Source organism: Balaenoptera physalus (assembly GCF_965194825.1).
Source record: "Balaenoptera physalus genome assembly, chromosome: 13".
In the NCBI taxonomy this organism is placed as follows: Eukaryota; Metazoa; Chordata; class Mammalia; order Artiodactyla; family Balaenopteridae; genus Balaenoptera; species Balaenoptera physalus.
Window position 1 is genome coordinate 77,615,717 of NC_138892.1, and position 69,807 is coordinate 77,685,523.

Below are 69,807 nucleotides of genomic sequence, written 5' to 3' on the forward strand. Positions count from 1 at the left end.
AAGAGTGCTTGGAGTCCTGAAAGCTATCCTCGCTTTCCATTGAAACACAACAACGGTGGAGACCTCATGGAAACGGAGGCACGCAGAGCTTACCGGGTGGAAACTTAGGCACTACCCTGAGTCTCAGTGTGGCCTTGCGCTTTCCCAGGAGGAACGAGGTCTGCGGGATTAACTCTTCTCCAACCTGGCAGGAACCCGGTTTCTCGGGGGAAAGTGCTCGTTTGCTACGCAAGCGTACCTACGGAGGTTAGATCCTGGGCAACTTCAAGGTTTGGCAAGCAGCCCCTGAGACACTAGAATCCAAGCTTCCAAAGGGAAAAGGCTGCTTTTGTCGGCAGAGCCACCTACTCTTGTTAGCACCCAGCATAAGGACCTGCAGGATGGGAGCTGCGAAGGGAAACAAACGGGACCCACTGGGCACCTGAGAAGCTCCCCTCGACACTTGCAAGCAGCCTGTTTCTCTGGGGGAACATACTCGTTTCCTCCCCGGGCGTGCCTGCAGTGAGTAGAAGCCTAGCCTTCCTAGGGTTTCGCAAGCAGCTCCGAGGCTACAAGAATCCACATTTTCAAAGGGGAGAAGACTGCTTTTCGAAGCAGGGCCACCTATCCTAGTTCACAGCAAACATGAGTCCCTGCAGGAGTGGAGCTGCCGAGGGAGAGCATGGCGAAACCCTGGGAACTTCGCTAAGTACCATTTACTGTGCAGGCTTCAAAGTGTTGCAAGATCCCTGAAGGAGGGCGGCCTGAGCGAGGCCTAGTTGGCACTACCTCTTCCGGGACCTAGCAGGGTAAAGGAGGAATTGTGCTCTTTGCTCAGCTTGGACCTCACATCGACGTCCTGCTAAACCGAGTCAGGCGGTGTGAGCTCCTGGATGGAGAGCTGAGCAGAGTGTTTTTCTGAGTGCAGGTAGGGCCCTTGTCCTCACTGAGTCCACGTTACCCAGCACATGAGACCGGCTCTGACTGTCTTCGTCAGCGGGGAGAAGCTGCGGCAACGTAGGTTTCAAAAGGTAGAGAGAGAGCAGTGTGACGCCTTGGGCTGTGCATGCAAGAAGTGTTCCGAAGGGCCTACACGGCAGCTTGTGGCTCAGCAGACAGAGAGGAGACGTGGGGGGGATCCGTGTGGTAGCATGGGAAACGGTACGGAGGCAAGAGTGCTTGGAGTCCTGAAAGCTATCCTCGCTTTCCATTGAAACTCAACAACGGTGGAGACCTCATGGAAACGGAGGCACGCAGAGCTTACCGGGTGGAAACTTAGGCACTACCCTGAGGCTCAGTGTGGCCTTGCGCTTTCCCAGGAGGAACGAGGTCTGCGGGATTAACTCTTCTCCAACGTGGCAGGAACCCGGTTTCTCGGGGGAAAGTGCTCGTTTGCTAAGCAAGCGTACCTACGGAGGTTAGAACCTGGGCAACTTCAAGGTTTGGCAAGCAGCCCCTTAGACACTAGAATCAAAGCTTCCAAAGGGAAAAGGCTGCTTTTGTCGGCAGAGCCACCTACTCTTGTTAGCACCCAGCATAAGGACCTGCAGGATGGGAGCTGCGAAGGGAAACAAACGGGACCTACTGGGCACCTGAGAAGCTCCCCTCGACAATTGCAAGCAGCCTGTTTCTCTGGGGGAACATACTCGTTTCCTCACCGGGCGTGCCTGCAGTGACTAGAAGCTGGGCCTTCCTAGGGTTTCGCAAACAGCTCCGAGGCTACAAGAATCCGCATTTTCAAAGGGGAAAAGACTGCTTTTCGAAGCAGGGCCACCTATCCTAGTTCACAGCAAACATGAGTCCCTGCAGGAGTGGAGCTGCCGAGGGAGAGCATGACGAAACCCTGGGAACTTCGCTAAGTACCTTTTACTGTGCAGGCTTCAAAGTGTGGCAAGATCCCTGAAGGAGGGCTGGCCTGAGCGAGGCCTAGTTGGCATTACCTCTTCCGTGGCCTAGCAGGGTAAAGGAGGAATTGTGCTCTTTGCTCAGCTTGGACCTCACATCGACGTCCTGCTAAACCGAGTCAGGCGGTGTGAGCTCCTGGATGGAGAGCTGAGCAGAGTGTTTTTCTGAGTGCAGGTAGGGCCCTTGTCCTCACTGAGTCCACGTTACCCAGCACATGAGACCGGCTCTGACTGTCTTCGTGAGCTGGGAGAAGCTGCGGCAACCTAGGTATCAAAAGGTAGAGAGAGAGCAGTGTGACGCCTTGGGCTGTGCATGCAAGAAGTGTTCCGAAGGGCCTACACGGCTGCTTGTGGCTCGGCAGACAGAGAGGAGACGTGGGGGGGATCCGTGTGGTAGCATGGGAAACGGTACGGAGGCAAGAGTGCTTGGAGTCCTGAAAGCTATCCTCGCTTTCCATTGAAACACAACAATGGTGGAGACTTCATGGAAACGGAGGCACGCAGAGCTTACCGGGTGGAAACTTAGGCACTACCCTGAGGCTCAGTGTGGCCTTGCGCTTTCCCAGGAGGAACGAGGTCTGCGGGATTAACTCTTCTCCAACGTGGCAGGAACCCGGTTTCTCGGGGGAAAGTGCTCGTTTGCTAAGCAAGCGTACCTACGGAGGTTAGAACCTAGGCAACTTCAAGGTTTGGCAAGCAGCCCCTTAGACACTAGAATCAAAGCTTCCAAAGGGAAAAGGCTGCTTTTGTCGGCAGAGCCACCTACTCTTGTTAGAACCCAGCATAAGGACCTGCAGGATGGGAGCTGCGAAGGGAAACAAACGGGACCCACTGGGCACCTGAGAAGCTCCCCTCGACACTTGCAAGCAGCCTGTTTCTCTGGGGGAACATACTCGTTTCCTCCCCGGGCGTGCCTGCAGTGACTAGAAGCTGGGCCTTCCTAGGGTTTCGCAAACAGCTCCGAGGCTACAAGAATCCACATTTTCAAAGGGGAAAAGACTGCTTTTCGAAGCAGGGCCACCTATCCTAGTTCACAGCAAACATGAGTCCCTGCAGGAGTGGAGCTGCCGAGGGAGAGCATGGCGAAACCCTGGGAACTTCGCTAAGTACCTTTTACTGTGCAGGCTTCAAAGTGTGGCAAGATCCCTGAAGGAGGTCTGGCCTGAGCGAGGCCTAGTTGGCACTACCTCTTCCGGGGCCTAGCAGGGTAAAGGAGGAATTGTGCTCTTTGCTCAGCTTGGACCTCACATCGACGTCCTGCTAAACCGAGTCAGGCGGTGTGAGCTCCTGGATGGAGAGCTGAGCAGAGTGTTTTTCTGAGTGCAGGTAGGGCCCTTGTCCTCACTGAGTCCACGTTACCCAGCACATGAGACCGGCTCTGACTGTCTTCGTGAGCTGGGAGAAGCTGCGGCAACCTAGGTTTCAAAAGGTAGAGAGAGAGCAGTATGACGCCTTGGGCTGTGCATGCAAGAAGTGTTCCGAAGGGCCTACACGGCAGCTTGTGGCTCAGCAGACTGAGAGGAGACGTGGGGGGGATCCGTGTGGTAGCATGGGAAACGGTACGGAGGCAAGAGTGCTTGGAGTCCTGAAAGCTATCCTCGCTTTCCATTGAAACACAACAACGGTGGAGACCTCATGGAAACGGAGGCACGCAGAGCTTACCGGGTGGAAACTTAGGCACTACCCTGAGGCTCAGTGTGGCCTTGCGCTTTCCCAGGAGGAACGAGGTCTGCGGGATTAACTCTTCTCCAACGTGGCAGGAACCCGGTTTCTCGGGGGAAAGTGCTCGTTTGCTAAGCAAGCGTACCTACGGAGGTTAGAACCTGGGCAACTTCAAGGTTTGGCAAGCAGCCCCTTAGACACTAGAATCAAAGCTTCCAAAGGGAAAAGGCTGCTTTTGTCGGCAGAGCCACCTACTCTTGTTAGCACCCAGCATAAGTACCTGCAGGATGGGAGCTGCGAAGGGAAACAAACGGGACCCACTGGGCACCTGAGAAGCTCCCCTCGACACTTGCAAGCAGCCTGTTTCTCTGGGGGAACATACTCCTTTCCTCCCCGGGCGTGCATGCAGTGAGTAGAAGCTGGGCCTTCTTAGGGTTTCGCAAACAGCTCCGAGGCTACAAGAATCCACATTTTCAAAGGGGAAAAGACTGCTTTTCGAAGCAGGGCCACCTATCCTAGTTCACAGCAAACATGAGTCCCTGCAGGAGTGGAGCTGCCGAGGGAGAGCATGGCGAAACCATGGGAACTTCGCTAAGTACCTTTTACTGTGCAGGCTTCAAAGTGTGGCAAGACCCCTGAAGGAGGTCTGGCCTGAGCGAGGCCTAGTTGGCACTACCTCTTCCGGGGCCTAGCAGGGTAAAGGAGGAATTGTGCTCTTTGCTCAGCTTGGACCTCACATCGACGTCCTGCTAAACCGAGTCAGGCGGTGTGAGCTCCTGGATGGAGAGCTGAGCAGAGTGTTTTTCTGAGTGCAGGTAGGGCCCTTGTCCTCACTGAGTCCACGTTACCCAGCACATGAGACCGGCTCTGACTGTCTTCGTGAGCTGGGAGAAGCTGCGGCAACCTAGGTTTCAAAAGGTAGAGAGAGAGCAGTATGACGCCTTGGGCTGTGCATGCAAGAAGTGTTCCGAAGGGCCTACACGGCAGCTTGTGGCTCAGCAGACTGAGAGGAGACGTGGGGGGGATCCGTGTGGTAGCATGGGAAACGGTACGGAGGCAAGAGTGCTTGGAGTCCTGAAAGCTATCCTCGCTTTCCATTGAAACACAACAACGGTGGAGACCTCATGGAAACGGAGGCACGCAGAGCTTACCGGGTGGAAACTTAGGCACTACCCTGAGTCTCAGTGTGGCCTTGCGCTTTCCCAGGAGGAACGAGGTCTGCGGGATTAACTCTTCTCCAACGTGGCAGGAACCCGGTTTCTCGGGGGAAAGTGCTCGTTTGCTACGCAAGCGTACCTACGGAGGTTAGATCCTGGGCAACTTCAAGGTTTGGCAAGCAGCCCCTGAGACACTAGAATCCAAGCTTCCAAAGGGAAAAGGCTGCTTTTGTCGGCAGAGCCACCTACTCTTGTTAGCACCCAGCATAAGGACCTGCAGGATGGGAGCTGCGAAGGGAAACAAACGGGACCCACTGGGCACCTGAGAAGCTCCCCTCGACACTTGCAAGCAGCCTGTTTCTCTGGGGGAACATACTCGTTTCCTCCCCGGGCGTGCCTGCAGTGAGTAGAAGCCTAGCCTTCCTAGGGTTTCGCAAGCAGCTCCGAGGCTACAAGAATCCACATTTTCAAAGGGGAGAAGACTGCTTTTCGAAGCAGGGCCACCTATCCTAGTTCACAGCAAACATGAGTCCCTGCAGGAGTGGAGCTGCCGAGGGAGAGCATGGCGAAACCCTGGGAACTTCGCTAAGTACCATTTACTGTGCAGGCTTCAAAGTGTTGCAAGATCCCTGAAGGAGGGCGGCCTGAGCGAGGCCTAGTTGGCACTACCTCTTCCGGGACCTAGCAGGGTAAAGGAGGAATTGTGCTCTTTGCTCAGCTTGGACCTCACATCGACGTCCTGCTAAACCGAGTCAGGCGGTGTGAGCTCCTGGATGGAGAGCTGAGCAGAGTGTTTTTCTGAGTGCAGGTAGGGCCCTTGTCCTCACTGAGTCCACGTTACCCAGCACATGAGACCGGCTCTGACTGTCTTCGTCAGCGGGGAGAAGCTGCGGCAACGTAGGTTTCAAAAGGTAGAGAGAGAGCAGTGTGACGCCTTGGGCTGTGCATGCAAGAAGTGTTCCGAAGGGCCTACACGGCAGCTTGTGGCTCAGCAGACAGAGAGGAGACGTGGGGGGGATCCGTGTGGTAGCATGGGAAACGGTACGGAGGCAAGAGTGCTTGGAGTCCTGAAAGCTATCCTCGCTTTCCATTGAAACTCAACAACGGTGGAGACCTCATGGAAACGGAGGCACGCAGAGCTTACCGGGTGGAAACTTAGGCACTACCCTGAGGCTCAGTGTGGCCTTGCGCTTTCCCAGGAGGAACGAGGTCTGCGGGATTAACTCTTCTCCAACGTGGCAGGAACCCGGTTTCTCGGGGGAAAGTGCTCGTTTGCTAAGCAAGCGTACCTACGGAGGTTAGAACCTGGGCAACTTCAAGGTTTGGCAAGCAGCCCCTTAGACACTAGAATCAAAGCTTCCAAAGGGAAAAGGCTGCTTTTGTCGGCAGAGCCACCTACTCTTGTTAGCACCCAGCATAAGGACCTGCAGGATGGGAGCTGCGAAGGGAAACAAACGGGACCTACTGGGCACCTGAGAAGCTCCCCTCGACAATTGCAAGCAGCCTGTTTCTCTGGGGGAACATACTCGTTTCCTCACCGGGCGTGCCTGCAGTGACTAGAAGGTGGGCCTTCCTAGGGTTTCGCAAACAGCTCCGAGGCTACAAGAATCCGCATTTTCAAAGGGGAAAAGACTGCTTTTCGAAGCAGGGCCACCTATCCTAGTTCACAGCAAACATGAGTCCCTGCAGGAGTGGAGCTGCCGAGGGAGAGCATGACGAAACCCTGGGAACTTCGCTAAGTACCTTTTACTGTGCAGGCTTCAAAGTGTGGCAAGATCCCTGAAGGAGGGCTGGCCTGAGCGAGGCCTAGTTGGCATTACCTCTTCCGTGGCCTAGCAGGGTAAAGGAGGAATTGTGCTCTTTGCTCAGCTTGGACCTCACATCGACGTCCTGCTAAACCGAGTCAGGCGGTGTGAGCTCCTGGATGGAGAGCTGAGCAGAGTGTTTTTCTGAGTGCAGGTAGGGCCCTTGTCCTCACTGAGTCCACGTTACCCAGCACATGAGACCGGCTCTGACTGTCTTCGTGAGCTGGGAGAAGCTGCGGCAACCTAGGTATCAAAAGGTAGAGAGAGAGCAGTGTGACGCCTTGGGCTGTGCATGCAAGAAGTGTTCCGAAGGGCCTACACGGCTGCTTGTGGCTCGGCAGACAGAGAGGAGACGTGGGGGGGATCCGTGTGGTAGCATGGGAAACGGTACGGAGGCAAGAGTGCTTGGAGTCCTGAAAGCTATCCTCGCTTTCCATTGAAACACAACAATGGTGGAGACTTCATGGAAACGGAGGCACGCAGAGCTTACCGGGTGGAAACTTAGGCACTACCCTGAGGCTCAGTGTGGCCTTGCGCTTTCCCAGGAGGAACGAGGTCTGCGGGATTAACTCTTCTCCAACGTGGCAGGAACCCGGTTTCTCGGGGGAAAGTGCTCGTTTGCTAAGCAAGCGTACCTACGGAGGTTAGAACCTAGGCAACTTCAAGGTTTGGCAAGCAGCCCCTTAGACACTAGAATCAAAGCTTCCAAAGGGAAAAGGCTGCTTTTGTCGGCAGAGCCACCTACTCTTGTTAGAACCCAGCATAAGGACCTGCAGGATGGGAGCTGCGAAGGGAAACAAACGGGACCCACTGGGCACCTGAGAAGCTCCCCTCGACACTTGCAAGCAGCCTGTTTCTCTGGGGGAACATACTCGTTTCCTCCCCGGGCGTGCCTGCAGTGACTAGAAGCTGGGCCTTCCTAGGGTTTCGCAAACAGCTCCGAGGCTACAAGAATCCACATTTTCAAAGGGGAAAAGACTGCTTTTCGAAGCAGGGCCACCTATCCTAGTTCACAGCAAACATGAGTCCCTGCAGGAGTGGAGCTGCCGAGGGAGAGCATGGCGAAACCCTGGGAACTTCGCTAAGTACCTTTTACTGTGCAGGCTTCAAAGTGTGGCAAGATCCCTGAAGGAGGTCTGGCCTGAGCGAGGCCTAGTTGGCACTACCTCTTCCGGGGCCTAGCAGGGTAAAGGAGGAATTGTGCTCTTTGCTCAGCTTGGACCTCACATCGACGTCCTGCTAAACCGAGTCAGGCGGTGTGAGCTCCTGGATGGAGAGCTGAGCAGAGTGTTTTTCTGAGTGCAGGTAGGGCCCTTGTCCTCACTGAGTCCACGTTACCCAGCACATGAGACCGGCTCTGACTGTCTTCCTGAGCTGGGAGAAGCTGCGGCAACCTAGGTTTCAAAAGGTAGAGAGAGAGCAGTATGACGCCTTGGGCTGTGCATGCAAGAAGTGTTCCGAAGGGCCTACACGGCAGCTTGTGGCTCAGCAGACTGAGAGGAGACGTGGGGGGGATCCGTGTGGTAGCATGGGAAACGGTACGGAGGCAAGAGTGCTTGGAGTCCTGAAAGCTATCCTCGCTTTCCATTGAAACACAACAACGGTGGAGACCTCATGGAAACGGAGGCACGCAGAGCTTACCGGGTGGAAACTTAGGCACTACCCTGAGGCTCAGTGTGGCCTTGCGCTTTCCCAGGAGGAACGAGGTCTGCGGGATTAACTCTTCTCCAACGTGGCAGGAACCCGGTTTCTCGGGGGAAAGTGCTCGTTTGCTAAGCAAGCGTACCTACGGAGGTTAGAACCTGGGCAACTTCAAGGTTTGGCAAGCAGCCCCTTAGACACTAGAATCAAAGCTTCCAAAGGGAAAAGGCTGCTTTTGTCGGCAGAGCCACCTACTCTTGTTAGCACCCAGCATAAGTACCTGCAGGATGGGAGCTGCGAAGGGAAACAAACGGGACCCACTGGGCACCTGAGAAGCTCCCCTCGACACTTGCAAGCAGCCTGTTTCTCTGGGGGAACATACTCGTTTCCTCCCCGGGCGTGCCTGCAGTGAGTAGAAGCCTAGCCTTCCTAGGGTTTCGCAAGCAGCTCCGAGGCTACAAGAATCCACATTTTCAAAGGGGAGAAGACTGCTTTTCGAAGCAGGGCCACCTATCCTAGTTCACAGCAAACATGAGTCCCTGCAGGAGTGGAGCTGCCGAGGGAGAGCATGGCGAAACCCTGGGAACTTCGCTAAGTACCATTTACTGTGCAGGCTTCAAAGTGTTGCAAGATCCCTGAAGGAGGGCGGCCTGAGCGAGGCCTAGTTGGCACTACCTCTTCCGGGACCTAGCAGGGTAAAGGAGGAATTGTGCTCTTTGCTCAGCTTGGACCTCACATCGACGTCCTGCTAAACCGAGTCAGGCGGTGTGAGCTCCTGGATGGAGAGCTGAGCAGAGTGTTTTTCTGAGTGCAGGTAGGGCCCTTGTCCTCACTGAGTCCACGTTACCCAGCACATGAGACCGGCTCTGACTGTCTTCGTCAGCGGGGAGAAGCTGCGGCAACGTAGGTTTCAAAAGGTAGAGAGAGAGCAGTGTGACGCCTTGGGCTGTGCATGCAAGAAGTGTTCCGAAGGGCCTACACGGCAGCTTGTGGCTCAGCAGACAGAGAGGAGACGTGGGGGGGATCCGTGTGGTAGCATGGGAAACGGTACGGAGGCAAGAGTGCTTGGAGTCCTGAAAGCTATCCTCGCTTTCCATTGAAACTCAACAACGGTGGAGACCTCATGGAAACGGAGGCACGCAGAGCTTACCGGGTGGAAACTTAGGCAGTACCCTGAGGCTCAGTGTGGCCTTGCGCTTTCCCAGGAGGAACGAGGTCTGCGGGATTAACTCTTCTCCAACGTGGCAGGAACCCGGTTTCTCGGGGGAAAGTGCTCGTTTGCTAAGCAAGCGTACCTACGGAGGTTAGAACCTGGGCAACTTCAAGGTTTGGCAAGCAGCCCCTTAGACACTAGAATCAAAGCTTCCAAAGGGAAAAGGCTGCTTTTGTCGGCAGAGCCACCTACTCTTGTTAGCACCCAGCATAAGGACCTGCAGGATGGGAGCTGCGAAGGGAAACAAACGGGACCTACTGGGCACCTGAGAAGCTCCCCTCGACAATTGCAAGCAGCCTGTTTCTCTGGGGGAACATACTCGTTTCCTCACCGGGCGTGCCTGCAGTGACTAGAAGCTGGGCCTTCCTAGGGTTTCGCAAACAGCTCCGAGGCTACAAGAATCCGCATTTTCAAAGGGGAAAAGACTGCTTTTCGAAGCAGGGCCACCTATCCTAGTTCACAGCAAACATGAGTCCCTGCAGGAGTGGAGCTGCCGAGGGAGAGCATGACGAAACCCTGGGAACTTCGCTAAGTACCTTTTACTGTGCAGGCTTCAAAGTGTGGCAAGATCCCTGAAGGAGGGCTGGCCTGAGCGAGGCCTAGTTGGCATTACCTCTTCCGTGGCCTAGCAGGGTAAAGGAGGAATTGTGCTCTTTGCTCAGCTTGGACCTCACATCGACGTCCTGCTAAACCGAGTCAGGCGGTGTGAGCTCCTGGATGGAGAGCTGAGCAGAGTGTTTTTCTGAGTGCAGGTAGGGCCCTTGTCCTCACTGAGTCCACGTTACCCAGCACATGAGACCGGCTCTGACTGTCTTCGTGAGCTGGGAGAAGCTGCGGCAACCTAGGTATCAAAAGGTAGAGAGAGAGCAGTGTGACGCCTTGGGCTGTGCATGCAAGAAGTGTTCCGAAGGGCCTACACGGCTGCTTGTGGCTCGGCAGACAGAGAGGAGACGTGGGGGGGATCCGTGTGGTAGCATGGGAAACGGTACGGAGGCAAGAGTGCTTGGAGTCCTGAAAGCTATCCTCGCTTTCCATTGAAACACAACAATGGTGGAGACTTCATGGAAACGGAGGCACGCAGAGCTTACCGGGTGGAAACTTAGGCACTACCCTGAGGCTCAGTGTGGCCTTGCGCTTTCCCAGGAGGAACGAGGTCTGCGGGATTAACTCTTCTCCAACGTGGCAGGAACCCGGTTTCTCGGGGGAAAGTGCTCGTTTGCTAAGCAAGCGTACCTACGGAGGTTAGAACCTAGGCAACTTCAAGGTTTGGCAAGCAGCCCCTTAGACACTAGAATCAAAGCTTCCAAAGGGAAAAGGCTGCTTTTGTCGGCAGAGCCACCTACTCTTGTTAGAACCCAGCATAAGGACCTGCAGGATGGGAGCTGCGAAGGGAAACAAACGGGACCCACTGGGCACCTGAGAAGCTCCCCTCGACACTTGCAAGCAGCCTGTTTCTCTGGGGGAACATACTCGTTTCCTCCCCGGGCGTGCCTGCAGTGACTAGAAGCTGGGCCTTCCTAGGGTTTCGCAAACAGCTCCGAGGCTACAAGAATCCACATTTTCAAAGGGGAAAAGACTGCTTTTCGAAGCAGGGCCACCTATCCTAGTTCACAGCAAACATGAGTCCCTGCAGGAGTGGAGCTGCCGAGGGAGAGCATGGCGAAACCCTGGGAACTTCGCTAAGTACCTTTTACTGTGCAGGCTTCAAAGTGTGGCAAGATCCCTGAAGGAGGTCTGGCCTGAGCGAGGCCTAGTTGGCACTACCTCTTCCGGGGCCTAGCAGGGTAAAGGAGGAATTGTGCTCTTTGCTCAGCTTGGACCTCACATCGACGTCCTGCTAAACCGAGTCAGGCGGTGTGAGCTCCTGGATGGAGAGCTGAGCAGAGTGTTTTTCTGAGTGCAGGTAGGGCCCTTGTCCTCACTGAGTCCACGTTACCCAGCACATGAGACCGGCTCTGACTGTCTTCGTGAGCTGGGAGAAGCTGCGGCAACCTAGGTTTCAAAAGGTAGAGAGAGAGCAGTATGACGCCTTGGGCTGTGCATGCAAGAAGTGTTCCGAAGGGCCTACACGGCAGCTTGTGGCTCAGCAGACTGAGAGGAGACGTGGGGGGGATCCGTGTGGTAGCATGGGAAACGGTACGGAGGCAAGAGTGCTTGGAGTCCTGAAAGCTATCCTCGCTTTCCATTGAAACACAACAACGGTGGAGACCTCATGGAAACGGAGGCACGCAGAGCTTACCGGGTGGAAACTTAGGCACTACCCTGAGGCTCAGTGTGGCCTTGCGCTTTCCCAGGAGGAACGAGGTCTGCGGGATTAACTCTTCTCCAACGTGGCAGGAACCCGGTTTCTCGGGGGAAAGTGCTCGTTTGCTAAGCAAGCGTACCTACGGAGGTTAGAACCTGGGCAACTTCAAGGTTTGGCAAGCAGCCCCTTAGACACTAGAATCAAAGCTTCCAAAGGGAAAAGGCTGCTTTTGTCGGCAGAGCCACCTACTCTTGTTAGCACCCAGCATAAGTACCTGCAGGATGGGAGCTGCGAAGGGAAAAAAACGGGACCCACTGGGCACCTGAGAAGCTCCCCTCGACACTTGCAAGCAGCCTGTTTCTCTGGGGGAACATACTCCTTTCCTCCCCGGGCGTGCATGCAGTGAGTAGAAGCTGGGCCTTCTTAGGGTTTCGCAAACAGCTCCGAGGCTACAAGAATCCACATTTTCAAAGGGGAAAAGACTGCTTTTCGAAGCAGGGCCACCTATCCTAGTTCACAGCAAACATGAGTCCCTGCAGGAGTGGAGCTGCCGAGGGAGAGCATGGCGAAACCATGGGAACTTCGCTAAGTACCTTTTACTGTGCAGGCTTCAAAGTGTGGCAAGATCCCTGAAGGAGGTCTGGCCTGAGCGAGGCCTAGTTGGCACTACCTCTTCCGGGGCCTAGCAGGGTAAAGGAGGAATTGTGCTCTTTGCTCAGCTTGGACCTCACATCGACGTCCTGATAAACCGAGTCAGGCGGTGTGAGCTCCTGGATGGAGAGCTGAGCAGAGTGTTTTTCTGAGTGCAGGTAGGGCCCTTGTCCTCACTGAGTCCACGTTACCCAGCACATGAGACCGGCTCTGACTGTCTTCGTCAGCTGGGAGAAGCTGCGGCAACCTAGGTTTCAAAAGGTAGAGAGAGAGCAGTGTGACGCCTTGGGCTGTGCATGCAAGAAGTGTTCCGAAGGGCCTACACGGCAGCTTGTGGCTCAGCAGACTGAGAGGAGACGTGGGGGGGATCCGTGTGGTAGCATGGGAAACGGTACGGAGGCAAGAGTGCTTGGAGTCCTGAAAGCTATCCTCGCTTTCCATTGAAGCACAACAACGGTGGAGACCTCATGGAAACCGAGGCACGCAGAGCTTGCCCGGTGGAAACTTAGGCACTACCCTGAGTCTCAGTGTGGCCTTGCGCTTTCCCAGGAGGAACGAGGTCTGCGGGATTAACTCTTCTCCAACGTGGCAGGAACCCGGTTTCTCGGGGGAAAGTGCTCGTTTGCTACGCAAGCGTACCTACGGAGGTTAGATCCTGGGCAACTTCAAGGTTTGGCAAGCAGCCCCTTAGACACTAGAATCCAAGCTTCCAAAGGGAAAAGGCTGCTTTTGTCGGCAGAGCCACCTACTCTTGTTAGCACCCAGCATAAGGACCTGCAGGATGGGAGCTGCGAAGGGAAACAAACGGGACCCACTGGGCACCTGAGAAGCTCCCCTCGACACTTGCAAGCAGCCTGTTTCTCTGGGGGAACATACTCGTTTCCTCACCGGGCGTGCCTGCAGTGACTAGAAGCTGGGCCTTCCTAGGGTTTCGCAAACAGCTCCGAGGTTACAAGAATCCGCATTTTCAAAGGGGAAAAGACTGCTTTTCGAAGCAGGGCCACCTATCCTAGTTCACAGCAAACATGAGTCCCTGCAGGAGTGGAGCTGCCGAGGGAGAGCATGACGAAACCCTGGGAACTTCGCTAAGTACCTTTTACTGTGCAGGCTTCAAAGTGTGGCAAGATCCCTGAAGGAGGGCTGGCCTGAGCGAGGCCTAGTTGGCACTACCTCTTCCGCGGCCTAGCAGGGTAAAGGAGGAATTGTGCTCTTTGCTCAGCTTGGACCTCACATCGACGTCCTGCTAAACCGAGTCAGGCGGTGTGAGCTCCTGGATGGAGAGCTGAGCAGAGTGTTTTTCTGAGTGCAGGTAGGGCCCTTGTCCTCACTGAGTCCACGGTACCCAGCACATGAGACCGGCTCTGACTGTCTTCCTGAGCTGGGAGAAGCTGCGGCAACCTAGGTTTCAAAAGGTAGAGAGAGAGCAGTGTGACACCTTGGGCTGTGCATGCAAGAAGTGTTCCGAAGGGCCTACACGGCAGCTTGTGGCTCAGCAGACTGAGAGGAGACGTGGGGGGGATCCGTGTGGTAGCATGGGAAACGGTACGGAGGCAAGAGTGCTTGGAGTCCTGAAAGCTATCCTCGCTTTCCATTGAAGCACAACAACGGTGGAGACCTCATGGAAACGGAGGCACGCAGAGCTTGCCCGGTGGAAACTTAGGCAACCCTGAGGCTCAGTGTGGCCTTGCGCTTTCCCAGGAGAAACGAGGTCTGCGGGATTAACTCTGCTCCAACCTGGCAGGAACCCCGTTTCTCGGGGCAAAGTGCTCGTTTGCTACGCAAGCGTACCTACGGAGGTTGGAACCTGGGCAACTTCAAGGTTTGGCAAGCAGCCCCTGAGACACTAGAATCCAAGCTTCCAAAGGGAAAAGGCTGCTTTTGTCGGCAGAGCCACCTACTCTTGTTAGCACCCAGCATAAGGACCTGCAGGATGGGAGCTGCGAAGGGAAACAAACGGGACCCACTGGGCACCTGAGAAGCTCCCCTCGACACTTGCAAGCAGCCTGTTTCTCTGGGGGAACATACTCGTTTCCTCCCCGGGCGTGCCTGCAGTGAGTAGAAGCCTAGCCTTCCTAGGGTTTCGAAAGCAGCTCCGAGGCTACAAGAATCCACATTTTCAAAGGGGAGAAGACTGCTTTTTGAAGCAGGGCCACCTATCCTAGTTCACAGCAAACATGAGTCCCTGCAGGAGTGGAGCTGCCGAGGGAGAGCATGGCGAAATCCTGGGAACTTCGCTAAGTACCATTTACTGTGCAGGCTTCAAAGTGTTGCAAGATCCCTGAAGGAGGGCGGCCTGAGCGAGGCCTAGTTGGCACTACCTCTTCCGGGACCTAGCAGGGTAAAGGAGGAATTGTGCTCTTTGCTCAGCTTGGACCTCACATCGACGTCCTGCTAAACCGAGTCAGGCGGTGTGAGCTCCTGGATGGAGAGCTGAGCAGAGTGTTTTTCTGAGTGCAGGTAGGGCCCTTGTCCTCACTGAGTCCACGTTACCCAGCACATGAGACCGGCTCTGACTGTCTTCGTCAGCGGGGAGAAGCTGCGGCAACGTAGGTTTCAAAAGGTAGAGAGAGAGCAGTGTGACGCCTTGGGCTGTGCATGCAAGAAGTGTTCCGAAGGGCCTACACGGCAGCTTGTGGCTCAGCAGACAGAGAGGAGACGTGGGGGGGATCCGTGTGGTAGCATGGGAAACGGTACGGAGGCAAGAGTGCTTGGAGTCCTGAAAGCTATCCTCGCTTTCCATTGAAACTCAACAACGGTGGAGACCTCATGGAAACGGAGGCACGCAGAGCTTACCGGGTGGAAACTTAGGCACTACCCTGAGGCTCAGTGTGGCCTTGCGCTTTCCCAGGAGGAACGAGGTCTGCGGGATTAACTCTTCTCCAACGTGGCAGGAACCCGGTTTCTCGGGGGAAAGTGCTCGTTTGCTAAGCAAGCGTACCTACGGATGTTAGAACCTGGGCAACTTCAAGGTTTGGCAAGCAGCCCCTTAGACACTAGAATCAAAGCTTCCAAAGGGAAAAGGCTGCTTTTGTCGGCAGAGCCACCTACTCTTGTTAGCACCCAGCATAAGGACCTGCAGGATGGGAGCTGCGAAGGGAAACAAACGGGACCTACTGGGCACCTGAGAAGCTCCCCTCGACAATTGCAAGCAGCCTGTTTCTCTGGGGGAACATACTCGTTTCCTCACCGGGCGTGCCTGCAGTGACTAGAAGCTGGGCCTTCCTAGGGTTTCGCAAACAGCTCCGAGGCTACAAGAATCCGCATTTTCAAAGGGGAAAAGACTGCTTTTCGAAGCAGGGCCACCTATCCTAGTTCACAGCAAACATGAGTCCCTGCAGGAGTGGAGCTGCCGAGGGAGAGCATGACGAAACCCTGGGAACTTCGCTAAGTACCTTTTACTGTGCAGGCTTCAAAGTGTGGCAAGATCCCTGAAGGAGGGCTGGCCTGAGCGAGGCCTAGTTGGCATTACCTCTTCCGTGGCCTAGCAGGGTAAAGGAGGAATTGTGCTCTTTGCTCAGCTTGGACCTCACATCGACGTCCTGCTAAACCGAGTCAGGCGGTGTGAGCTCCTGGATGGAGAGCTGAGCAGAGTGTTTTTCTGAGTGCAGGTAGGGCCCTTGTCCTCACTGAGTCCACGTTACCCAGCACATGAGACCGGCTCTGACTGTCTTCGTGAGCTGGGAGAAGCTGCGGCAACCTAGGTATCAAAAGGTAGAGAGAGAGCAGTGTGACGCCTTGGGCTGTGCATGCAAGAAGTGTTCCGAAGGGCCTACACGGCTGCTTGTGGCTCGGCAGACAGAGAGGAGACGTGGGGGGGATCCGTGTGGTAGCATGGGAAACGGTACGGAGGCAAGAGTGCTTGGAGTCCTGAAAGCTATCCTCGCTTTCCATTGAAACACAACAATGGTGGAGACTTCATGGAAACGGAGGCACGCAGAGCTTACCGGGTGGAAACTTAGGCACTACCCTGAGGCTCAGTGTGGCCTTGCGCTTTCCCAGGAGGAACGAGGTCTGCGGGATTAACTCTTCTCCAACGTGGCAGGAACCCGGTTTCTCGGGGGAAAGTGCTCGTTTGCTAAGCAAGCGTACCTACGGAGGTTAGAACCTAGGCAACTTCAAGGTTTGGCAAGCAGCCCCTTAGACACTAGAATCAAAGCTTCCAAAGGGAAAAGGCTGCTTTTGTCGGCAGAGCCACCTACTCTTGTTAGAACCCAGCATAAGGACCTGCAGGATGGGAGCTGCGAAGGGAAATAAACGGGACCCACTGGGCACCTGAGAAGCTCCCCTCGACACTTGCAAGCAGCCTGTTTCTCTGGGGGAACATACTCGTTTCCTCCCCGGGCGTGCCTGCAGTGACTAGAAGCTGGGCCTTCCTAGGGTTTCGCAAACAGCTCCGAGGCTACAAGAATCCACATTTTCAAAGGGGAAAAGACTGCTTTTCGAAGCAGGGCCACCTATCCTAGTTCACAGCAAACATGAGTCCCTGCAGGAGTGGAGCTGCCGAGGGAGAGCATGGCGAAACCCTGGGAACTTCGCTAAGTACCTTTTACTGTGCAGGCTTCAAAGTGTGGCAAGATCCCTGAAGGAGGTCTGGCCTGAGCGAGGCCTAGTTGGCACTACCTCTTCCGGGGCCTAGCAGGGTAAAGGAGGAATTGTGCTCTTTGCTCAGCTTGGACCTCACATCGACGTCCTGCTAAACCGAGTCAGGCGGTGTGAGCTCCTGGATGGAGAGCTGAGCAGAGTGTTTTTCTGAGTGCAGGTAGGGCCCTTGTCCTCTCTGAGTACACGTTACCCAGCACATGAGACCGGCTCTGACTGTCTTCGTGAGCTGGGAGAAGCTGCGGCAACCTAGGTTTCAAAAGGTAGAGAGAGAGCAGTATGACGCCTTGGGCTGTGCATGCAAGAAGTGTTCCGAAGGGCCTACACGGCAGCTTGTGGCTCAGCAGACTGAGAGGAGACGTGGGGGGGATCCGTGTGGTAGCATGGGAAACGGTACGGAGGCAAGAGTGCTTGGAGTCCTGAAAGCTATCCTCGCTTTCCATTGAAACACAACAACGGTGGAGACCTCATGGAAACGGAGGCACGCAGAGCTTACCGGGTGGAAACTTAGGCACTACCCTGAGGCTCAGTGTGGCCTTGCGCTTTCCCAGGAGGAACGAGGTCTGCGGGATTAACTCTTCTCCAACGTGGCAGGAACCCGGTTTCTCGGGGGAAAGTGCTCGTTTGCTAAGCAAGCGTACCTACGGAGGTTAGAACCTGGGCAACTTCAAGGATTGGCAAGCAGCCCCTTAGACACTAGAATCAAAGCTTCCAAAGGGAAAAGGCTGCTTTTGTCGGCAGAGCCACCTACTCTTGTTAGCACCCAGCATAAGGACCTGCAGGATGGGAGCTGCGAAGGGAAACAAACGGGACCCACTGGGCACCTGAGAAGCTCCCCTCGACACTTGCAAGCAGCCTGTTTCTCTGGGGGAACATACTCCTTTCCTCCCCGGGCGTGCCTGCAGTGAGTAGAAGCTGGGCCTTCTTAGGGTTTCGCACACAGCTCCGAGGCTACAAGAATCCACATTTTCAAAGGGGAAAAGACTGCTTTTCGAAGCAGGGCCACCTATCCTAGTTCACAGCAAACATGAGTCCCTGCAGGAGTGGAGCTGCCGAGGGAGAGCATGGCGAAACCATGGGAACTTCGCTAAGTACCTTTTACTGTGCAGGCTTCAAAGTGTGGCAAGATCCCTGAAGGAGGTATGGCCTGAGCGAGGCCTAGTTGGCACTACCTCTTCCGGGGCCTAGCAGGGTAAAGGAGGAATTGTGCTCTTTGCTCAGCTTGGACCTCACATTGACGTCCTGCTAAACCGAGTCAGGCGGTGTGAGCTCCTGGATGGAGAGCTGAGCAGAGTGTTTTTCTGAGTGCAGGTAGGGCCCTTGTCCTCACTGAGTCCACGTTACCCAGCACATGAGACCGGCTCTGACTGTCTTCGTCAGCTGGGAGAAGCTGCGGCAACCTAGGTTTCAAAAGGTAGAGAGAGAGCAGTGTGACGCCTTGGGCTGTGCATGCAAGAAGTGTTCCGAAGGGCCTACACGGCAGCTTGTGGCTCAGCAGACTGAGAGGAGACGTGGGGGGGATCCGTGTGGTAGCATGGGAAACGGTACGGAGGCAAGAGTGCTTGGAGTCCTGAAAGCTATCCTCGCTTTCCATTGAAGCACAACAACGGTGGAGACCTCATGGAAACCGAGGCACGCAGAGCTTGCCCGGTGGAAACTTAGGCACTACCCTGAGTCTCAGTGTGGCCTTGCGCTTTCCCAGGAGGAACGAGGTCTGCGGGATTAACTCTTCTCCAACGTGGCAGGAACCCGGTTTCTCGGGGGAAAGTGCTCGTTTGCTAGGCAAGCGTACCTACGGAGGTTAGATCCTGGGCAACTTCAAGGTTTGGCAAGCAGCCCCTTAGACACTAGAATCCAAGCTTCCAAAGGGAAAAGGCTGCTTTTGTCGGCAGAGCCACCTACTCTTGTTAGCACCCAGCATAAGGACCTGCTGGATGGGAGCTGCGAAGGGAAACAAACGGGACCCACTGGGCACCTGAGAAGCTCCCCTCGACACTTGCAAGCAGCCTGTTTCTCTGGGGGAACATACTCGTTTCCTCACCGGGCGTGCCTGCAGTGACTAGAAGCTGGGCCTTCCTAGGTTTTCGCAAACAGCTCCGAGGTTACAAGAATCCGCATTTTCAAAGGGGAAAAGACTGCTTTTCGAAGCAGGGCCACCTATCCTAGTTCACAGCAAACATGAGTCCCTGCAGGAGTGGAGCTGCCGAGGGAGAGCATGACGAAACCCTGGGAACTTCGCTAAGTACCTTTTACTGTGCAGGCTTCAAAGTGTGGCAAGATCCCTGAAGGAGGGCTGGCCTGAGCGAGGCCTAGTTGGCACTACCTCTTCCGCGGCCTAGCAGGGTAAAGGAGGAATTGTGCTCTTTGCTCAGCTTGGACCTCACATCGACGTCCTGCTAAACCGAGTCAGGCGGTGTGAGCTCCTGGATGGAGAGCTGAGCAGAGTGTTTTTCTGAGTGCAGGTAGGGCCCTTGTCCTCACTGAGTCCACGGTACCCAGCACATGAGACCGGCTCTGACTGTCTTCCTGAGCTGGGAGAAGCTGCGGCAACCTAGGTTTCAAATGGTAGAGAGAGAGCAGTGTGACGCCTTGGGCTGTGCATGCAAGAAGTGTTCCGAAGGGCCTACACGACAGCTTGTGGCTCAGCAGACAGAGAGGAGACGTGGGGGGGATCCGTGTGGTAGCATGGGAAACTGTACGGAGGCAACAGTGCTTGGAGTCCTGAAAGCTATCCTCGCTTTCCATTGAAGCAGAACAACGGTGGAGACCTCATGGAAACCGAGGCACGCAGAGCTTGCCCGGTGGAAACTTAGGAACTAACCTGAGTCTCAGTGTGGCCTTGCGCTTTCCCAGGAGGAACGAGGTCTGCGGGATTAACTCTTCTCCAACGTGGCAGGAACCCGGTTTCTCGGGGGAAAGTGCTCGTTTGGTTCGCAAGCGTACCTATTGAGGTTAGAACCTGGGCAACTTCAAGGTTTGGCAAGCAGCCCCTTAGACACTAGAATCAAAGCTTCCAAAGGGAAAAGGCTGCTTTTGTCGGCAGAGCCACCTACTCTTGTTAGCACCCAGCATAAGGACCTGCAGGATGGGAGCTGCGAAGGGAAACAAACGGGACCCACTGGGCACCTGAGAAGCTCCCCTCGACACTTGCAAGCAGCCTGTTTCTCTGGGGGAACATACTCGTTTCCTCCCCGGGCGTGCCTGCAGTGACTAGAAGCTGGGCCTTCCTAGGGTTTCGCAAACAGCTCCGAGGCTACAAGAATCCACATTTTCAAAGGGGAAAAGACTGCTTTTCGAAGCAGGGCCACCTATCCTAGTTCACAGCAAACATGAGTCCCTGCAGGAGTGGAGCTGCCGAGGGAGAGCATGGCGAAACCCTGGGAACTTCGCTAAGTACCTTTTACTGTGCAGGCTTCAAAGTGTGGCAAGATCCCTGAAGGAGGTCTGGCCTGAGCGAGGCCTAGTTGGCACTACCTCTTCCGGGGCCTAGCAGGGTAAAGGAGGAATTGTGCTCTTTGCTCAGCTTGGACCTCACATCGACGTCCTGCTAAACCGAGTCAGGCGGTGTGAGCTCCTGGATGGAGAGCTGAGCAGAGTGTTTTTCTGAGTGCAGGTAGGGCCCTTGTCCTCACTGAGTCCACGTTACCCAGCACATGAGACCGACTCTGACTGTCTTCGTGAGCTGGTAGAAGCTGCGGCAACCTAGGTTTCAAAAGGTAGAGAGAGAGCAGTGTGACGCCTTGGGCTGTGCATGCAAGAAGTGTTCCGAAGGGCCTACACGGCAGCTTGTGGCTCAGCAGACTGAGAGGAGACGTGGGGGGGATCCGTGTGGTAGCATGGGAAACGGTACGGAGGCAAGAGTGCTTGGAGTCCTGAAAGCTATCCTCGCTTTCCATTGAAGCACAACAACGGTGGAGACCTCATGGAAACGGAGGCACGCAGAGCTTGCCCGGTGGAAACTTAGGCAACCCTGAGGCTCAGTGTGGCCTTGCGCTTTCCCAGGAGAAACGAGGTCTGCGGGATTAACTCTGCTCCAACCTGGCAGGAACCCGGTTTCTCGGGGCAAAGTGCTCGTTTGCTACGCAAGCGTACCTACGGAGGTTGGAACCTGGGCAACTTCAAGGTTTGGCAAGCAGCCCCTGAGACACTAGAATCCAAGCTTCCAAAGGGAAAAGGCTGCTTTTGTCGGCAGAGCCACCTACTCTTGTTAGCACCCAGCATAAGGACCTGCAGGATGGGAGCTGCGAAGGGAAACAAACGGGACCCACTGGGCACCTGAGAAGCTCCCCTCGACACTTGCAAGCAGCCTGTTTCTCTGGGGGAACATACTCGTTTCCTCCCCGGGCGTGCCTGCAGTGAGTAGAAGCCTAGCCTTCCTAGGTTTTCGCAAGCAGCTCCGAGGCTACAAGAATCCACATTTTCAAAGGGGAGAAGACTGCTTTTCGAAGCAGGGCCACCTATCCTAGTTCACAGCAAACATGAGTCCCTGCAGGAGTGGAGCTGCCGAGGGAGAGCATGGCGAAACCCTGGGAACTTCGCTAAGTACCATTTACTGTGCAGGCTTCAAAGTGTTGCAAGATCCCTGAAGGAGGGCGGCCTGAGCGAGGCCTAGTTGGCACTACCTCTTCCGGGACCTAGCAGGGTAAAGGAGGAATTGTGCTCTTTGCTCAGCTTGGACCTCACATCGACGTCCTGCTAAACCGAGTCAGGCGGTGTGAGCTCCTGGATGGAGAGCTGAGCAGAGTGTTTTTCTGAGTGCAGGTAGGGCCCTTGTCCTCACTGAGTCCACGTTACCCAGCACATGAGACCGGCTCTGACTGTCTTCGTCAGCGGGGAGAAGCTGCGGCAACGTAGGTTTCAAAAGGTAGAGAGAGAGCAGTGTGACGCCTTGGGCTGTGCATGCAAGAAGTGTTCCGAAGGGCCTACACGGCAGCTTGTGGCTCAGCAGACAGAGAGGAGACGTGGGGGGGATCCGTGTGGTAGCATGGGAAACGGTACGGAGGCAAGAGTGCTTGGATTCCTGAAAGCTATCCTCGCTTTCCATTGAAACTCAACAACGGTGGAGACCTCATGGAAACGGAGGCACGCAGAGCTTACCGGGTGGAAACTTAGGCACTACCCTGAGGCTCAGTGTGGCCTTGCGCTTTCCCAGGAGGAACGAGGTCTGCGGGATTAACTCTTCTCCAACGTGGCAGGAACCCGGTTTCTCGGTGGAAAGTGCTCGTTTGCTAAGCAAGCGTACCTACGGAGGTTAGAACCTGGGCAACTTCAAGGTTTGGCAAGCAGCCCCTTAGACACTAGAATCAAAGCTTCCAAAGGGAAAAGGCTGCTTTTGTCGGCAGAGCCACCTACTCTTGTTAGCACCCAGCATAAGGACCTGCAGGATGGGAGCTGCGAAGGGAAACAAACGGGACCTACTGGGCACCTGAGAAGCTCCCCTCGACAATTGCAAGCAGCCTGTTTCTCTGGGGGAACATACTCGTTTCCTCACCGGGCGTGCCTGCAGTGACTAGAAGCTGGGCCTTCCTAGGGTTTCGCAAACAGCTCCGAGGCTACAAGAATCCGCATTTTCAAAGGGGAAAAGACTGCTTTTCGAAGCAGGGCCACCTATCCTAGTTCACAGCAAACATGAGTCCCTGCAGGAGTGGAGCTGCCGAGGGAGAGCATGACGAAACCCTGGGAACTTCGCTAAGTACCTTTTACTGTGCAGGCTTCAAAGTGTGGCAAGATCCCTGAAGGAGGGCTGGCCTGAGCGAGGCCTAGTTGGCATTACCTCTTCCGTGGCCTAGCAGGGTAAAGGAGGAATTGTGCTCTTTGCTCAGCTTGGACCTCACATCGACGTCCTGCTAAACCGAGTCAGGCGGTGTGAGCTCCTGGATGGAGAGCTGAGCAGAGTGTTTTTCTGAGTGCAGGTAGGGCCCTTGTCCTCACTGAGTCCACGTTACCCAGCACATGAGACCGGCTCTGACTGTCTTCGTGAGCTGGGAGAAGCTGCGGCAACCTAGGTATCAAAAGGTAGAGAGAGAGCAGTGTGACGCCTTGGGCTGTGCATGCAAGAAGTGTTCCGAAGGGCCTACACGGCTGCTTGTGGCTCGGCAGACAGAGAGGAGACGTGGGGGGGATCCGTGTGGTAGCATGGGAAACGGTACGGAGGCAAGAGTGCTTGGAGTCCTGAAAGCTATCCTCGCTTTCCATTGAAACACAACAATGGTGGAGACTTCATGGAAACGGAGGCACGCAGAGCTTACCGGGTGGAAACTTAGGCACTACCCTGAGGCTCAGTGTGGCCTTGCGCTTTCCCAGGAGGAACGAGGTCTGCGGGATTAACTCTTCTCCAACGTGGCAGGAACCCGGTTTCTCGGGGGAAAGTGCTCGTTTGCTAAGCAAGCGTACCTACGGAGGTTAGAACCTAGGCAACTTCAAGGTTTGGCAAGCAGCCCCTTAGACACTAGAATCAAAGCTTCCAAAGGGAAAAGGCTGCTTTTGTCGGCAGAGCCACCTACTCTTGTTAGAACCCAGCATAAGGACCTGCAGGATGGGAGCTGCGAAGGGAAACAAACGGGACCCACTGGACACCTGAGAAGCTCCCCTCGACACTTGCAAGCAGCCTGTTTCTCTGGGGGAACATACTCGTTTCCTCCCCGGGCGTGCCTGCAGTGACTAGAAGCTGGGCCTTCCTAGGGTTTCGCAAACAGCTCCGAGGCTACAAGAATCCACATTTTCAAAGGGGAAAAGACTGCTTTTCGAAGCAGGGCCACCTATCCTAGTTCACAGCAAACATGAGTCCCTGCAGGAGTGGAGCTGCCGAGGGAGAGCATGGCGAAACCCTGGGAACTTCGCTAAGTACCTTTTACTGTGCAGGCTTCAAAGTGTGGCAAGATCCCTGAAGGAGGTCTGGCCTGAGCGAGGCCTAGTTGGCACTACCTCTTCCGGGGCCTAGCAGGGTAAAGGAGGAATTGTGCTCTTTGCTCAGCTTGGACCTCACATCGACGTCCTGCTAAACCGAGTCAGGCGGTGTGAGCTCCTGGATGGAGAGCTGAGCAGAGTGTTTTTCTGAGTGCAGGTAGGGCCCTTGTCCTCACTGAGTCCACGTTACCCAGCACATGAGACCGGCTCTGACTGTCTTCGTGAGCTGGGAGAAGCTGCGGCAACCTAGGTTTCAAAAGGTAGAGAGAGAGCAGTATGACGCCTTGGGCTGTGCATGCAAGAAGTGTTCCGAAGGGCCTACACGGCAGCTTGTGGCTCAGCAGTCTGAGAGGAGACGTGGGGGGGATCCGTGTGGTAGCATGGGAAACGGTACGGAGGCAAGAGTGCTTGGAGTCCTGAAAGCTATCCTCGCTTTCCATTGAAACACAACAACGGTGGAGACCTCATGGAAACGGAGGCACGCAGAGCTTACCGGGTGGAAACTTAGGCACTACCCTGAGGCTCAGTGTGGCCTTGCGCTTTCCCAGGAGGAACGAGGTCTGCGGGATTAACTCTTCTCCAACGTGGCAGGAACCCGGTTTCTCGGGGGAAAGTGCTCGTTTGCTAAGCAAGCGTACCTACGGAGGTTAGAACCTGGGCAACTTCAAGGTTTGGCAAGCAGCCCCTTAGACACTAGAATCAAAGCTTCCAAAGGGAAAAGGCTGCTTTTGTCGGCAGAGCCACCTACTCTTGTTAGCACCCAGCATAAGTACCTGCAGGATGGGAGCTGCGAAGGGAAACAAACGGGACCCACTGGGCACCTGAGAAGCTCCCCTCGACACTTGCAAGCAGCCTGTTTCTCTGGGGGAACATACTCCTTTCCTCCCCGGGCGTGCCTGCAGTGAGTAGAAGCTGGGCCTTCTTAGGGTTTCGCAAACAGCTCCGAGGCTACAAGAATCCACATTTTCAAAGGGGAAAAGACTGCTTTTCGAAGCAGGGCCACCTATCCTAGTTCACAGCAAACATGAGTCCCTGCAGGAGTGGAGCTGCCGAGGGAGAGCATGGCGAAACCATGGGAACTTCGCTAAGTACCTTTTACTGTGCAGGCTTCAAAGTGTGGCAAGATCCCTGAAGGAGGTATGGCCTGAGCGAGGCCTAGTTGGCACTACCTCTTCCGGGGCCTAGCAGGGTAAAGGAGGAATTGTGCTCTTTGCTCAGCTTGGACCTCACATTGACGTCCTGCTAAACCGAGTCAGGCGGTGTGAGCTCCTGGATGGAGAGCTGAGCAGAGTGTTTTTCTGAGTGCAGGTAGGGCCCTTGTCCTCACTGAGTCCACGTTACCCAGCACATGAGACCGGCTCTGACTGTCTTCGTCAGCTGGGAGAAGCTGCGGCAACCTAGGTTTCAAAAGGTAGAGAGAGAGCAGTGTGACGCCTTGGGCTGTGCATGCAAGAAGTGTTCCGAAGGGCCTACACGGCAGCTTGTGGCTCAGCAGACTGAGAGGAGACGTGGGGGGGATCCGTGTGGTAGCATGGGAAACGGTACGGAGGCAAGAGTGCTTGGAGTCCTGAAAGCTATCCTCGCTTTCCATTGAAGCACAACAACGGTGGAGACCTCATGGAAACCGAGGCACGCAGAGCTTGCCCGGTGGAAACTTAGGCACTACCCTGAGTCTCAGTGTGGCCTTGCGCTTTCCCAGGAGGAACGAGGTCTGCGGGATTAACTCTTCTCCAACGTGGCAGGAACCCGGTTTCTCGGGGGAAAGTGCTCGTTTGCTAGGCAAGCGTACCTACGGAGGTTAGATCCTGGGCAACTTCAAGGTTTGGCAAGCAGCCCCTTAGACACTAGAATCCAAGCTTCCAAAGGGAAAAGGCTGCTTTTGTCGGCAGAGCCACCTACTCTTGTTAGCACCCAGCATAAGGACCTGCTGGATGGGAGCTGCGAAGGGAAACAAACGGGACCCACTGGGCACCTGAGAAGCTCCCCTCGACACTTGCAAGCAGCCTGTTTCTCTGGGGGAACATACTCGTTTCCTCACCGGGCGTGCCTGCAGTGACTAGAAGCTGGGCCTTCCTAGGGTTTCGCAAACAGCTCCGAGGTTACAAGAATCCGCATTTTCAAAGGGGAAAAGACTGCTTTTCGAAGCAGGGCCACCTATCCTAGTTCACAGCAAACATGAGTCCCTGCAGGAGTGGAGCTGCCGAGGGAGAGCATGACGAAACCCTGGGAACTTCGCTAAGTACCTTTTACTGTGCAGGCTTCAAAGTGTGGCAAGATCCCTGAAGGAGGGCTGGCCTGAGCGAGGCCTAGTTGGCACTACCTCTTCCGCGGCCTAGCAGGGTAAAGGAGGAATTGTGCTCTTTGCTCAGCTTGGACCTCACATCGACGTCCTGCTAAACCGAGTCAGGCGGTGTGAGCTCCTGGATGGAGAGCTGAGCAGAGTGTTTTTCTGAGTGCAGGTAGGGCCCTTGTCCTCACTGAGTCCACGGTACCCAGCACATGAGACCGGCTCTGACTGTCTTCCTGAGCTGGGAGAAGCTGCGGCAACCTAGGTTTCAAATGGTAGAGAGAGAGCAGTGTGACGCCTTGGGCTGTGCATGCAAGAAGTGTTCCGAAGGGCCTACACGACAGCTTGTGGCTCAGCAGACAGAGAGGAGACGTGGGGGGGATCCGTGTGGTAGCATGGGAAACTGTACGGAGGCAACAGTGCTTGGAGTCCTGAAAGCTATCCTCGCTTTCCATTGAAGCAGAACAACGGTGGAGACCTCATGGAAACCGAGGCACGCAGAGCTTGCCCGGTGGAAACTTAGGAACTAACCTGAGTCTCAGTGTGGCCTTGCGCTTTCCCAGGAGGAACGAGGTCTGCGGGATTAACTCTTCTCCAACGTGGCAGGAACCCGGTTTCTCGGGGGAAAGTGCTCGTTTGGTTCGCAAGCGTACCTATTGAGGTTAGAACCTGGGCAACTTCAAGGTTTGGCAAGCAGCACCTGAGACACTAGAATCCAAGCTTCCAAAGGGAAAAGGCTGCTTTTGTCGGCAGAGCCACCTACTCTTGTTAGCACCCAGCATAAGGACCTGCAGGATGGGAGCTGCGAAGGGAAACAAACGGGACCCACTGGGCACCTGAGAAGCTCCCCTCGACACTTGCAAGCAGCCTGTTTCTCTGGGGGAACATACTCGTTTCCTCCCGGGCGTGCCTGCAGTGAGTAGAAGCCTGGCCTTCCTAGGGTTTCGCAAGCAGCTCCGAGGCTACAAGAATCCACATTTCCAAAGGGGAAAAGACTGCTTTTCGAAGCAGGGCCACCTATCCTAGTTCACAGCAAACATGAGTCCCTGCAGGAGTGGAGCTGCCGAGGGGGAGCATGGCGAAACCCTGGGAACTTCGCTAAGTACCTTTTACAGTGCAGGCTTCAAAGTGTGGCAAGATCCCTGAAGGAGGGCTGGCCTGAGCGAGGCCTAGTTGGCATTACCTCTTCCGGGGCCTTGCAGGGTAAAGGAGGAATTGTGCTCTTTGCTCAGCTTGGACCTCACATCGACGTCCTGCTAAACCGAGTCAGGCGGTGTGACCGCCTGGATGGAGAGCTGAGCAGAGTGTTTTTCTGAGTGCAGGTAGGGCCCTTGTCCTCACTGAGTCCACGTTACCCAGCACATGAGACCGACTCTGACTGTCTTCGTGAGCTGGGAGAAGCTGCGGCAACCTAGGTTTCAAAAGGTAGAGAGAGAGCAGTGTGACACCTTGGGCTGTGCATGCAAGAAGTGTTCCGAAGGGCCTACACGGCAGCTTGTGGCTCAGCAGACAGAGAGGAGACGTGGGGGGGATCCGTGTGGTAGCATGGGAAACGGTACGGAGGCAAGAGTGCTTGGAGTCCTGAAAGCTATCCTCGCTTTCCATTGAAGCACAACAACGGTGGATACCTCATGGAAACGGAGGCACGCAGAGCTTACCGGATCAAAACTTAGGCAACCCTGAGGCTCAGTGTGGCCTTGCGCTTTCCCAGGAGAAACGAGGTCTGCGGGATTAACTCTGCTCCAACCTGGCAGGAACCCGGTTTCTCGGGGCAAAGTGCTCGTTTGCTACGCAAGCGTACCTACGGAGGTTGGAACCTGGGCAACTTCAAGGTTTGGCAAGCAGCCCCTGAGACACTAGAATCCAAGCTTCCAAAGGGAAAAGGCTGCTTTTGTCGGCAGAGCCACCTGCTCTTGTTAGCACACAGCATAAGTACCTGCAGGATGGGAGCTGCGAAGGGAAACAAACGGGACCCACTGGGCACCTGAGAAGCTCCCCTCGACACTTGCAAGCAGCCTGTTTCTCTGGGGGAACATACTCGTTTCCTCACCGGGCGTGCCTGCAGTGACTAGAAGCTGGGCCTTCCTAGGGTTTCGCAAACAGCTCCGAGGCTACAAGAATCCGCATTTTCAAAGGGGAAAAGACTGCTTTTCGAAGCAGGGCCACCTATCCTAGTTCACAGCAAACATGAGTCCCTGCAGGAGTGGAGCTGCCGAGGGAGAGCATGACGAAACCCTGGGAACTTCGCTAAGTACCTTTTACTGTGCAGGCTTCAAAGTGTGGCAAGATCCCTGAAGGAGCGCTGGCCTGAGCGAGGCCTAGTTGGCATTACCTCTTCCGTGGCCTAGCAGGGTAAAGGAGGAATTGTGCTCTTTGCTCAGCTTGGACCTCACATCGACGTCCTGCTAAACCGAGTCAGGCGGTGTGAGCTCCTGGATGGAGAGCTGAGCAGAGTGTTTTTCTGAGTGCAGGTAGGGCCCTTGTCCTCACTGAGTCCACGTTACCCAGCACATGAGACCGGCTCTGACTGTCTTCGTCAGCGGGGAGAAGCTGCGGCAACGTAGGTTTCAAAAGGTAGAGAGAGAGCAGTGTGACGCCTTGGGCTGTGCATGCAAGAAGTGTTCCGAAGGGCCTACACGGCAGCTTGTGGCTCAGCAGACAGAGAGGAGACGTGGGGGGGATCCGTGTGGTAGCATGGGAAACGGTACGGAGGCAAGAGTGCTTGGATTCCTGAAAGCTATCCTCGCTTTCCATTGAAACTCAACAACGGTGGAGACCTCATGGAAACGGAGGCACGCAGAGCTTACCGGGTGGAAACTTAGGCACTACCCTGAGGCTCAGTGTGGCCTTGCGCTTTCCCAGGAGGAACGAGGTCTGCGGGATTAACTCTTCTCCAACGTGGCAGGAACCCGGTTTCTCGGTGGAAAGTGCTCGTTTGCTAAGCAAGCGTACCTACGGAGGTTAGAACCTGGGCAACTTCAAGGTTTGGCAAGCAGCCCCTTAGACACTAGAATCAAAGCTTCCAAAGGGAAAAGGCTGCTTTTGTCGGCAGAGCCACCTACTCTTGTTAGCACCCAGCATAAGGACCTGCAGGATGGGAGCTGCGAAGGGAAACAAACGGGACCTACTGGGCACCTGAGAAGCTCCCCTCGACAATTGCAAGCAGCCTGTTTCTCTGGGGGAACATACTCGTTTCCTCACCGGGCGTGCCTGCAGTGACTAGAAGCTGGGCCTTCCTAGGGTTTCGCAAACAGCTCCGAGGCTACAAGAATCCGCATTTTCAAAGGGGAAAAGACTGCTTTTCGAAGCAGGGCCACCTATCCTAGTTCACAGCAAACATGAGTCCCTGCAGGAGTGGAGCTGCCGAGGGAGAGCATGACGAAACCCTGGGAACTTCGCTAAGTACCTTTTACTGTGCAGGCTTCAAAGTGTGGCAAGATCCCTGAAGGAGGGCTGGCCTGAGCGAGGCCTAGTTGGCATTACCTCTTCCGTGGCCTAGCAGGGTAAAGGAGGAATTGTGCTCTTTGCTCAGCTTGGACCTCACATCGACGTCCTGCTAAACCGAGTCAGGCGGTGTGAGCTCCTGGATGGAGAGCTGAGCAGAGTGTTTTTCTGAGTGCAGGTAGGGCCCTTGTCCTCACTGAGTCCACGTTACCCAGCACATGAGACCGGCTCTGACTGTCTTCGTGAGCTGGGAGAAGCTGCGGCAACCTAGGTATCAAAAGGTAGAGAGAGAGCAGTGTGACGCCTTGGGCTGTGCATGCAAGAAGTGTTCCGAAGGGCCTACACGGCTGCTTGTGGCTCGGCAGACAGAGAGGAGACGTGGGGGGGATCCGTGTGGTAGCATGGGAAACGGTACGGAGGCAAGAGTGCTTGGAGTCCTGAAAGCTATCCTCGCTTTCCATTGAAACACAACAATGGTGGAGACTTCATGGAAACGGAGGCACGCAGAGCTTACCGGGTGGAAACTTAGGCACTACCCTGAGGCTCAGTGTGGCCTTGCGCTTTCCCAGGAGGAACGAGGTCTGCGGGATTAACTCTTCTCCAACGTGGCAGGAACCCGGTTTCTCGGGGGAAAGTGCTCGTTTGCTAAGCAAGCGTACCTACGGAGGTTAGAACCTAGGCAACTTCAAGGTTTGGCAAGCAGCCCCTTAGACACTAGAATCAAAGCTTCCAAAGGGAAAAGGCTGCTTTTGTCGGCAGAGCCACCTACTCTTGTTAGAACCCAGCATAAGGACCTGCAGGATGGGAGCTGCGAAGGGAAACAAACGGGACCCACTGGACACCTGAGAAGCTCCCCTCGACACTTGCAAGCAGCCTGTTTCTCTGGGGGAACATACTCGTTTCCTCCCCGGGCGTGCCTGCAGTGACTAGAAGCTGGGCCTTCCTAGGGTTTCGCAAACAGCTCCGAGGCTACAAGAATCCACATTTTCAAAGGGGAAAAGACTGCTTTTCGAAGCAGGGCCACCTATCCTAGTTCACAGCAAACATGAGTCCCTGCAGGAGTGGAGCTGCCGAGGGAGAGCATGGCGAAACCCTGGGAACTTCGCTAAGTACCTTTTACTGTGCAGGCTTCAAAGTGTGGCAAGATCCCTGAAGGAGGTCTGGCCTGAGCGAGGCCTAGTTGGCACTACCTCTTCCGGGGCCTAGCAGGGTAAAGGAGGAATTGTGCTCTTTGCTCAGCTTGGACCTCACATCGACGTCCTGCTAAACCGAGTCAGGCGGTGTGAGCTCCTGGATGGAGAGCTGAGCAGAGTGTTTTTCTGAGTGCAGGTAGGGCCCTTGTCCTCACTGAGTCCACGTTACCCAGCACATGAGACCGGCTCTGACTGTCTTCGTGAGCTGGGAGAAGCTGCGGCAACCTAGGTTTCAAAAGGTAGAGAGAGAGCAGTATGACGCCTTGGGCTGTGCATGCAAGAAGTGTTCCGAAGGGCCTACACGGCAGCTTGTGGCTCAGCAGTCTGAGAGGAGACGTGGGGGGGATCCGTGTGGTAGCATGGGAAACGGTACGGAGGCAAGAGTGCTTGGAGTCCTGAAAGCTATCCTCGCTTTCCATTGAAACACAACAACGGTGGAGACCTTATGGAAACGGAGGCACGCAGAGCTTACCGGGTGGAAACTTAGGCACTACCCTGAGGCTCAGTGTGGCCTTGCGCTTTCCCAGGAGGAACGAGGTCTGCGGGATTAACTCTTCTCCAACGTGGCAGGAACCCGGTTTCTCGGGGGAAAGTGCTCGTTTGCTAAGCAAGCGTACCTACGGAGGTTAGAACCTGGGCAACTTCAAGGTTTGGCAAGCAGCCCCTTAGACACTAGAATCAAAGCTTCCAAAGGGAAAAGGCTGCTTTTGTCGGCAGAGCCACCTACTCTTGTTAGCACCCAGCATAAGTACCTGCAGGATGGGAGCTGCGAAGGGAAACAAACGGGACCCACTGGGCACCTGAGAAGCTCCCCTCGACACTTGCAAGCAGCCTGTTTCTCTGGGGGAACATACTCCTTTCCTCCCCGGGCGTGCCTGCAGTGAGTAGAAGCTGGGCCTTCTTAGGGTTTCGCAAACAGCTCCGAGGCTACAAGAATCCACATTTTCAAAGGGGAAAAGACTGCTTTTCGAAGCAGGGCCACCTATCCTAGTTCACAGCAAACATGAGTCCCTGCAGGAGTGGAGCTGCCGAGGGAGAGCATGGCGAAACCATGGGAACTTCGCTAAGTACCTTTTACTGTGCAGGCTTCAAAGTGTGGCAAGATCCCTGAAGGAGGTATGGCCTGAGCGAGGCCTAGTTGGCACTACCTCTTCCGGGGCCTAGCAGGGTAAAGGAGGAATTGTGCTCTTTGCTCAGCTTGGACCTCACATTGACGTCCTGCTAAACCGAGTCAGGCGGTGTGAGCTCCTGGATGGAGAGCTGAGCAGAGTGTTTTTCTGAGTGCAGGTAGGGCCCTTGTCCTCACTGAGTCCACGTTACCCAGCACATGAGACCGGCTCTGACTGTCTTCGTCAGCTGGGAGGAGCTGCGGCAACCTAGGTTTCAAAAGGTAGAGAGAGAGCAGTGTGACGCCTTGGGCTGTGCATGCAAGAAGTGTTCCGAAGGGCCTACACGGCAGCTTGTGGCTCAGCAGACTGAGAGGAGACGTGGGGGGGATCCGTGTGGTAGCATGGGAAACGGTACGGAGGCAAGAGTGCTTGGAGTCCTGAAAGCTATCCTCGCTTTCCATTGAAGCACAACAACCGTGGAGACCTCATGGAAACCGAGGCACGCAGAGCTTGCCCGGTGGAAACTTAGGCACTACCCTGAGTCTCAGTGTGGCCTTGCGCTTTCCCAGGAGGAACGAGGTCTGCGGGATTAACTCTTCTCCAACGTGGCAGGAACCCGGTTTCTCGGGGGAAAGTGCTCGTTTTCTACGCAAGCGTACCTACGGAGGTTAGATCCTGGGCAACTTCAAGGTTTGGCAAGCAGCCCCTTAGACACTAGAATCCAAGCTTCCAAAGGGAAAAGGCTGCTTTTGTCGGGAGAGCCACCTACTCTTGTTAGCACCCAGCATAAGGACCTGCAGGATGGGAGCTGCGAAGGGAAACAAACGGGACCCACTGGGCACCTGAGAAGCTCCCCTCGACACTTGCAAGCAGCCTGTTTCTCTGGGGGAACATACTCGTTTCCTCACCGGGCGTGCCTGCAGTGACTAGAAGCTGGGCCTTCCTAGGGTTTCGCAAACAGCTCCGAGGTTACAAGAATCCGCATTTTCAAAGGGGAAAAGACTGCTTTTCGAAGCAGGGCCACCTATCCTAGTTCACAGCAAACATGAGTCCCTGCAGGAGTGGAGCTGCCGAGGGAGAGCATGACGAAACCCTGGGAACTTCGCTAAGTACCTTTTACTGTGCAGGCTTCAAAGTGTGGCAAGATCCCTGAAGGAGGGCTGGCCTGAGCGAGGCCTAGTTGGCACTACCTCTTCCGCGGCCTAGCAGGGTAAAGGAGGAATTGTGCTCTTTGCTCAGCTTGGACCTCACATCGACGTCCTGCTAAACCGAGTCAGGCGGTGTGAGCTCCTGGATGGAGAGCTGAGCAGAGTGTTTTTCTGAGTGCAGGTAGGGCCCTTGTCCTCACTGAGTCCACGGTACCCAGCACATGAGACCGGCTCTGACTGTCTTCCTGAGCTGGGAGAAGCTGCGGCAACCTAGGTTTCAAATGGTAGAGAGAGAGCAGTGTGACGCCTTGGGCTGTGCATGCAAGAAGTGTTCCGAAGGGCCTACACGACAGCTTGTGGCTCAGCAGACAGAGAGGAGACGTGGGGGGGATCCGTGTGGTAGCATGGGAAACTGTACGGAGGCAACAGTGCTTGGAGTCCTGAAAGCTATCCTCGCTTTCCATTGAAGCAGAACAACGGTGGAGACCTCATGGAAACCGAGGCACGCAGAGCTTGCCCGGTGGAAACTTAGGAACTAACCTGAGTCTCAGTGTGGCCTTGCGCTTTCCCAGGAGGAACGAGGTCTGCGGGATTAACTCTTCTCCAACGTGGCAGGAACCCGGTTTCTCGGGGGAAAGTGCTCGTTTGGTTCGCAAGCGTACCTATTGAGGTTAGAACCTGGGCAACTTCAAGGTTTGGCAAGCAGCACCTGAGACACTAGAATCCAAGCTTCCAAAGGGAAAAGGCTGCTTTTGTCGGCAGAGCCACCTACTCTTGTTAGCACCCAGCATAAGGACCTGCAGGATGGGAGCTGCGAAGGGAAACAAACGGGACCCACTGGGCACCTGAGAAGCTCCCCTCGACACTTGCAAGCAGCCTGTTTCTCTGGGGGAACATACTCGTTTCCTCCCGGGCGTGCCTGCAGTGAGTAGAAGCCTGGCCTTCCTAGGGTTTCGCAAGCAGCTCCGAGGCTACAAGAATCCACATTTCCAAAGGGGAAAAGACTGCTTTTCGAAGCAGGGCCACCTATCCTAGTTCACAGCAAACATGAGTCCCTGCAGGAGTGGAGCTGCCGAGGGGGAGCATGGCGAAACCCTGGGAACTTCGCTAAGTACCTTTTACAGTGCAGGCTTCAAAGTGTGGCAAGATCCCTGAAGGAGGGCTGGCCTGAGCGAGGCCTAGTTGGCATTACCTCTTCCGGGGCCTTGCAGGGTAAAGGAGGAATTGTGCTCTTTGCTCAGCTTGGACCTCACATCGACGTCCTGCTAAACCGAGTCAGGCGGTGTGACCGCCTGGATGGAGAGCTGAGCAGAGTGTTTTTCTGAGTGCAGGTAGGGCCCTTGTCCTCACTGAGTCCACGTTACCCAGCACATGAGACCGACTCTGACTGTCTTCGTGAGCTGGGAGAAGCTGCGGCAACCTAGGTTTCAAAAGGTAGAGAGAGAGCAGTGTGACACCTTGGGCTGTGCATGCAAGAAGTGTTCCGAAGGGCCTACACGGCAGCTTGTGGCTCAGCAGACAGAGAGGAGACGTGGGGGGGATCCGTGTGGTAGCATGGGAAACGGTACGGAGGCAAGAGTGCTTGGAGTCCTGAAAGCTATCCTCGCTTTCCATTGAAGCACAACAACGGTGGATACCTCATGGAAACGGAGGCACGCAGAGCTTACCGGATCAAAACTTAGGCAACCCTGAGGCTCAGTGTGGCCTTGCGCTTTCCCAGGAGAAACGAGGTCTGCGGGATTAACTCTGCTCCAACCTGGCAGGAACCCGGTTTCTCGGGGCAAAGTGCTCGTTTGCTACGCAAGCGTACCTACGGAGGTTGGAACCTGGGCAACTTCAAGGTTTGGCAAGCAGCCCCTGAGACACTAGAATCCAAGCTTCCAAAGGGAAAAGGCTGCTTTTGTCGGCAGAGCCACCTGCTCTTGTTAGCACACAGCATAAGTACCTGCAGGATGGGAGCTGCGAAGGGAAACAAACGGGACCCACTGGGCACCTGAGAAGCTCCCCTCGACACTTGCAAGCAGCCTGTTTCTCTGGGGGAACATACTCGTTTCCTCACCGGGCGTGCCTGCAGTGACTAGAAGCTGGGCCTTCCTAGGGTTTCGCAAACAGCTCCGAGGCTACAAGAATCCGCATTTTCAAAGGGGAAAAGACTGCTTTTCGAAGCAGGGCCACCTATCCTAGTTCACAGCAAACATGAGTCCCTGCAGGAGTGGAGCTGCCGAGGGAGAGCATGACGAAACCCTGGGAACTTCGCTAAGTACCTTTTACTGTGCAGGCTTCAAAGTGTGGCAAGATCCCTGAAGGAGCGCTGGCCTGAGCGAGGCCTAGTTGGCATTACCTCTTCCGTGGCCTAGCAGGGTAAAGGAGGAATTGTGCTCTTTGCTCAGCTTGGACCTCACATCGACGTCCTGCTAAACCGAGTCAGGCGGTGTGAGCTCCTGGATGGAGAGCTGAGCAGAGTGTTTTTCTGAGTGCAGGTAGGGCCCTTGTCCTCACTGAGTCCACGTTACCCAGCACATGAGACCGGCTCTGACTGTCTTCGTGAGCTGGGAGAAGCTGCGGCAACCTAGGTATCAAAAGGTAGAGAGAGAGCAGTGTGACGCCTTGGGCTGTGCATGCAAGAAGTGTTCCGAAGGGCCTACACGGCTGCTTGTGGCTCGGCAGACAGAGAGGAGACGTGGGGGGGATCCGTGTGGTAGCATGGGAAACGGTACGGAGGCAAGAGTGCTTGGAGTCCTGAAAGCTATCCTCGCTTTCCATTGAAACACAACAATGGTGGAGACTTCATGGAAACGGAGGCACGCAGAGCTTACCGGGTGGAAACTTAGGCACTACCCTGAGGCTCAGTGTGGCCTTGCGCTTTCCCAGGAGGAACGAGGTCTGCGGGATTAACTCTTCTCCAACGTGGCAGGAACCCGGTTTCTCGGGGGAAAGTGCTCGTTTGCTAAGCAAGCGTACCTACGGAGGTTAGAACCTAGGCAACTTCAAGGTTTGGCAAGCAGCCCCTTAGACACTAGAATCAAAGCTTCCAAAGGGAAAAGGCTGCTTTTGTCGGCAGAGCCACCTACTGTTGTTAGAACCCAGCATAAGGACCTGCAGGATGGGAGCTGCGAAGGGAAACAAATGGGACCCACTGGGCACCTGAGAAGCTCCCCTCGACACTTGCAAGCAGCCTGTTTCTCTGGGGGAACATACTCGTTTCCTCCCCGGGCGTGCCTGCAGTGACTAGAAGCTGGGCCTTCCTAGGGTTTCGCAAACAGCTCCGAGGCTACAAGAATCCACATTTTCAAAGGGGAAAAGACTGCTTTTCGAAGCAGGGCCACCTATCCTAGTTCACAGCAAACATGAGTCCCTGCAGGAGTGGAGCTGCCGAGGGAGAGCATGGCGAAACCCTGGGAACTTCGCTAAGTACCTTTTACTGTGCAGGCTTCAAAGTGTGGCAAGATCCCTGAAGGCGGTCTGGCCTGAGCGAGGCCTAGTTGGCACTACCTCTTCCGGGGCCTAGCAGGGTAAAGGAGGAATTGTGCTCTTTGCTCAGCTTGGACCTCACATCGACGTCCTGCTAAACCGAGTCAGGCGGTGTGAGCTCCTGGATGGAGAGCTGAGCAGAGTGTTTTTCTGAGTGCAGGTAGGGCCCTTGTCCTCACTGAGTCCACGTTACCCAGCACATGAGACCGGCTCTGACTGTCTTCGTCAGCGGGGAGAAGCTGCGGCAACGTAGGTTTCAAAAGGTAGAGAGAGAGCAGTGTGACGCCTTGGGCTGTGCATGCTAGAAGTGTTCCGAAGGGCCTACACGGCAGCTTGTGGCTCAGCAGACAGAGAGGAGACGTGGGGGGGATCCGTGTGGTAGCATGGGAAACGGTACGGAGGCAAGAGTGCTTGGAGTCCTGAAAGCTATCCTCGCTTTCCATTGAAACACAACAACGGTGGAGACCTCATGGAAACGGAGGCACGCAGAGCTTACCGGGTGGAAACTTAGGCACTACCCTGAGGCTCAGTGTGGCCTTGCGCTTTCCCAGGAGGAACGAGGTCTGCGGGATTAACTCTTCTCCAACGTGGCAGGAACCCGGTTTCTCGGGGGAAAGTGCTCGTTTGCTAAGCAAGCGTACCTACGGAGGTTGGAACCTGGGCAACTTCAAGGTTTGGCAAGCAGCCCCTTAGACACTAGAATCAAAGCTTCCAAAGGGAAAAGGCTGCTTTTGTCGGCAGAGCCACCTACTCTTGTTAGCACCCAGCATAAGGACCTGCAGGATGGGAGCTGCGAAGGGAAACAAACGGGACCTACTGGGCACCTGAGAAGCTCCCCTCGACAATTGCAAGCAGCCTGTTTCTCTGGGGGAACATACTCGTTTCCTCACCGGGCGTGCCTGCAGTGACTAGAAGCTGGGCCTTCCTAGGGTTTCGCAAACAGCTCCGAGGCTACAAGAATCCGCATTTTCAAAGGGGAAAAGACTGCTTTTCGAAGCAGGGCCACCTATCCTAGTTCACAGCAAACATGAGTCCCTGCAGGAGTGGAGCTGCCGAGGGAGAGCATGACGAAACCCTGGGAACTTCGCTAAGTACCTTTTACTGTGCAGGCTTCAAAGTGTGGCAAGATCCCTGAAGGAGGGCTGGCCTGAGCGAGGCCTAGTTGGCATTACCTCTTCCGTGGCCTAGCAGGGTAAAGGAGGAATTGTGCTCTTTGCTCAGCTTGGACCTCACATCGACGTCCTGCTAAACCGAGTCAGGCGGTGTGAGCTCCTGGATGGAGAGCTGAGCAGAGTGTTTTTCTGAGTGCAGGTAGGGCCCTTGTCCTCACTGAGTCCACGTTACCCAGCACATGAGACCGGCTCTGACTGTCTTCGTGAGCTGGGAGAAGCTGCGGCAACCTAGGTATCAAAAGGTAGAGAGAGAGCAGTGTGACGCCTTGGGCTGTGCATGCAAGAAGTGTTCCGAAGGGCCTACACGGCTGCTTGTGGCTCGGCAGACAGAGAGGAGACGTGGGGGGGATCCGTGTGGTAGCATGGGAAACGGTACGGAGGCAAGAGTGCTTGGAGTCCTGAAAGCTATCCTCGCTTTCCATTGAAACACAACAATGGTGGAGACTTCATGGAAACGGAGGCACGCAGAGCTTACCGGGTGGAAACTTAGGCACTACCCTGAGGCTCAGTGTGGCCTTGCGCTTTCCCAGGAGGAACGAGGTCTGCGGGATTAACTCTTCTCCAACGTGGCAGGAACCCGGTTTCTCGGGGGAAAGTGCTCGTTTGCTACGCAAGCGTACCTACGGAGGTTAGAACCTGGGCAACTTCAAGGTTTGGCAAGCAGCCCCTTAGACACTAGAATCCAAGCTTCCAAAGGGAAAAGGCTGCTTTTGTCGGCAGAGCCACCTACTCTTGTTAGCACGCAGCATAAGGACCTGCAGGATGGGAGCTGCGAAGGGAAACAAACGGGACCCACTGGGCACCTGAGAAGCTCCCCTCGACACTTGCAAGCAGCCTGTTTCTCTGGGAGAACATACTCGTTTCCTCCCCGGGCGTGCCTGCAGTGACTAGAAGCTGGGCCTTCCTAGGGTTTCGCAAACAGCTCCGAGGCTACAAGAATCCACATTTTCAAAGGGGAAAAGACTGCTTTTCGAAGCAGGGCCACCTATCCTAGTTCACAACAAACATGAGTCCCTGCAGGAGTGGAGCTGCAGAGGGAGAGCATGGCGAAACCCTGGGAACTTCGCTAAGTACCTTTTACTGTGCAGGCTTCAAAGTGTGGCAAGATCCCTGAAGGAGGTCTGGCCTGAGCGAGGCCTAGTTGGCACTACCTCTTCCGGGGCCTAGCAGGGTAAAGGAGTAATTGTGCTCTTTGCTCAGCTTGGACCTCACATCGACGTCCTGCTAAACCGAGTCAGGCGGTGTGAGCTCCTGGATGGAGAGCTGAGCAGAGTGTTTTTCTGAGTGCAGGTAGGGCCCTTGTCCTCACTGAGTCCACGTTACCCAGCACATGAGACCGGCTCTGACTGTCTTCGTGAGCTGGGAGAAGCTGCGGCAACCTAGGTTTCAAAAGGTAGAGAGAGAGCAGTATGACGCCTTGGGCTGTGCATGCAAGAAGTGTTCCGAAGGGCCTACACGGCAGCTTGTGGCTCAGCAGTCTGAGAGGAGACGTGGGGGGGATCCGTGTGGTAGCATGGGAAACGGTACGGAGGCAAGAGTGCTTGGAGTCCTGAAAGCTATCCTCGCTTTCCATTGAAGCACAACAACGGTGGAGACCTCATGGAAACCGAGGCACGCAGAGCTTGCCCGGTGGAAACTTAGGCACTACCCTGAGTCTCAGTGTGGCCTTGCGCTTTCCCAGGAGGAACGAGGTCTGCGGGATTAACTCTTCTCCAACGTGGCAGGAACCCGGTTTCTCGGGGGAAAGTGCTCGTTTGCTACGCAAGCGTACCTACGGAGGTTAGATCCTGGGCAACTTCAAGGTTTGGCAAGCAGCCCCTTAGACACTAGAATCCAAGCTTCCAAAGGGAAAAGGCTGCTTTTGTCGGCAGAGCCACCTACTCTTGTTAGCACCCAGCATAAGGACCTGCAGGATGGGAGCTGCGAAGGGAAACAAACGGGACCCACTGGGCACCTGAGAAGCTCCCCTCGACACTTGCAAGCAGCCTGTTTCTCTGGGGGAACATACTCGTTTCCTCCCCGGGCGTGCCTGCAGTGAGTAGAAGCTGGGCCTTCCTAGGGTTTCGCAAACAGCTCCGAGGCTACAAGAATCCACATTTTCAAAGGGGAAAAGACTGCTTTTCGAAGCAGGGCCACCTATCCTAGTTCACAGCAAACATGAGTCCCTGCAGGAGTGGAGCTGCCGAGGGAGAGCATGGCGAAACCCTGGGAACTTCGCTAAGTACCTTTTACTGTGCAGGCTTCAAAGTGTGGCAAGATCCCTGAAGGAGGTATGGCCTGAGCGAGGCCTAGTTGGCACTACCTCTTCCGGGGCCTTGCAGGGTAAAGGAGGAATTGTGCTCTTTGCTCAGCTTGGACCTCACATCGACGTCCTGCTAAACCGAGTCAGGCGGTGTGAGCTCCTGGATGGAGAGCTGAGCAGAGTGTTTTTCTGAGTGCAGGTAGGGCCCTTGTCCTCACTGAGTCCACGTTACCCAGCACATGAGACCGGCTCTGACTGTCTTCGTCAGCTGGGAGAAGCTGCGGCAACCTAGGTTTCAAAAGGTAGAGAGAGAGCAGTGTGACGCCTTGGGCTGTGCATGCAAGAAGTGTTCCGAAGGGCCTACACGGCAGCTTGTGGCTCAGCAGACAGAGAGGAGACGTGTGGGGGATCCGTGTGGTAGCATGGGAAACGGTACGGAGGCAAGAGTGCTTGGAGTCCTGAAAGCTATCCTCGCTTTCCATTGAAGCACAACAACGGTGGAGACCTCATGGAAACGGAGGTACGCAGAGCTTACCGGGTGGAAACTTAGGCACTACCCTGAGGCTCAGTGTGGCCTTGCGCTTTCCCAGGAGGAACGAGGTCTGCGGGATTAACTCTTCTCCAACGTGGCAGGAACCCGGTTTCTCGGGGGAAAGTGCTCGTTTGCTACGCAAGCGTACCTACGGAGGTTAGAACCTGGGCAACTTCAAGGTTTGGCAAGCAGCCCCTTAGACACTAGAATCCAAGCTTCCAAAGGGAAAAGGCTGCTTTTGTCGGCAGAGCCACCTACTCTTGTTAGCACGCAGCATAAGGACCTGCAGGATGGGAGCTGCGAAGGGAAACAAACGGGACCCACTGGGCACCTGAGAAGCTCCCCTCGACACTTGCAAGCAGCCTGTTTCTCTGGGAGAACATACTCGTTTCCTCCCCGGGCGTGCCTGCAGTGACTAGAAGCTGGGCCTTCCTAGGGTTTCGCAAACAGCTCCGAGGCTACAAGAATCCACATTTTCAAAGGGGAAAAGACTGCTTTTCGAAGCAGGGCCACCTATCCTAGTTCACAGCAAACATGAGTCCCTGCAGGAGTGGAGCTGCCGAGGGAGAGCATGGCGAAACCCTGGGAACTTCGCTAAGTACCTTTTACTGTGCAGGCTTCAAAGTGTGGCAAGATCCCTGAAGGAGGTCTGGCCTGAGCGAGGCCTAGTTGGCACTACCTCTTCCGGGGCCTAGCAGGGTAAAGGAGTAATTGTGCTCTTTGCTCAGCTTGGACCTCACATCGACGTCCTGCTAAACCGAGTCAGGCGGTGTGAGCTCCTGGATGGAGAGCTGAGCAGAGTGTTTTTCTGAGTGCAGGTAGGGCCCTTGTCCTCACTGAGTCCACGTTACCCAGCACATGAGACCGGCTCTGACTGTCTTCGTGAGCTGGGAGAAGCTGCGGCAACCTAGGTTTCAAAAGGTAGAGAGAGAGCAGTATGACGCCTTGGGCTGTGCATGCAAGAAGTGTTCCGAAGGGCCTACACGGCAGCTTGTGGCTCAGCAGACTGAGAGGAGACGTGGGGGGGATCCGTGTGGTAGCATGGGAAACGGTACGGAGGCAAGAGTGCTTGGAGTCCTGAAAGCTATCCTCGCTTTCCATTGAAGCACAACAACGGTGGAGACCTCATGGAAACCGAGGCACGCAGAGCTTGCTCGGTGGAAACTTAGGCACTACCCTGAGTCTCAGTGTGGCCTTGCGCTTTCCCAGGAGGAACGAGGTCTGCGGGATTAACTCTTCTCCAACGTGGCAGGAACCCGGTTTCTCGGGGGAAAGTGCTCGTTTGCTACGCAAGCGTACCTACGGAGGTTAGATCCTGGGCAACTTCAAGGTTTGGCAAGCAGCCCCTTAGACACTAGAATCCAAGCTTCCAAAGGGAAAAGGCTGCTTTTGTCGGCAGAGCCACCTACTCTTGTTAGCACCCAGCATAAGGACCTGCAGGATGGGAGCTGCGAAGGGAAACAAACGGGACCCACTGGGCACCTGAGAAGCTCCCCTCGACACTTGCAAGCAGCCTGTTTCTCTGGGGGAACATACTCGTTTCCTCACCGGGCGTGCCTGCAGTGACTAGAAGCTGGGCCTTCCTAGGGTTTCGCAAACAGCTCCGAGGCTACAAGAATCCGCATTTTCAAAGGGGAAAAGACTGCTTTTCGAAGCAGGGCCACCTATCCTAGTTCACAGCAAACATGAGTCCCTGCAGGAGTGGAGCTGCCGAGGGAGAGCATGACGAAACCCTGGGAACTTCGCTAAGTACCTTTTACTGTGCAGGCTTCAAAGTGTGGCAAGATCCCTGAAGGAGGGCTGGCCTGAGCGAGGCCTAGTTGGCATTACCTCTTCCGTGGCCTAGCAGGGTAAAGGAGGAATTGTGCTCTTTGCTCAGCTTGGACCTCACATCGACGTCCTGCTAAACCGAGTCAGGCGGTGTGAGCTCCTGGATGGAGAGCTGAGCAGAGTGTTTTTCTGAGTGCAGGTAGGGCCCTTGTCCTCACTGAGTCCACGTTACCCAGCACATGAGACCGGCTCTGACTGTCTTCGTGAGCTGGGAGAAGCTGCGGCAACCTAGGTATCAAAAGGTAGAGAGAGAGCAGTGTGACGCCTTGGGCTGTGCATGCAAGAAGTGTTCCGAAGGGCCTACACGGCTGCTTGTGGCTCGGCAGACAGAGAGGAGACGTGGGGGGGATCCGTGTGGTAGCATGGGAAACGGTACGGAGGCAAGAGTGCTTGGAGTCCTGAAAGCTATCCTCGCTTTCCATTGAAACACAACAACGGTGGAGACTTCATGGAAACGGAGGCACGCAGAGCTTACCGGGTGGAAACTTAGGCACTACCCTGAGGCTCAGTGTGGCCTTGCGCTTTCCCAGGAGGAACGAGGTCTGCGGGATTAACTCTTCTCCAACGTGGCAGGAACCCGGTTTCTCGGGGGAAAGTGTTCGTTTGCTAAGCAAGCGTACCTACGGAGGTTAGAACCTAGGCAACTTCAAGGTTTGGCAAGCAGCCCCTTAGACACTAGAATCAAAGCTTCCAAAGGGAAAAGGCTGCTTTTGTCGGCAGAGCCACCTACTCTTGTTAGAACCCAGCATAAGTACCTGCAGGATGGGAGGTGTGAAGGGAAACAAACGGGACCCACTGGGCACCTGAGAAGCTCCCCTCGACACTTGCAAGCAGCCTGTTTCTCTGGGGGAACATACTCGTTTCCTCCCCGGGCGTGCCTGCAGTGACTAGAAGCTGGGCCTTCCTAGGGTTTCGCAAACAGCTCCGAGGCTACAAGAATCCACATTTTCAAAGGGGAAAAGACTGCTTTTCGAAGCAGGGCCACCTATCCTAGTTCACAGCAAACATGAGTCCCTGCAGGTGTGGAGCTGCCGAGGGAGAGCATGGCGAAACCCTGGGAACTTCGCTAAGTACCTTTTACTGTGCAGGCTTCAAAGTGTGGCAAGATCCCTGAAGGAGGTCTGGCCTGAGCGAGGCCTAGTTGGCACTACCTCTTCCGGGGCCTAGCAGGGTAAAGGAGGAATTGTGCTCTTTGCTCAGCTTGGACCTCACATCGACGTCCTGCTAAACCGAGTCAGGCGGTGTGAGCTCCTGGATGGAGAGCTGAGCAGAGTGTTTTTCTAAGTGCAGGTAGGGCCCTTGTCCTCACTGAGTCCACGTTACCCAGCACATGAGACCGGCTCTGACTGTCTTCGTGAGCTGGGAGAAGCTGCGGCAACCTAGGTATCAAAAGGTAGAGAGAGAGCAGTGTGACGCCTTGGGCTGTGCATGCAAGAAGTGTTCCGAAGGGCCTACACGGCTGCTTGTGGCTCGGCAGACAGAGAGGAGACGTGGGGGGGATCCGTGTGGTAGCATGGGAAACGGTACGGAGGCAAGAGTGCTTGGAGTCCTGAAAGCTATCCTCGCTTTCCATTGAAACACAACAATGGTGGAGACTTCATGGAAACGGAGGCACGCAGAGCTTACCGGGTGGAAACTTAGGCACTACCCTGAGGCTCAGTGTGGCCTTGCGCTTTCCCAGGAGGAACGAGGTCTGCGGGATTAACTCTTCTCCAACGTGGCAGGAACCCGGTTTCTCGGGGGAAAGTGCTCGTTTGCTAAGCAAGCGTACCTACGGAGGTTAGAACCTAGGCAACTTCAAGGTTTGGCAAGCAGCCCCTTAGACACTAGAATCAAAGCTTCCAAAGGGAAAAGGCTGCTTTTGTCGGCAGAGCCACCTACTCTTGTTAGCACCCAGCATAAGGACCTGCAGGATGGGAGCTGCGAAGGGAAACAAACGGGACCCACTGGGCACCTGAGAAGCTCCCCTCGACACTTGCAAGCAGCCTGTTTCTCTGGGGGAACATACTCGTTTCCTCCCCGGGCGTGCCTGCAGTGACTAGAAGCTGGGCCTTCCTAGGGTTTCGCAAACAGCTCCGAGGCTACAAGAATCCACATTTTCAAAGGGGAAAAGACTGCTTTTCGAAGCAGGGCCACCTATCCTAGTTCACAGCAAACATGAGTCCCTGCAGGAGTGGAGCTGCCGAGGGAGAGCATGGCGAAACCCTGGGAACTTCGCTAAGTACCTTTTACTGTGCAGGCTTCAAAGTGTGGCAAGATCCCTGAAGGAGGTCTGGCCTGAGCGAGGCCTAGTTGGCACTACCTCTTCCGGGGCCTAGCAGGGTAAAGGAGGAATTGTGCTCTTTGCTCAGCTTGGACCTCACATCGACGTCCTGCTAAACCGAGTCAGGCGGTGTGAGCTCCTGGATGGAGAGCTGAGCAGAGTGTTTTTCTGAGTGCAGGTAGGGCCCTTGTCCTCACTGAGTCCACGTTACCCAGCACATGAGACCGGCTCTGACTGTCTTCGTGAGCTGGGAGAAGCTGCGGCAACCTAGGTTTCAAAAGGTAGAGAGAGAGCAGTATGACGCCTTGGGCTGTGCATGCAAGAAGTGTTCCGAAGGGCCTACACGGCAGCTTGTGGCTCAGCAGACTGAGAGGAGACGTGGGGGGGATCCGTGTGGTAGCATGGGAAACGGTACGGAGGCAAGAGTGCTTGGAGTCCTGAAAGCTATCCTCGCTTTCCATTGAAACACAACAACGGTGGAGACTTCATGGAAACGGAGGCACGCAGAGCTTACCGGGTGGAAACTTAGGCACTACCCTGAGGCTCAGTGTGGCCTTGCGCTTTCCCAGGAGGAACGAGGTCTGCGGGATTAACTCTTCTCCAACGTGGCAGGAACCCGGTTTCTGGGGGGAAAGTGCTCGTTTGCTAAGCAAGCGTACCTACGGAGGTTAGAACCTAGGCAACTTCAAGGTTTGGCAAGCAGCCCCTTAGACACTAGAATCAAAGCTTCCAAAGGGAAAAGGCTGCTTTTGTCGGCAGAGCCACCTACTCTTGTTAGAACCCAGCATAAGTACCTGCAGGATGGGAGGTGTGAAGGGAAACAAACGGGACCCACTGGGCACCTGAGAAGCTCCCCTCGACACTTGCAAGCAGCCTGTTTCTCTGGGAGAACATACTCGTTTCCTCCCCGGGCGTGCCTGCAGTGACTAGAAGCTGGGCCTTCCTAGGGTTTCGCAAACAGCTCCGAGGCTACAAGAATCCACATTTTCAAAGGGGAAAAGACTGCTTTTCGAAGCAGGGCCACCTATCCTAGTTCACAGCAAACATGAGTCCCTGCAGGAGTGGAGCTGCCGAGGGAGAGCATGGCGAAACCCTGGGAACTTCGCTAAGTACCTTTTACTGTGCAGGCTTCAAAGTGTGGCAAGATCCCTGAAGGAGGTCTGGCCTGAGCGAGGCCTAGTTGGCACTACCTCTTCCGGGGCCTAGCAGGGTAAAGGAGTAATTGTGCTCTTTGCTCAGCTTGGACCTCACATCGACGTCCTGCTAAACCGAGTCAGGCGGTGTGAGCTCCTGGATGGAGAGCTGAGCAGAGTGTTTTTCTGAGTGCAGGTAGGGCCCTTGTCCTCACTGAGTCCACGTTACCCAGCACATGAGACCGGCTCTGACTGTCTTCGTGAGCTGGGAGAAGCTGCGGCAACCTAGGTTTCAAAAGGTAGAGAGAGAGCAGTATGACGCCTTGGGCTGTGCATGCAAGAAGTGTTCCGAAGGGCCTACACGGCAGCTTGTGGCTCAGCGGACTGAGAGGAGACGTGGGGGGGATCCGTGTGGTAGCATGGAAAACGGTACGGAGGCAAGAGTGCTTGGAGTCCTGAAAGCTATCCTCGCTTTCCATTGAAGCACAACAACGGTGGAGACCTCATGGAAACCGAGGCACGCAGAGCTTGCCCGGTGGAAACTTAGGCACTACCCTGAGTCTCAGTGTGGCCTTGCGCTTTCCCAGGAGGAACGAGGTCTGCGGGATTAACTCTTCTCCAACGTGGCAGGAACCCGGTTTCTCGGGGGAAAGTGCTCGTTTGCTACGCAAGCGTACCTACGGAGGTTAGATCCTGGGCAACTTCAAGGTTTGGCAAGCAGCCCCTTAGACACTAGAATCCAAGCTTCCAAAGGGAAAAGGCTGCTTTTGTCGGCAGAGCCACCTACTCTTGTTAGCACCCAGCATAAGGACCTGCAGGATGGGAGCTGCGAAGGGAAACAAACGGGACCCACTGGGCACCTGAGAAGCTCCCCTCGACACTTGCAAGCAGCCTGTTTCTCTGGGGGAACATACTCGTTTCCTCCCCGGGCGTGCCTGCAGTGAGTAGAAGCTGGGCCTTCCTAGGGTTTCGCAAACAGCTCCGAGGCTACAAGAATCCACATTTTCAAAGGGGAAAAGACTGCTTTTCGAAGCAGGGCCACCTATCCTAGTTCACAGCAAACATGAGTCCCTGCAGGAGTGGAGCTGCCGAGGGAGAGCATGGCGAAACCCTGGGAACTTCGCTAAGTACCTTTTACTGTGCAGGCTTCAAAGTGTGGCAAGATCCCTGAAGGAGGTATGGCCTGAGCGAGGCCTAGTTGGCACTACCTCTTCCGGGGCCTTGCAGGGTAAAGGAGGAATTGTGCTCTTTGCTCAGCTTGGACCTCACATCGACGTCCTGCTAAACCGAGTCAGGCGGTGTGAGCTCCTGGATGGAGAGCTGAGCAGAGTGTTTTTCTGAGTGCAGGTAGGGCCCTTGTCCTCACTGAGTTCACGTTACCCAGCACATGAGACCGGCTCTGACTGTCTTCGTCAGCTGGGAGAAGCTGCGGCAACCTAGGTTTCAAAAGGTAGAGAGAGAGCAGTGTGACGCCTTGGGCTGTGCATGCAAGAAGTGTTCCGAAGGGCCTACACGGCAGCTTGTGGCTCAGCAGACAGAGAGGAGACGTGTGGGGGATCCGTGTGGTAGCATGGGAAATGGTACGGAGGCAAGAGTGCTTGGAGTCCTGAAAGCTATCCTCGCTTTCCATTGAAGCACAACAACGGTGGAGACCTCATGGAAACGGAGGTACGCAGAGCTTACCGGGTGGAAACTTAGGCACTACCCTGAGGCTCAGTGTGGCCTTGCGCTTTCCCAGGAGGAACGAGGTCTGCGGGATTAACTCTTCTCCAACGTGGCAGGAACCCGGTTTCTCGGGGGAAAGTGCTCGTTTGCTACGCAAGCGTACCTACGGAGGTTAGATCCTGGGCAACTTCAAGGTTTGGCAAGCAGCCCCTTAGACACTAGAATCCAAGCTTCCAAAGGGAAAAGGCTGCTTTTGTCGGCATAGCCACCTACTCTTGTTAGCACCCAGCATAAGGACCTGCAGGATGGGAGCTGCGAAGGGAAACAAACGGGACCCACTGGGCACCTGAGAAGCTCCCCTCGACACTTGCAAGCAGCCTGTTTCTCTGGGGGAACATACTCGTTTCCTCACCGGGCGTGCCTGCAGTGACTAGAAGCTGGGCCTTCCTAGGGTTTCGCAAACAGCTCCGAGGCTACAAGAATCCGCATTTTCAAAGGGGAAAAGACTGCTTTTCGAAGCAGGGCCACCTATCCTAGTTCACAGCAAACATGAGTCCCTGCAGGAGTGGAGCTGCCGAGGGAGAGCATGACGAAACCCTGGGAACTTCGCTAAGTACCTTTTACTGTGCAGGCTTCAAAGTGTGGCAAGATCCCTGAAGGAGGGCTGGCCTGAGCGAGGCCTAGTTGGCATTACCTCTTCCGTGGCCTAGCAGGGTAAAGGAGGAATTGTGCTCTTTGCTCAGCTTGGACCTCACATCGACGTCCTGCTAAACCGAGTCAGGCGGTGTGAGCTCCTGGATGGAGAGCTGAGCAGAGTGTTTTTCTGAGTGCAGGTAGGGCCCTTGTCCTCACTGAGTCCACGTTACCCAGCACATGAGACCGACTCTGACTGTCTTCGTCAGCTGGGAGAAGCTGCGGCAACCTAGGTTTCAAAAGGTAGAGAGAGAGCAGTGTGACGCCTTGGGCTGTGCATGCAAGAAGTGTTCCGAAGGGCCTACACGGCTGCTTGTGGCTCAGCAGCCAGAGAGGAGACGTGGGGGGGATCCGTGTGGTAGCATGGGAAACGGTACGGAGGCAAGAGTGCTTGGAGTCCTGAAAGCTATCCTCGCTTTCCATTGAAGCACAACAACGGTGGAGACCTCATGGAAACCGAGGCACGCAGAGCTTGCCCGGTGGAAACTTAGGCACTACCCTGAGTCTCAGTGTGGCCTTGCGCTTTCCCAGGAGGAACGAGGTCTGCGGGATTAACTCTTCTCCAACGTGGCAGGAACCCGGTTTCTCGGGGGAAAGTGCTCGTTTGCTACGCAAGCGTACCTACGGAGGTTAGATACTGGGCAACTTCAAGGTTTGGCAAGCAGCCCCTTAGACACTAGAATCCAAGCTTCCAAAGGGAAAAGGCTGCTTTTGTCGGCAGAGCCACCTACTCTTGTTAGCACCCAGCATAAGGACCTGCAGGATGGGAGCTGCGAAGGGAAACAAACGGGACCCACTGGGCACCTGAGAAGCTCCCCTCGACACTTGCAAGCAGCCTGTTTCTCTGGGGGAACATACTCGTTTCCTCCCCGGGCGTGCCTGCAGTGAGTAGAAGCCTGGCCTTCCTAGGGTTTCGCAAGCAGCTCCGAGGCTACAAGATTCCACATTTCCAAAGGGGAAAAGACTGCTTTTCGAAGCAGGGCCACCTATCCTAGTTCACAGCAAACATGAGTCCCTGCAGGAGTGGAGCTGCCGAGGGGGAGCATGGCGAAACCCTGGGAACTTCGTTAAGTACCTTTTACAGTGCAGGCTTCAAAGTGTGGCAAGATCCCTGAAGGAGGGCTGGCCTGAGCGAGGCCTAGTTGGCATTACCTCTTCCGGGGCCTTGCAGGGTATAGGAGGAATTGTGCTCTTTGCTCAGCTTGGACCTCACATCGACGTCCTGCTAAACCGAGTCAGGCGGTGTGACCGCCTGGATGGAGAGCTGAGCAGAGTGTTTTTCTGAGTGCAGGTAGGGCCCTTGTCCTCACTGAGTCCACGTTACCCAGCACATGAGACCGACTCTGACTGTCTTCGTGAGCTGGGAGAAGCTGCGGCAACCTAGGTTTCAAAAGGTAGAGAGAGAGCACTGTGACGCCTTGGGCTGTGCATGCAAGAAGTGTTCCGAAGGGCCTACACGGCTGCTTGTGGCTCAGCAGACAGAGAGGAGACGTGGGGGGGATCCGTGTGGTAGCATGGGAAACGGTACGGAGGCAAGAGTGCTTGGAGTCCTGAAAGCTATCCTCGCTTTCCATTGAAACACAACAACGGTGGAGACCTCATGGAAACGGAGGCACGCAGAGCTTACCGGGTGGAAACTTAGGCACTACCCTGAGGCTCAGTGTGGCCTTGCGCTTTCCCAGGAGGAACGAGGTCTGCGGGATTAACTCTTCTCCAACGTGGCAGGAACCCGGTTTCTCGGGGGACAGTGCTCGTTTGCTAAGCAAGCGTACCTACGGAGGTTAGAACCTGGGCAACTTCAAGGTTTGGCAAGCAGCTCCTTAGACACTAGAATCAAAGCTTCCAAAGGGAAAAGGCTGCTTTTGTCGGCAGAGCCACCTACTCTTGTTAGCAGCCAGCATAAGTACCTGCAGGATGGGAGCTGCGAAGGGAAACAAACGGGACCCACTGGGCACCTGAGAAGCTCCCCTCGACACTTGCAAGCAGCCTGTTTCTCTGGGGGAACATACTCGTTTCCTCCCCGGGCGTGCCTGCAGTGAGTAGAAGCTGGGCCTTCCTAGGGTTTCGCAAACAGCTCCGAGGCTACAAGAATCCACATTTTCAAAGGGGAAAAGACTGCTTTTCGAAGCAGGGCCACCTATCCTAGTTCACAGCAAACATGAGTCCCTGCAGGAGTGGAGCTGCCGAGGGAGAGCATGGCGAAACCCTGGGAACTTCGCTAAGTACCTTTTACTGTGCAGGCTTCAAAGTGTGGCAAGATCCCTGAAGGAGGTATGGCCTGAGCGAGGCCTAGTTGGCACTACCTCTTCCGGGGCCTAGCAGGGTAAAGGAGGAATTGTGCTCTTTGCTCAGCTTGGACCTCACATTGACGTCCTGCTAAACCGAGTCAGGCGGTGTGAGCTCCTGGATGGAGAGCTGAGCAGAGTGTTTTTCTGAGTGCAGGTAGGGCCCTTGTCCTCACTGAGTTCACGTTACCCAGCACATGAGACCGGCTCTGACTGTCTTCGTCAGCTGGGAGAAGCTGCGGCAACCTAGGTTTCAAAAGGTAGAGAGAGAGCAGTGTGACGCCTTGGGCTGTGCATGCAAGAAGTGTTCCGAAGGGCCTACACGGCAGCTTGTGGCTCAGCAGACTGAGAGGAGACGTGGGGGGGATCCGTGTGGTAGCATGGGAAACGGTACGGAGGCAAGATTGCTTGGAGTCCTGAAAGCTATCCTCGCTTTCCATTGAAGCACAACAACGGTGGAGACCTCATGGAAACGGAGGTACGCAGAGCTTACCGGGTGGAAACTTAGGCACTACCCTGAGGCTCAATGTGGCCTTGCGCTTTCCCAGGAGGAACGAGGTCTGCGGGATTAACTCTTCTCCAACGTGGCATGAACCCGGTTTCTCGGGGGAAAGTGCTCGTTTGCTACGCCAGCGTACCTACTGAGGTTAGAACCTGGGCAACTTCAAGGTTTGGCAAGCAGCCCCTTAGACACTAGAATCCAAGCTTCCAAAGGGAAAAGGCTGCTTTTGTCGGCAGAGCCACCTACTCTTGTTAGCACCCAGCATAAGGACCTGCAGGATGGGAGCTGCGAAGGGAAACAAACGGGACCCACTGGGCACCTGAGAAGCTCCCCTCGACACTTGCAAGCAGCCTGTTTCTCTGGGGGAACATACTCGTTTCCTCAGCGGGCGTGCCTGCAGTGACTAGAAGCTGGGCCTTCCTAGGGTTTCGCAAACAGCTCCGAGGCTACAAGAATCCGCATTTTCAAAGGGGAAAAGACTGCTTTTCGAAGCAGGGCCACCTATCCTAGTTCACAGCAAACATGAGTCCCTGCAGGAGTGGAGCTGCCGAGGGAGAGCATGACGAAACCCTGGGAACTTCGCTAAGTACCTTTTACTGTGCAGGCTTCAAAGTGTGGCAAGATCCCTGAAGGAGGGCTGGCCTGAGCGAGGCCTAGTTGGCACTACCTCTTCCGCGGCATAGCAGGGTAAAGGAGGAATTGTGCTCTTTGCTCAGCTTGGACCTCACATCGACGTCCTGCTAAACCGAGTCAGGCGTTGTGAGCTCCTGGATGGAGAGCTGAGCAGAGTGTTTTTCTGAGTGCAGGTAGGGCCCTTGTCCTCACTGGGTCCACGGTACCCAGCACATGAGACCGGCTCTGACTGTCTTCCTGAGCTGGGAGAAGCTGCGGTAACCTAGGTTTCAAATGGTAGAGAGAGAGCAGTGTGACGCCTTGGGCTGTGCATGCAAGAAGTGTTCCGAAGGGCCTACACGACAGCTTGTGGCTCAGCAGACAGAGAGGAGACGTGGGGGGGATCCGTGTGGTAGCATGGGAAACTGTACGGAGGCAACAGTGCTTGGAGTCCTGAAAGCTATCCTCGCTTTCCATTGAAGCAGAACAACGGTGGAGACCTCATGGAAACCGAGGCACGCAGAGCTTGCCCGGTGGAAACTTAGGAACTACCCTGAGTCTCAGTGTGGCCTTGCGCTTTCCCAGGAGGAACGAGGTCTGCGGGATTAACTCTTCTCCAACGTGGCAGGAACCCGGTTTCTCGTGGGAAAGTGCTCGTTTGCTTCGCAATCGTACCTATTGAGGTTAGAACCTGGGCAACTTCAAGGTTTGGCAAGCAGCCCCTGAGACACTAGAATCCAAGCTTCCAAAGGGAAAAGGCTGCTTTTGTCGGCAGAGCCACCTACTCTTGTTAGCACCCAGCATAAGGACCTGCAGGATGGGAGCTGCGAAGGGAAACAAACGGGACCCACTGGGCACCTGAGAAGCTCCCCTCGACACTTGCAAGCAGCCTGTTTCTCTGGGGGAACATACTCGTTTCCTCCCCGGGCGTGCCTGCAGTGAGTAGAAGCCTGGCGTTCCTAGGGTTTCGCAAGCAGCTCCGAGGCTACAAGAATCCATATTTCCAAAGGGGAAAAGACTGCTTTTCGAAGCAGGGCCACCTATCCTAGTTCACAGCAAACATGAGTCCCTGCAGGAGTGGAGCTGCCGAGGGAGAGCATGGCGAAACCCTGGGAACTTCGCTAAGTACCTTTTACTGTGCAGGCTTCAAAGTGTGGCAAGATCCCTGAAGGAGGTATGGCCTGAGCGAGGCCTAGTTGGCACTACCTCTTCCGGGGCCTAGCAGGGTAAAGGAGGAATTGTGCTCTTTGCTCAGCTTGGACCTCACATTGACGTCCTGCTAAACCGAGTCAGGCGGTGTGAGCTCCTGGATGGAGAGCTGAGCAGAGTGTTTTTCTGAGTGCAGGTAGGGCCCTTGTCCTCACTGAGTTCACGTTACCCAGCACATGAGACCGGCTCTGACTGTCTTCGTCAGCTGGGAGAAGCTGCGGCAACCTAGGTTTCAAAAGGTAGAGAGAGAGCAGTGTGACGCCTTGGGCTGTGCATGCAAGAAGTGTTCCGAAGGGCCTACACGGCAGCTTGTGGCTCAGCAGACTGAGAGGAGACGTGGGGGGGATCCGTGTGGTAGCATGGGAAACGGTACGGAGGCAAGATTGCTTGGAGTCCTGAAAGCTATCCTCGCTTTCCATTGAAGCACAACAACGGTGGAGACCTCATGGAAACGGAGGTACGCAGAGCTTACCGGGTGGAAACTTAGGCACTACCCTGAGGCTCAATGTGGCCTTGCGCTTTCCCAGGAGGAACGAGGTCTGCGGGATTAACTCTTCTCCAACGTGGCATGAACCCGGTTTCTCGAGGGAAAGTGCTCGTTTGCTACGCCAGCGTACCTACTGAGGTTAGAACCTGGGCAACTTCAAGGTTTGGCAAGCAGCCCCTTAGACACTAGAATCCAAGCTTCCAAAGGGAAAAGGCTGCTTTTGTCGGCAGAGCCACCTACTCTTGTTAGCACTCAGCATAAGGACCTGCAGGATGGGAGCTGCGAAGGGAAACAAACGGGACCCACTGGGCACCTGAGAAGCTCCCCTCGACACTTGCAAGCAGCCTGTTTCTCTGGGGGAACATACTCGTTTCCTCACCGGGCGTGCCTGCAGTGACTAGAAGCTGGGCCTTCCTAGGGTTTCGCAAACAGCTCCGAGGCTACAAGAATCCGCATTTTCAAAGGGGAAAAGACTGCTTTTCGAAGCAGGGCCACCTATCCTAGTTCACAGCAAACATGAGTCCCTGCAGGAGTGGAGCTGCCGAGGGAGAGCATGACGAAACCCTGGGAACTTCGCTAAGTACCTTTTACTGTGCAGGCTTCAAAGTGTGGCAAGATCCCTGAAGGAGGGCTGGCCTGAGCGAGGCCTAGTTGGCACTACCTCTTCCGCGGCATAGCAGGGTAAAGGAGGAATTGTGCTCTTTGCTCAGCTTGGACCTCACATCGACGTCCTGCTAAACCGAGTCAGGCGTTGTGAGCTCCTGGATGGAGAGCTGAGCAGAGTGTTTTTCTGAGTGCAGGTAGGGCCCTTGTCCTCACTGGGTCCACGGTACCCAGCACATGAGACCGGCTCTGACTGTCTTCCTGAGCTGGGAGAAGCTGCGGCAACCTAGGTTTCAAATGGTAGAGAGAGAGCAGTGTGACGCCTTGGGCTGTGCATGCAAGAAGTGTTCCGAAGGGCCTACACGACAGCTTGTGGCTCAGCAGACAGAGAGGAGACGTGGGGGGGATCCGTGTGGTAGCATGGGAAACTGTACGGAGGCAACAGTGCTTGGAGTCCTGAAAGCTATCCTCGCTTTCCATTGAAGCAGAACAACGGTGGAGACCTCATGGAAACCGAGGCACGCAGAGCTTGCCCGGTGGAAACTTAGGAACTACCCTGAGTCTCAGTGTGGCCTTGCGCTTTCCCAGGAGGAACGAGGTCTGCGGGATTAACTCTTCTCCAACGTGGCAGGAACCCGGTTTCTCGGGGGAAAGTGCTCGTTTGCTAAGCAAGCGTACCTACGGAGGTTAGAACCTGGGCAACTTCAAGGTTTGGCAAGCAGCCCCTTAGACACTAGAATCAAAGCTTCCAAAGGGAAAAGGCTGCTTTTGTCGGCAGAGCCACCTACTCTTGTTAGCAGCCAGCATAAGTACCTAGAGGATGGGAGCTGCGAAGGGAAACAAACGGGACCCACTGGGCACCTGAGAAGCTCCCCTCGACACTTGCAAGCAGCCTGTTTCTCTGGGGGAACATACTCCTTTCCTCCCCGGGCGTGCCTGCAGTGAGTAGAAGCTGGGCCTTCCTAGGGTTTCGCAAACAGCTCCGAGGCTACAAGAATCCACATTTTCAAAGGGGAAAAGACTGCTTTTCGAAGCAGGGCCACCTATCCTAGTTCACAGCAAACATGAGTCCCTGCAGGAGTGGAGCTGCCGAGGGAGAGCATGGCGAAACCCTGGGAACTTCGCTAAGTACCTTTTACTGTGCAGGCTTCAAAGTGTGGCAAGATCCCTGAAGGAGGTATGGCCTGAGTGAGGCCTAGTTGGCACTACCTCTTCCGGGGCCTAGCAGGGTAAAGGAGGAATTGTGCTCTTTGCTCAGCTTGGACCTCACGTTGACGTCCTGCTAAACCGAGTCAGGCGGTGTGAGCTCCTGGATGGAGAGCTGAGCAGAGTGTTTTTCTGAGTGCAGGTAGGGCCCTTGTCCTCACTGAGTTCACGTTACCCAGCACATGAGACCGGCTCTGACTGTCTTCGTCAGCTGGGAGAAGCTGCGGCAACCTAGGTTTCAAAAGGTAGAGAGAGAGCAGTGTGACGCCTTGGGCTGTGCATGCAAGAAGTGTTCCGAAGGGCCTACACGGCAGCTTGTGGCTCAGCAGACTGAGAGGAGACGTGGGGGGGATCCGTGTGGTAGCATGGGAAACGGTACGGAGGCAAGAGTGCTTGGAGTCCTGAAAGCTATCCTCGCTTTCCATTGAAGCACAACAACGGTGGAGACCTCATGGAAACGGAGGTACGCAGAGCTTACCGGGTGGAAACTTAGGCACTACCCTGAGGCTCAATGTGGCCTTGCGCTTTTCCAGTAGGAACGAGGTCTGCGGGATTAACTCTTCTCCAACGTGGCAGGAACCCGGTTTCTCGGGGGAAAGTGCTCGTTTGCTACGCCAGCGTACCTACGGAGGTTAGAACCTGGGCAACTTCAAGGTTTGGCAAGCAGCCCCTTAGACACTAGAATCCAAGCTTCCAAAGGGAAAAGGCTGCTTTTGTCGGCAGAGCCACCTACTCTTGTTAGCACCCAGCATAAGGACCTGCAGGATGGGAGCTGCGAAGGGAAACAAACGGGACCCACTGGGCACCTGAGAAGCTCCCCTCGACACTTGCAAGCAGCCTGTTTCTCTGGGGGAACATACTCGTTTCCTCACCGGGCGTGCCTGCAGTGAGTAGAAGCTGGGCCTTCCTAGGGTTTCGCAAACAGCTCCGAGGCTACAAGAATCCACATTTTCAAAGGGGGAAAGACTGCTTTCGAAGCAGGGCCACCTATCCTAGTTCACAGCAAACATGAGTCCCTGCAGGAGTGGAGCTGCCGAGGGAGAGCATGGCGAAACCCTGGGAACTCCGCTAAGTACCTTTTACTGTGCAGGCTTCAAAGTGTGGCAAGATCCCTGAAGGAGGTATGGCCTGAGCGAGGCCTAGTTGGCACTACCTCTTCCGGGGCCTAGCAGGGTAAAGGAGGAATTGTGCTCTTTGCTCAGCTTGGACCTCACATTGACGTCCTGCTAAACCGAGTCAGGCGGTGTGAGCTCCTGGATGGAGAGCTGAGCAGAGTGTTTTTCTGAGTGCAGGTAGGGCCCTTGTCCTCACTGAGTCCACGTTACCCAGCACATGAGACCGGCTCTGACTGTCTTCGTGAGCTGGGAGAAGCTGCGGCAACGTAGGTTTCAAAAGGTAGAGAGAGAGCAGTGTGAAACCTTGGGCTGTGCATGCAAGAAGTGTTCCGAAGGGCCTACACGGCAGCTTGTGGCTCAGCAGACTGAGAGGAGACGTAGGGGGGATCCGTGTGGTAGCATGGGAAACTGTACGGAGGCAAGAGTGCTTGGAGTCCTGAAAGCTATCCTCGCTTTCCATTGAAGCACAACAACGGTGGAGACCTCATGGAAACCGAGGCACGCAGAGCTTGCCCGGTGGAAACTTAGGAACTACCGTGAGTCTCAGTGTGGCCTTGCGCTTTCCCAGGAGGAACGAAGTCTGCGGGATTAACTCTTCTCCAACGTGGCAGGAACCCGGTTTCTCGGGGGAAAGTGCTTGTTTGCTACGCAAGCGTACCTACGGAGGTTAGAACCTGGGCAACTTCAAGGTTTGGCAAGCAGCCCCTTAGACACTAGAATCCAAGCTTCCAAAGGGAAAAGGCTGCTTTTGTCGGCAGAGCCACCTACTCTTGTTAGCACCCAGCATAAGGACCTGCAGGATGGGAGCTGCGAAGGGAAACAAACGGGACCCACTGGGCACCTGAGAAGCTCCCCTCGACACTTGCAAGCAGCCTGTTTCTCTGGGGGAACATACTCGTTTCCTCACCGGGCGTGCCTGCAGTGACTAGAAGCTGGGCCTTCCTAGGGTTTCGCAAACAGCTCCGAGGCTACAAGAATCCGCATTTTCAAAGGGGAAAAGACTGCTTTTCGAAGCAGGGCCACCTATCCTAGTTCACAGCAAACATGAGTCCCTGCAGGAGTCGAGCTGCCGAGGGAGAGCATGACGAAACCCTGGGAACTTCGCTAAGTACCTTTTACTGTGCAGGCTTCAAAGTGTGGCAAGATCCCTGAAGGAGGGCTGGCCTGAGCGAGGCCTAGTTGGCATTACCTCTTCCGTGGCCTAGCAGGGTAAAGGAGGAATTGTTCTCTTTGCTCAGCTTGGACCTCACATCGACGTCCTGCTAAACCGAGTCAGGCGGTGTGAGCTCCTGGATGGAGAGCTGAGCAGAGTGTTTTTCTGAGTGCAGGTAGGGCCCTTGTCCTCACTGAGTCCACGGTATCCAGCACATGAGACCGGCTCTGACTGTCTTCGTGAGCTGGGAGAAGCTGCGGCAACCTAGGTTTCAAAAGGTAGAGAGAGAGCAGTGTGACGCCTTGGGCTGTGCATGCAAGAAGTGTTCCGAAGGGCCTACACGGCTGCTTGTGGCTCAGCAGACAGAGAGGAGACGTGGGGGGGATCCCTGTGGTAGCATGGGAAACTGTACGGAGGCAAGAGTGCTTGGAGTCCTGAAAGCTATCCTCGCTTTCCATTGAAGCAGAACAACGGTGGAGACCTCATGGAAACGGAGGCACGAAGAGCTTACCGGGTGGAAACTTAGGCACTACCCTGAGGCTCAGTGTGGCCTTGCGCTTTCCCAGGAGGAACGAGGTCTGCGGGATTAACTCTTCTCCAACGTGGCAGGAACCCGGTTTCTCGGGGGAAAGTGCTCGTTTGATAAGCAAGCGTACCTACGGAGGTTAGAACCTGGGCAACTTCAAGGTTTGGCAAGCAGCCCCTTAGACACTAGAATCAAAGCTTCCAAAGGGAAAAGGCTGCTTTTGTCGGCAGAGCCACCTACTCTTGTTAGCAGCCAGCATAAGTACCTGCAGGATGGGAGCTGCGAAGGGAAACAAACGGGACCCACTGGGCACCTGAGAAGCTCCCCTCGACACTTGCAAGCAGCCTGTTTCTCTGGGGGAACATACTCTTTTCCTCCCCGGGCGTGCCTGCAGTGAGTAGAAGCTGGGCCTTCCTAGGGTTTCGCAAACAGCTCCGAGGCTACAAGAATCCACATTTTCAAAGGGGGAAAGACTGCTTTCGAAGCAGGGCCACCTATCCTAGTTCACAGCAAACATGAGTCCCTGCAGGAGTGGAGCTGCCGAGGGAGAGCATGGCGAAACCCTGGGAACTCCGCTAAGTACCTTTTACTGTGCAGGCTTCAAAGTGTGGCAAGATCCCTGAAGGAGGTATGGCCTGAGCGAGGCCTAGTTGGCACTACCTCTTCCGGGGCCTAGCAGGGTAAAGGAGGAATTGTGCTCTTTGCTCAGCTTGGACCTCACATTGACGTCCTGCTAAACCGAGTCAGGCGGTGTGAGCTCCTGGATGGAGAGCTGAGCAGAGTGTTTTTCTGAGTGCAGGTAGGGCCCTTGTCCTCACTGAGTCCACGTTACCCAGCACATGAGACCGGCTCTGACTGTCTTCGTGAGCTGGGAGAAGCTGCGGCAACGTAGGTTTCAAAAGGTAGAGAGAGAGCAGTGTGAAACCTTGGGCTGTGCATGCAAGAAGTGTTCCGAAGGGCCTACACGGCAGCTTGTGGCTCAGCAGACTGAGAGGAGACGTAGGGGGGATCCGTGTGGTAGCATGGGAAACTGTACGGAGGCAAGAGTGCTTGGAGTCCTGAAAGCTATCCTCGCTTTCCATTGAAGCACAACAACGGTGGAGACCTCATGGAAACCGAGGCACGAAGAGCTTGCCCGGTGGAAACTTAGGAACTACCGTGAGTCTCAGTGTGGCCTTGCGCTTTCCCAGGAGGAACGAAGTCTGCGGGATTAACTCTTCTCCAACGTGGCAGGAACCCGGTTTCTCGGGGGAAAGTGCTCGTTTGCTACGCAAGCGTACCTACGGAGGTTAGAACCTGGGCAACTTCAAGGTTTGGCAAGCAGCCCCTTAGACACTAGAATCCAAGCTTCCAAAGGGAAAAGGCTGCTTTTGTCGGCAGAGCCACCTACTCTTGTTAGCACCCAGCATAAGGACCTGCAGGATGGGAGCTGCGAAGGGAAACAAACGGGACCCACTGGGCACCTGAGAAGCTCCCCTCGACACTTGCAAGCAGCCTGTTTCTCTGGGGGAACATACTCGTTTCCTCCCCGGGCGTGCCTGCAGTGAGTAGAAGCCTGGCCTTCCTAGGGTTTCGCAAACAGCTCCGAGGCTACAAGAATCCACATTTTCAAAGGGGAAAAGACTGCTTTTCGAAGCAGGGCCACCTATCCTAGTTCACAGCAAACATGAGTCCCTGCAGGAGTGGAGCTGCCGAGGGAGAGCATGGCGAAACCCTGGGAACTTCGCTAAGTACCTTTTACTGTGCAGGCTTCAAAGTGTGGCAAGATCCCTGAAGGAGGGTTGGCCTGAGCGAGGCCTAGTTGGCACTACCTCTTCCGGGGCCTTGCAGGGTAAAGGAGGAATTGTGCTCTTTGCTCAGCTTGGACCTCACATCGACGTCCTGCTAAACCGAGTCAGGGGGTGTGACCGCCTGGATGGAGAGCTGAGCAGAGTGTTTTTCTGAGTGCAGGTAGGGCCCTTGTCCTCACTGAGTCCACGTTACCCAGCACATGAGACCGGCTCTGACTGTCTTCGTGAGCTGGGAGAAGCTGCGGCAACCTAGGTTTCAAAAGGTAGAGAGAGAGCAGTGTGACGCCTTGGGCTGTGCATGCAAGAAGTGTTCCGAAGGGCCTACACGGCAGCTTGTGGCTCAGCAGACAGAGAGGAGACGTGGGGGGGATCCGTGTGGTAGCATGGGAAACGGTACGGAGGCAAGAGTGCTTGGAGTCCTGAAAGCTATCCTCGCTTTCCATTGAAGCAGAACAACGGTGGAGACCTCATGGAAACCGAGGCACGCAGAGCTTGCCCGGTGGAAACTTAGGAACTACCCTGAGGCTCAGTGTGGCCTTGCGCTTTCCCAGGAGGAACGAGGTCTGCGGGATTAACTCTTCTCCAACGTGGCAGGAACCCGGTTTCTCGGGGGAAAGTGCTCGTTTGCTACGCAAGCGTACCTACGGAGGTTAGAACCTGGGCAACTTCAAGGTTTGGCAAGCAGCCCCTTAGACACTAGAATCCAAGCTTCCAAAGGGAAAAGGCTGCTTTTGTCGGCAGAGCCACCTACTCTTCTTAGCACCCAGCATAAGGACCTGCAGGATGGGAGCTGCGAAGGGAAACAAACGGGACCTAATGGGCACCTGAGAAGCTCCCCTCGACAATTGCAAGCAGCCTGTTTCTCTGGGGGAACATACTCGTTTCCTCACCGGGCGTGCCTGCAGTGACTAGAAGCTGGGCCTTCCTAGGGTTTCGCAAACAGCTCCGAGGCTACAAGAATCCGCATTTTCAAAGGGGAAAAGACTGCTTTTCGAAGCAGGGCCACCTATCCTAGTTAACAGCAAACATGAGTCCCTGCAGGAGTGGAGCTGCCGAGGGAGAGCATGACGAAACCCTGGGAACTTCGCTAAGTACCTTTTACTGTGCAGGCTTCAAAGTGTGGCAAGATCCCTGAAGGAGGGCTGGCCTGAGCGAGGCCTAGTTGGCATTACCTCTTCCGTGGCCTAGCAGGGTAAAGGAGGAATTGTGCTCTTTGCTCAGCTTGGACCTCACATCGACGTCCTGCTAAACCGAGTCAGGCGGTGTGAGCTCCTGGATGGAGAGCTGAGCAGAGTGTTTTTCTGAGTGCAGGTAGGGCCCTTGTCCTCACTGAGTCCACGGTACCCAGCACATGAGACCGGCTCTGACTGTCTTCCTGAGCTGGGAGAAGCTGCGGCAACCTAGGTTTCAAATGGTAGAGAGAGAGCAGTGTGACGCCTTGGGCTGTGCATGCAAGAAGTGTTCCGAAGGGCCTACACGACAGCTTGTGACTCAGCAGACAGAGAGGAGACGTGGGGGGGATCCGTGTGGTAGCATGGGAAACTGTACGGAGGAAACACTGCTTGGATTCCTGAAAGCTATCCTCGCTTTCCATTGAAGCAGAACAACGGTGGAGACCTCATGGAAACCGAGGCACGCAGAGCTTGCCCGGTGGAAACTTAGGAACTACCCTGAGTCTCAGTGTGGCCTTGCGCTTTCCCAGGAGGAACGAGGTCTGCGGGATTAACTCTTCTCCAACGTGGCAGGAACCCGGTTTCTCGGGGCAAAGTGCTCGTTTGCTTCGCAAGCGTACCTATTGAGGTTAGAACCTGGGCAACTTCAAGGTTTGGCAAGCAGCCCCTGAGACACTAGAATCCAAGCTTCCAAAGGGAAAAGGCTGCTTTTGTCGGCAGAGCCACCTACTCTTGTTAGCACCCAGCATAAGGACCTGCAGGATGGGAGCTGCGAAGGGAAACAAACGGGACCCACTGGGCACCTGAGAAGCTCCCCTCGACACTTGCAAGCAGCCTGTTTCTCTGGGGGAACATACTCGTTTCCTCCCCGGGCGTGCCTGCAGTGAGTAGAAGCCTGGCCTTCCTAGGGTTTCGCAAGCAGCTCCGAGGCTACAAGAATCCACATTTCCAAAGGGGAAAAGACTGCTTTTCGAAGCAGGGCCACCTATCCTAGTTCACAGCAAACATGAGTCCCTGCAGGAGTGGAGCTGCCGAGGGGGAGCATGGCGAAACCCTGGGAACTTCGCTAAGTACCTTTTACAGTGCAGGCTTCAAAGTGTGGCAAGATCCCTGAAGGAGGGTTGGCCTGAGCGAGGCCTAGTTGGCACTACCTCTTCCGGGGCCTTGCAGGGTAAAGGAGGAATTGTGCTCTTTGCTCAGCTTGGACCTCACATCGACGTACTGCTAAACCGAGTCAGGCGGTGTGACCGCCTGGATGGAGAGCTGAGCAGAGTGTTTTTCTGAGTGCAGGTAGGGCCCTTGTCCTCACTGAGTCCACGTTACCCAGCACATGAGACCGGCTCTGACTGTCTTCGTGAGCTGGGAGAAGCTGCGGCAACCTAGGTTTCAAAACGTAGAGAGAGAGCAGTGTGACGCCTTGGGCTGTGCATGCAAGAAGTGTTCCGAAGGGCCTACACGGCAGCTTGTGGCTCAGCAGACTGAGAGGAGACGTGGGGGGGATCCGTGTGGTAGCATGGGAAACGGTACGGAGGCAAGAGTGCTTGGAGTCCTGAAAGCTATCCTCGCTTTCCATTGAAGCACAACAATGCTGGAGACCTCATGGAAACCGAGGCACGCAGAGCTTACCGGTTCGAAACTTAGGCAACCCTGAGGCTCAGTGTGGCCTTGCGCTTTCCCAGGAGAAACGAGGTCTGCGGGATTAACTCTCCTCCAACCTGGCAGGAACCCGGTTTCTCGGGGCAAAGTGCTCGTTTGCTACGCAAGCGTACCTACGGAGGTTAGAACCTGGGCAACTTCAAGGTTTGGCAAGCAGCCCCTGAGACACTAGAATCCAAGCTTCCAAAGGGAAAAGGCTGCTTTTGTCGGCAGAGCCACCTACTCTTGTTAGCACACAGCATAAGTACCTGAGGGATGGGAGCTGCGAAGGGAAACAAACGGGACCCACTGGGCACCTAAGAAGCTCCCCTCGACACTTGCAAGCAGCCTGTTTCTCTGGGGGAACATACTCGTTTCCTCCCCGGGCGTGCCTGCAGTGAGTAGAAGCCTGGCCTTCCTAGGGTTTCGCAAACAGCTCCGAGGCTACAAGAATCCACATTTCCAAAGGGGAAAAGACTGCTTTTCGAAGCAGGGCCACCTATCCTAGTTCACAGCAAACATGAGTCCCTGCAGGAGTGGAGCTGCCGAGGGAGAGCATGGCGAAACCCTGGGAACTTCGCTAAGTACCTTTTACTGTGCAGGCTTCAAAGTGTGGCAAGATCCCTGAAAGAGGTATGGCCTGAGCGAGGCCTAGTTCGCACTACCTCTTCCGGGGCCTAGCAGGGTAAAGGAGGAATTGTGCTCTTTGCTCAGCTTGGACCTCACATCGACGTCCTGCTAAACCGAGTCAGGCTGTGTGAGCTCCTGGATGGAGAGCTGAGCAGAGTGTTTTTCTGAGTGCAGGTAGGGCCCTTGTCCTCACTGAGTCCACGGTATCCAGCACATGAGACCGGCTCTGACTGTCTTCCTGAGCTGGGAGAAGCTGCGGCAACCTAGGTTTCAAATGGTAGAGAGAGAGCAGTGTGAAGCCTTGGGCTGTGCATGCAAGAAGTGTTCCGAAGGGCCTACACGACAGCTTGTGGCTCAGCAGACAGAGAGGAGACGTGGGGGGGATCCGTGTGGTAGCATGGGAAACGGTACGGAGGCAAGAGTGCTTGGAGTCCTGAAAGCTATCCTCGCTTTCCATTGAAACACAACAACGGTGGAGACCTCATGGAAACGGAGGCACGCAGAGCTTACCGGGTGGAAACTTAGGCACTACCCTGAGGCTCAGTGTGGCCTTGCGCTTTCCCAGGAGGAACGAGGTCTGCGGGATTAACTCTTCTCCAACGTGGCAGGAACCCGGTTTCTCGGGGGACAGTGCTCGTTTGCTAAGCAAGCGTACCTACGGAGGTTAGAACCTGGGCAACTTCAAGGTTTGGCAAGCAGCCCCTTAGACACTAGAATCCAAGCTTCCAAAGGGAAAAGGCTGCTTTTGTCGGCAGAGCCACCTACTCTTGTTAGCACCCAGCATAAGGACCTGCAGGATGGGAGGTGCGAAGGGAAACAAACGGGACCCACTGGGCACCTGAGAAGCTCCCCTCGACACTTGCAAGCAGCCTGTTTCTCTGGGGGAACATACTCGTTTCCTCCCCGGGCGTGCCTGCAGTGAGTAGAAGCTGGGCCTTCCTAGGGTTTCGCAAACAGCTCCGAGGCTACAAGAATCCACATTTTCAAAGGGGAAAAGACTGCTTTTCGAAGCAGGGCCACCTATCCTAATTCACAGCAAACATGTGTCCCTGCAGGAGTGGAACTGCCGAGGGAGAGCATGGCGAAACCCTGGGAACTTCGCTAAGTACCTTTTACTGTGCAGGCTTCAAAGTGTGGCAAGATCCCTGAAGGAGGTATGGCCTGAGCGAGGCCTAGTTGGCATTACCTCTTCCGGGGCCTAGCAGGGTAAAGGAGGAATTGTGCTCTTTGCTCAGCTTGGACCTCACATTGACGTCCTGCTAAACCGAGTCAGGCGGTGTGAGCTCCTGGATGGAGAGCTGAGCAGAGTGTTTTTCTGAGTGCAGGTAGGGCCCTTGTCCTCACTGAGTCCACGTTACCAGGCACATGATACCGGCTCTGACTGTCTTCGTCAGCTGGGAGAAGCTGCGGCAACCTAGGTTTCAAAAGGTAGAGAGAGAGCAGTGTGACGCCTTGGGCTGTGCATGCAAGAAGTGTTCCGAAGGGCCTACACGGCAGCTTGTGGCTCAGCAGACAGAGAGGAGACGTGGGGGGGATCCGTGTGGTAGCATGGGAAACAGTACGAGAGCAAGAGTGCTTGGAGTCCTGAAAGCTATCCTCGCTTTCCATTGAAGCACAACAACGGTGGAGACCTCATGGAAACGGAGGCACGCAGAGCTTACCGGGTGGAAACTTAGGCACTACCCTGAGGCTCAGTGTGGCCTTGCGCTTTCCCAGGAGGAACGAGGTCTGCGGGATTAACTCTTCTCCAACGTGGCAGGAACCCGGTTTCTCGGGGGAAAGTAATCGTTTGCAAAGCAAGCGTACCTACGGAGGTTAGAACCTGGGCAACTTCAAGGTTTGGCAAGCAGCCCCTTAGACACTAGAATCCAAGCTTCCAAAGGGAAAAGGCTGCTTTTGTCGGCAGAGCCACCTACTCTTGTTAGCACCCAGCATAAGTACCTGCAGGATGGGAGCTGCGAAGGGAAACAAACGGGACCCACTGGGCACCTGAGAAGCTCCCCTCGACACTTGCAGCAGCCTGTTTCTCTGGGGGAACATATTCGTTTCCTCACCGGGCGTGCCTGCAGTGACTAGAAGCTGGGCCTTCCTAGGGTTTCGCAAACAGCTCCGAGGCTACAAGAATCCGCATTTTCAAAGGGGAAAAGACTGCTTTTCGAAGCAGGGCCACCTATCCTAGTTCACAGCAAACATGAGTCCCTGCAGGAGTGGAGCTGCCGAGGGAGAGCATGACGAAACCCTGGGAACTTCGCTAAGTACCTTTTACTGTGCAGGCTTCAAAGTGTGGCAAGATCCCTGAAGGAGGGCTGGCCTGAGCGAGGCCTAGTTGGCATTACCTCTTCCGTGGCCTAGCAAGGTAAAGGAGGAATTGTGCTCTTTGCTCAGCTTGGACCTCACATCGACGTCCTGCTAAACCGAGTCAGGCGGTGTGAGCTCCTGGATGGAGAGCTGAGCAGAGTGTTTTTCTGAGTGCAGGTAGGGCCCTTGTCCTCACTGAGTCCACGGTATCCAGCACATGAGACCGGCTCTGACTGTCTTCCTGAGCTGGGAGAAGCTGCGGTAACCTAGGTTTCAAATGGTAGAGAGAGAGCAGTGTGAAGCCTTGGGCTGTGCATGCAAGAAGTGTTCCGAAGGGCCTACACGACAGCTTGTGTCTCAGCAGACAGAGAGGAGACGTGCGGGGGGATCCGTGTGGTAGCATGGGAAACTGTACGGAGGTAAGAGTGCTTGGAGTCCTGAAAGCTATCCTCGCTTTCCATTGAAGCACAACAACGGTGGAGACCTCATGGAAACCGAGGCACGCAGAGCTTGCCCGGTGGAAACTTAGGAACTACCGTGAGTCTCAGTGTGGCCTTGCGCTTTCCCAGGAGGAACGAGGTCTGCGGGATTAACTCTTCTCCAACGTGGCAGGAACCCGGTTTCTCGGGGGAAAGTGCTCGTTTGCTACGCAAGCGTACCTACGGAGGTTAGAACCTGGGCAACTTCAAGGTTTGGCAAGCTGCCCCTTAGACACTAGAATCCAAGCTTCCAAAGGGAAAAGGCTGCTTTTGTCGGCAGAGCCACCTACTCTTGTTAGCACCCAGCATAAGGACCTGCAGGATGGGAGCTGCGAAGGGAAACAAACGGGACCCACTGGGCACCTGAGAAGCTCCCCTCGACACTTGCAAGCAGCCTGTTTCTCTGGGGGAACATACTCGTTTCCTCCCCCGGCGTGCCTGCAGTGAGTAGAAGCCTGGCCTTCCTAGGGTTTCGCAAACAGCTCCGAGGCTACAAGAATCCACATTTTCAAAGGGGAAAAGACTGCTTTTCGAAGCATGGCCACCTATCCTAGTTCACAGCAAACATGAGTCCCTGCAGGAGTGGAGCTGCCGAGGGAGAGCATGGCGAAACCCTGGGAACTTCGCTAAGTACCATTTACTGTGCACTCTTCAAAGTGTTGCAAGATCCCTGAAGGAGGGCGGCCTGAGCGAGGCCTATTGGCCACTACCTCTTCCGGGGCCTAGCAGGGTAAAGGAGGAATTGTGCTCTTTGCTCAGCTTGGACCTCACATCGACGTCCTGCTAAACCGAGTCAGGCGGTGTTAGCTCCTGGATGGAGAGCTGAGCAGAGTGTTTTTCTGAGTGCAGGTAGGGCCCTTGTCCTCACTGAGTCCACGTTACCCAGCACATGAGACCGGCTCTGACTGTCTTCGTGAGCTGGGAGAAGCTGCGGCAACCTAGGTTTCAAAAGGTAGAGAGAGAGCAGTGTGACGCCTTGGGCTGTGCATGCAAGAAGTGTTCCGAAGGGCCTACACGGCCGCTTGTGGCTCAGCAGACTGAGAGGAGACGTGGGGGGGATCCGTGTGGTAGCATGGGAAACGGTACGGAGGCAAGAGTGCTTGGAGTCCTGAAAGCTATCCTCGCTTTCCATTGAAGCACAACAGTGGTGGAGACCTCATGGAAACGGAGGCACGCAGAGGTTACCGGGTCGAAACTTAGGCAAACCTGAGGCTCAGTGTGGCCTTGCGCTTTCCCAGGGGAAACGAGGTCTGCGGAATTAACTCTCCTCCAACGTGGCAGGAACCCGGTTTCTCGGGGGAAAGTGCTCGTTTGCTAAGCAAGCGTACCTACGGAGGTTAGAACCTGGGCAACTTCAAGGTTTGGCAAGCAGCCCCTTAGACACTAGAATCAAAGCTTCCAAAGGGAAAAGGCTGCTTTTGTCGGCAGAGCCACCTACTCTTGTTAGCACCCAGCATAAGTACCTGCAGGATGGGAGCTGCGAAGGGAAACAAACGGGACCCACTGGGCACCTGAGAAGCTCCCATCGACACTTGCAAGCAGCCTGTTTCTCTGGGGGAACATACTCCTTTCCTCCCCGGGCGTGCCTGCAGTGAGTAGAAGCTGGGCCTTCCTAGGGTTTCGCAAACAGCTCCGAGGCTACAGGAATCCACATTTTCAAAGGGGAAAAGACTGCTTTTCGAAGCAGGGCCACCTATCCTAGTTCACAGCAAACATGAGTCCCTGCAGGAGTGGAGCTGCCGAGGGAGAGCATGGCGAAACCATGGGAACTTCGCTAAGTACCTTTTACTGTGCAGGCTTCAAAGTGTGGCAAGATCCCTGAAGGAGGTATGGCCTGAGCGAGGCCTAGTTGGCACTACCTCTTCCGGGGCCTAGCAGGGTAAAGGAGGAATTGTGCTCTTTGCTCAGCTTGGACCTCACATTGACGTCCTGCTAAACCGAGTCAGGCGGTGTGAGCTCCTGGATGGAGAGCTGAGCAGAGTGTTTTTCTGAGTGCAGGTAGGGCCCTTGTCCTCACTGAGTCCACGTTACCCAGCACATGAGACCGGCTCTGACTGTCTTCGTCAGCTGGGAGAAGCTGCGGCAACCTAGGTTTCAAAAGGTAGAGAGAGAGCAGTGTGACGCCTTGGGCTGTGCATGCAAGAAGTGTTCCGAAGGGCCTACACGGCAGCTTGTGGCTCAGCAGACAGAGAGGAGACGTGTGGGGGATCCGTGTGGTAGCATGGGAAACGGTACGGAGGCAAGAGTGCTTGGAGTCCTGAAAGCTATCCTCGCTTTCCATTGAAGCACAACAACGGTGGAGACCTCATGGAAACGGAGGTACGCAGAGCTTACCGGGTGGAAACTTAGGCACTACCCTGAGGCTCAGTGTGGCCTTGCGCTTTCCCAGGAGGAACGAGGTCTGCGGGATTAACTCTTCTCCAACGTGGCAGGAACCCGGTTTCTCGGGGGAAAGTGCTCGTTTGCTAAGCAAGCGTACCTACGGAGGTTAGAACCTGGGCAACTTCAAGGTTTGGCAAGCAGCCCCTTAGACACTAGAATCAAAGCTTCCAAAGGGAAAAGGCTGCTTTTGTCGGCAGAGCCACCTACTCTTGTTAGCACCCAGCATAAGTACCTGCAGGATGGGAGCTGCGAAGGGAAACAAACGGGACCCACTGGGCACCTGAGAAGCTCCCCTCGACACTTGCAAGCAGCCTGTTTCTCTGGGGGAACATACTCGTTTCCTCCCCGGGCGTGCCTGCAGTGAGTAGAAGCTGGGCATTCCTAGGGTTTCGCAAGCAGCTCCGAGGCTACAGGAATCCACATTTCCAAAGGGGAGAAGACTGCTTTTCGAAGCAGGGCCACCTATCCTAGTTCACAGCAAACATGAGTCCCTGCAGGAGTGGAGCTGCCGAGGGGGAGCATGGCGAAACCCTGGGAACTTCGCTAAGTACCTTTTACAGTGCAGGCTTCAAAGTGTGGCAAGATCCCTGAAGGAGGGCTGGCCTGAGTGAGGCCTAGTTGGCACTACCTCTTCCGGGGCATAGCAGGGTAAAGGAGGAATTGTGCTCTTTGCTCAGCTTGGACCTCACATCGACGTCCTGCTAAACCGAGTCAGGCGGTGTGAGCTCCTGGATGGAGAGCTGAGCAGAGTGTTTTTCTGAGTGCAGGTAGGGCCGTTGTCCTCACTGAGTCCACGGTATCCAGCACATGAGACCGGCTCTGAATGTCTTCGTCAGCGGGGAGAAGCTGCGGCAACCTAGGTTTCAAATGGTAGAGAGAGAGCAGTGTGAAGCCTTGGGCTGTGCATGCAAGAAGTGTTCCGAAGGGCCTACACGACAGCTTGTGGCTCAGCAGACAGAGAGGAGACGTGGGGGGGATCCGTGTGGTACCATGGGAAACTGTACGGAGGCAAGAGAGCTTGGAGTCCTGAAAGTTATCCTCGCTTTCCATTGAAGCACAACAACGGTGGAGACCTCATGGAAACCGAGGCACGCAGAGCTTGCCCGGTGGAAACTTAGGCACTACCCTGAGTCTCAGTTTGGCCTTGCGCTTTCCCAGGAGGAACGAGGTCTGCGGGATTAACTCTTCTCCAACGTGGCAGGAACCCGGTTTCTCGGGGGAAAGTGCTCGTTTGCTACGCAAGCGTACCTACGGAGGTTAGAACCTGGGCAACTTCAAGGTTTGGCAAGCAGCCCCTTAGACACTAGAATCCAAGCTTCCAAAGGGAAAAGGCTGCTTTTGTCGGCAGAGCCACCTACTCTTGTTAGCACCCAGCATAAGGACCTGCAGGATGGGAGCTGCGAAGGGAAACAAACGGGACCCACTGGGCACCTGAGAAGCTCCCCTCGACACTTGCAAGCAGCCTGTTTCTCTGGGGGAACATACTCGTTTCCTCCCCGGGCGTGCCTGCAGTGAGTAGAAGCCTGGTCTTCCTAGGGTTTCGCAAACAGCTCCGAGGCTACCAGAATCCACATTTTCAAAGGGGAAAAGACTGCTTTTCGAAGCAGGGCCACCTATCCTAGTTCACAGCAAGCATGAGTCCCTGCAGGAGTGGAGCTGCCGAGGGAGAGCATGGCGAAACCCTGGGAACTTCGCTAAGTACCATTTACTGTGCAGGCTTCAAAATGTTGCAAGATCCCTGAAGGAGGGCGGCCTGAGCGAGGCCTAGTTGGCACTACC